At 32.5% G+C, this 72,089-nt stretch overlaps 1 protein-coding gene and 1 long non-coding RNA gene across 3 annotated transcripts; one reads left to right on the forward strand and one right to left on the reverse strand.

Annotated features, from left to right (window-relative positions):
• The first annotated feature begins 17,363 nt into the window (after window positions 1-17,363).
• LOC109119859 (uncharacterized) lies at window positions 17,364-24,847 on the forward strand. 2 transcript variants are annotated; one of them, XR_002027410.2, is made up of 4 exons: window positions 17,364-17,517; window positions 21,666-21,732; window positions 22,372-22,554; window positions 24,489-24,847. It is a non-coding gene; the product is annotated as an uncharacterized lncRNA (long non-coding RNA). The 2 variants fall into 2 exon arrangements; XR_002027409.2 differs by lacking the exons at window positions 22,372-22,554; window positions 24,489-24,847 and having other exon boundaries at window positions 21,666-21,919.
• Window positions 24,848-53,283: 28,436 nt separating this feature from the next.
• Window positions 53,284-53,700, reverse strand: LOC138341332 (uncharacterized). The gene has a single exon (XM_069293081.1). The coding sequence runs from the start codon at window positions 53,698-53,700 to the stop codon at window positions 53,284-53,286; it is 417 nt and encodes a 138-aa protein (XP_069149182.1).
• Between the last annotated feature and the right edge of the window lie 18,389 nt (window positions 53,701-72,089).

Consider the following 72,089-nt stretch of genomic DNA (forward strand, 5'->3'; position numbering starts at 1 on the left):
GTCAAAGGTGGGTTTTGTGATAATTGAAGCTATGAGTATGAAATTCCATCATTACTATCATCTCTACAATATAAAATTTGGTCTAAATGTGTTGTAATTATTAGTTTTGAAGTTATTACATGGATTTGAGCCTTTAAGTCCGCATGACATTAGTGACAAGGGACTCACAGAAGCAAAGCCCACCTCTTGTTGAGCTGTCTCCTTTAGCGACTTTGTTGGTCTCTTAAGCAGCACCTGTGTGTTCTTAAAAAATGATATGGGATCAAGTTTATTCCTTAACTTGTTCCTGTGATTTCTCCTTCGATATAGGTCCGAATTGGGTGGTTTAAACTGGTTGTTCAGTAAGATTGGGACTACACATTTTATTGATTGGGGATAATGGTGAACTCTTAGTTTGAGGTAATTATTTTTGGCTTCCATGGATTTTTTACTCTTTTTGGTGACGTATTTGCATTAGCTGAATTCAAGCTATTTTGAGCCCTGAATTGCGTTCCATTTAAGGACATAAGTTTGGGGTACTGAATTGGGCCCTCTAACGAAGTCATTTTTTGAAATTCTAGTGTGGGTCTAATCCTTCCCATATGCATTATAACATTGGTTTGTCTTTATCTGTTGTTAGTGTCTTCACGATTGTTTTAACAATGTGATACTATTTTTGGTAGTGTGACATCATTTTGAGGCCATTCAGAAAGGAAAATCTCCAAATATGTTATCTGGAGCACGAAAGGTCACCCTAAAGGTATGCTACAACTTTCCTTGTCCTAGATTGATCTTGAATGTGCAAAATCATGTTGATTTTAGTGAATTGGGGGCATGTACCTAGTTATTTGGTCTTTCTCAAGATTAGTAGCATTCTAGTTAGGGTGATGTGATAATCCTTATCTTGTGGTTTGTATAGTTTGTGTTGTTGTTGTTGTTGTTATATATTTGAGAATGCTTTGTAATTGTTCTAATATTAGGCATGGGCTTGCCATAGATTTATGAAATGTATAGCTTTTCTGGCCTTTTTTCATCTCCGAGTTGATTCAGATGACTTAGTTACTTTTAGATTGGTGTGGAAGACATTAGTCTCACCTGATGAGTCTTAGTTTTGGCGTCTGCCAACATTTGATGACCTTTTATCTTTCTTTTCTCATTAAATGGAATCGTGCAAAATTTCAGGTTTCATGCTTTATTGGACGATTCTGTATTGGAGTTTCTTTGATATCTGAGCGTTTTTTCAGATTACTTGGGAGTGGACGTCATTAAAAATTGGCATTGCTCATGGTTTTTATGAGGTCCTTTAATGATCTTGCTAATGCCCCTTTTCTTACTTTTGCTAGCTAGATGTTTGCCTCTTGGAGTTAACTGTTTGGTTGGGCGGCCCCTGGGTTTACTCTTGCTAGTTGGGAAGGTTCCCCTTGGATTTTAGTGGCTTGATGGTATGAAGATTGAATGTACATTTATTAATGAAGGCACCAAGTTCTTAAATAGAGTTACAACAGAAGTAATAAGACTTCTAAACGAACTAAACTAAAGTAATCTAATTAAATAATAATTGCTGAACTAGTAAGACAATCCTACTACGACTAAACTACTAACTAGCGTCCTATGACCTGATGTTCTAATATGCCCCCTCAAGTTAGAAGATGATTTACTAACCCTAACTTGAACAAATTAGACTCAGAAGCAGATTTAGAAAGTGCCTTGGTGAGGGTGTCTGCTATTTGATCGAGACCATTGACATGAACACCACGAAACCTTCTAATGTCAACATAGTGGCGAACAAAGTGAAAGTCGACAGCATCATGCTTACCACGACTATAAAGGACAAGATTCTTGCTGAAGAATGTGGCTCAAAGATTGTAACAACAAACTGTTGGTAGCTGATGTACTGGAAAGCGCAACTCATTTAGGAGATTGGTGACCCATAAGGTTTCAGAATGTGCATTAGCCACTGCCCTGTATTTTGACTCAGTGGAGGAGCGTGACACAGTATTTTGATTCTTTGATGACCACCTAATCAGATTGTGTCAAAGAAATAGGATGTAGCCAGATGTAGAAACTATGTCAACGTTGTCCCCACCCCAATCTACATTAGAGTACACATGTAGATTGAATTCATAAATAAAAGTAACACATAGCCCGAGTTGAATGGTACCCCGCAGGTATCAAAGAACACGTTTTACAGCGTTCCGTTGAAGGTCTGACCATGCTTGCAAAAATTGAGAAAGTGTGTTGACTGCATAGGCTATGTCAGATCTAGTGAAGGATAGATATTGAAGCCTATCCAAGACTCAGCGATAACATGTAGCATCAGTCAAGTGAGTTCCATCAGACAAGGTGAGTAACTCAGATGCACTCATGGGCGTGTTAACACTGTTGCAGTCGGTCATTGGCTCATCATTCAAAATTTCATTCACATAATTTTCTTGGGTGAGAATTAAACCGTTGAAGATGCGTATCACTTCAACACCAAGGAAGTAGTGAAGATTACCTAAATCTTTAATAGAGAACTTAGAAGCAAGGGAAGTGATAACCTGATTGACACTTTAAGTATTGCTCCCAGTGATAATAATATCATCGACATAGACGAGGACGTATAACGTATCACCTTCACCATGTTTGACAAGTAGTAAGGCATCAGATTTTCTCTTAAAAAAGCCTATGGATGAAAGATAACCTGTGAGGGCATTGTACCACGCCCAAGGAGCCTGTTTCAAGCCATAGATTTCCTTCTGTAGCCGACATATATGCATTGGTTTGCCATCATTAGTAAACCCCGAAGGTTGTGCCATGTACACTTCCTCTTCCAGGTTGCCTTAGAGGAAGGCATTATTGACATCTAGCTGGCGAAGCTGTTAGTTGTAACGATGTTCCACAGAGAGGACGATGCGAACTATGGTGGGCTTGACGACTGGTTTGAATGTGGCATGAAAGTCAACTCCTGGCCTCTGAGTAAAGCCTTTTGCAACTAGGCGCGCTTTGTATCTGTCGATGGACCCATCATCATTTCTCTTGATCCTGAAAAGCAAGTTGCAGGATACAATGTTTTTGGTCGGATCAGGAGAAACAAATTCCCAAGTCTTATTTTTAATTAAAGCATAAAATTCATGTTTCATTACATAACTCCATTTTGGATTTTTTTGTGCTTGTTTGACAGTAGTGGGTGTGACAGTGGAGTTCAATTTATCTAGGTAATCAAAAATCTTTTTTGGTTTTGTGATATTATTTTGGGATTGAGTGATAACACGGGTAGTAGGAGACAAACATTGCGGAGTTGAAGGAGCGAGTTCTAACTCGAAGGTAGGACAGGCTGGTTGAGGAGCCATATGTGTTGGTGGCTTGGTGTTTCTACAATGATAGACAAGGAGAGGAGAAAAGCTTCTTTGTGTGTTTGTTGGTATCGGCGTTTGAGAGTTTGTAGGGAGGCTTGGTATTGCTTAACAATGGGCAGTAAATATAGAAGAGGTGTTCTGGGAAGAAGGAATCATTGATGATGAGGAAGACAAAAATTAACCTTGAGGGGGAGGAGTTGCTAGAAGTGAATCTTTTGCGCCTGCCGCTGATGCATCGTCGGATAAGGACTGCGAGTTTGAGTTGTCTCCGGACTGGGCTGGAGAGGAAGCAGATGGTGATGGAAAATCTTTAATTGTGTGTGCTGCTATTTCTAATGGAGTTGACAGATCTGTAACTATGGGAAGTTTGGGTGTGGGGTCTGAAGAACTTAGCATTGTTGGTGTTGCCCATTATAAGTGAGTTGATTTAATGGCAATGTTGGAGAACAATTTCTTAAATGGAAAAATATCCTAAAAAAATAGCACATCTCGAGATAAGTAAAACTTTGCAAAAATTGGGTCAAAACACCACTGAAAGTGATGGGATAGTGAGAATCAAGATAGATACATGGGGTAGATTTTGATTCAAGTTTATTTTTGAAGTATGGTTTTAGCCATGGATAACATTAACAACAAAAAATTTGTAGGGAGTTATAATTAGGTGATTTTGTAAGTAATATTTGGAATGGGGATTGATTATTGAGGTGATAGGTTGGAAGATGATTGATGAGGTAGACAATGTGATGGCATGTAAAAGACCAGAATTGGGGTGGGAGAGACGCCTCATATAAGAGTGTTCTTGCCGTTTCGACAAAATGGGGATGTCGCCATTCTGCAAGAGCAACTCGTTGGGGTGTATAGGGAGGGGTAGAGAGGTGTTCAATGCCGTGAAGTGAAATATAGGAGTCAAGACTTTTATACTCACTTCCGCCATCAGTATACAATAATAAAATTTTAGTGTCAAAATTTTTTTCCAACATAGGATGAAATTTTTGAAAGATATCTTTAACTTCTCTTAACTTCTCTTTTCTTTGTTGGTGTGTAGAGCCAACTGTACTTCATTTATTGGTCAACAAAAATACAATAACACAACTTTTTATCAAGAGATAAGACTTGTGATGGCCCCCATAAGTCACTTAAAATAATTTGAAGTGGTATAGAGCTATACAATGATAATTAAGTAAAAGGATGTCGATGAGCTTTATTAGATAAATATGAATTACAATGAAAAGTTTTGTCTATCCCATGAAACTGTAGCGAGATTTATTCAAAATAAACCTAAGAACTCTAGAGTGAGGATGACCAAGACGTTGGTGCCAAGTAGTGAGAGGGCTGGAGGTGGAGATAATGTGAGCTTGGGGATGTGAGAAAGGCCACTCATATAGTCCATTGTTAGTCTGACCGTGCACCAGTGGCTGTCGTGTTTTAAGATCCTTTATAACAAAGTTAAAAGGAAAAAATTTAATAGACTTAAGATTGTCTTGACAGAATTTAGAAACAGAGATAAGCTTGACATTGATGGAAGGGGAACACAAAGTGTGAGTTACTTTAAAAACATTATTTGATGCATTTAATTTAGTAGAACCAGTGTGAGAGATAGGAATTTTGTTACCATCACCCATGGAGACATCTTCGTTACTTCGGTATGGTTGTAGGTCGTGCGGCTCTGTTGTAGAATTTGTGAGTTATGAATTTCAAGGGGATGAAAAAATTTGGTGGCGGTTTCATGTTGTGTGTTGACCATATAAAGCACAACCTAGGACTTAGAAGACATTTCCATCTTCTTCAAGGAGAAGTATATACTCGGACTTTGAGGGACATGAGATGAGATAACTTCCTGAACATGGATCAATGAAAGATGTCGGTTGCAGCCTATGAAGCAAATTCGTGTATTATTAAGATATGACACTCAAGTTTGCTTTAGTCCGCAAGACTAGATTCGCCGCTTTGTGAAGGGACTCAGGTAAGAATTGCAGATTCCAAGTTAATAGGTAGATGCTTCTGTAAAATCTTTTCAAGAAGTGGTTGATTTTGTGATAGATGTAGAGAAGGTGAAGCCAGATGACTTCACCAAGGTGTCAATATTTAAGAAGTTCCATACAAGAGGTGCCATTAGCATTTCGTCATTGCAAGTTCTAGTTGAGGGTCTATCACTAACAAGTTTTCTTTTTCTGAGTTTGAGGGTTATATTTAGTCTTCTTCGTCTTTACAGAGACCTACTCTCGACTTAAGAACTTTCTATGAATATGGTGCGACTAGGAATATTAGTAAATACCACAGAGTCAAGCTTGATATGATCAGAGTTAGAGATCTCCATAAGTTATAGGTAAGGGTTGCCATGGTAGGGTTCGTCATTCTAATGTAAGTGTTAGTCAAGGTAACGGTGGACACCTGTTCAGCCGGGGTGGCGTGCAGGTTGGAAGTAATAGATGTAGCATAAACGACACAATGGACAGACAGGCTATAAAGACCATTGTTATGTTTTCCTTGGGAGGCTAGAGGTATAGGCATACGATGTTGGTATCATATGTACTCTTCTAGTCCATGATGGCATGACTTCTGTATTTTTTGATATAGGATCCAAATTTTCTTATGTATCTTCCTCATTACTTAATAGACTTGATTTGCATTGTGACATACTTGATATGCCTATTCTTGTCTCTATTCATGTCCGTCAGTCTGTGTTAGTTGAGAAGGTTTATAGATATTGCCTATTGACTTCTGTGGGGAGCAAAACTTAAGTAGCTTTGATTACTTTGGAGATGGTGGATATTGATGTTATTGTTTGTATGACTTGGCTTTCTCTAAATATTTCTATCTTAGTTGTAATGCTAAGATAGTAGCTTTAGCCAAGCGTGGGATAAATCCGTTGGTATGAAAGGGTGACTACATTCCTGTACTAGTTTGTATTATCGATTTAGTTTGTTCTAAGAGGTTGGTGAGTAAGGGTTTTACAACTTTCATGGAACATCTCAGGGATGATACTTCAATAATTCCTTTGATCGTATCTATTTTGATAGTTCATGAGTTTGTGGATGTTTTTCTTGCATACCTGTCGGCATGCCAATTTTTAGGGATATTGATTTTTGTATTGACCTAAAGTCAGGGACACACCCCATTTCCATTCCCCTTATAGAATGGCCTCACCTAAGTTTAGAGAGTTCAAGGCCCAACTCCAGCATTTGTGAGGTAAAAGTTTTATTAGACCGAGTGTCTCTCGTTGGGGTGCTCCTCTTTTATTTGTTAAAAAGAACTATGGTAGTTTTCAAATGTGCATAGACTAAGGCCAATTGAATAAGGTGACTATTAAGAACAAATACTCTATTTCTCACATGATAGATTTGTTTAATTAGTTACATGGTGCTTGTGTGTTCTAAAAATTGATTTGAGGTACGGTTATCATAAACTTAATTTATGAACAATGAATGTGCCAAACACTATTTTTAAAACTAGGTATGAACATTATGAGTTCTTAGTAATGTTTTAAAGGATTACAAATTCCTTTACTGCTTTGATGAGCCTGATGACTGGAATTTTTATGCCATATTTAGATCTCTTCGTTATTGTATATATTTATGATATATTGATCTACTACAAGAACATGAAGAGCATTTGATAATTGTATTAGGGTTGTTAAGGGAGAAAGGGTTTTATGCCAAATGCTCCAAGTATAATTGAGAAATGAGGATTCTTGAGAGGTCCAAACTCTGGTTGATAACTTTATAAGAGAGGAAGTAATTGAGAAATGAGAATTCTTGGCTTGTGTGGAGACAAGATATTTTCTTAACAAGATTAAAGAAAAGTAGTTTGATTATGAGAGTCAAAGTTGAATTTGAAACATGGTATTGCAAGGAGAATGTAAAGAGGTTGTGATTGATAAGGAAGACGTCTTGAAATTTAAGAAGCGGGTATGGTGCCTTCTGTTGATGACTTGACTCATACGAGGCTCATAAATCTAGTTATTCTATACATCCTGATCTAACCAAGACGTATTGTTGCCAAAAGCGTTATTTGTCACCAGGTAAAGTACGAGCATCGAACGCCTAGAGGTACATTTCAGAGAATGTCCATTTCTTAATTGAAGTGGCAAAGAATTGTAATGTATTTTGTGGTTGTTCTGCCAAAGACATTTGGTAAGTTTGATTCTATTTGGGTACTTGTTGACCGATTAACTAAATCTAATACTTTATTATAGTCAAGCTGACTTATAATTCAGTGAAGTTAGCTAAACTCTATCTATGAGTTAGTTCGATTTCATGGAGTTCCGATTTCCATCATATCAGATAGTGCTACAGAATTTAATCTATCTTTTGGTGAAGCTTGCAGACTTAATTAGTTTCACCCTCAAGTGCTTAAGGATATGTTTCGCGCTTGCGTGATAGATTTTGTTGTTCATTGTGATCAGTTGTTACCCTTGGAAAATTGTTTATACAACAATAGCTATCACTCATGTATTAGTATGGACCCATTAATTATATAGGAGGAGATGTAAGTCTCTTATTGGTTGGTTTGATGCATTTTAAGTGATACCTTGGGCTATCGATCTTTTGAGGGAATGTTAGAGAAAGTGAAATTCATTGAGGAGAAGCTTCTAGCAGCTCAGAGCATGCAAATTAGTAGGTAGGAATTTTGAGATTATGGAGGGTGAGAAATTCGTGCTAAATATTTCACCCATGAAGGGTGTGATGTGGTTTGGTAAGTGAGGTAAGCTTAGTACAATATATATATTGGGCGATGAAGTTCTTAAGTGTGTTGCGGAGGTGGCCAATGAAGTGGTCTTGACTCCAGGGTTATCAGGAGTGCACCCGATATTTCATGTGTCTATGTTGAAAAAAATAGCATGGTCATGGAAACTACATTATTCGTTGGGATTCGGTCCTACTTAATCAGAATTTGCCGTATGAAGGAGCATTTAGCAATTCTAGGTAGGGACATCCGCAAGTTGAGGTCAAAGGAGATTGCATCTATCAAGGTTTAGTGAAAGAATCACATGTATAAGAGTCCACTTGGGAGAGTGAGGCCAATATGCAAGAATGATATCCACATCTTTTTATCGATTTACGTACCCTTTCTTACCATCACCTTCTTTTGATCGTTTGAGGATGAGCGATGTGCAGATTGGTATCGAATGTAGCAACCCATAAGGTCGTTTTGAGTACTATGACTTCTTATTTCATAAGTTTCTTCCAACAAATTCTAAATAGGTATTATAGGATATTTGTAATTATAGTTATATAACTAATACGGTAATGTTAACAATTAATTTAGCTTGGGGTTAAAAAAAGTAATATTATAAATTAGTAGCGAGCCATTTTTACCACTTTTATAATTAGTTATATATAATAATTACAGTAATGAAATAATGTATAAAAGAAAGACAAAACAAAAGTAAGCGAGAATGATAATGAATTAGTTGATGGATTAATGATTAGTCAATTATTTGCTGATGATATAATAAATTTGGGTTAGAGTTGTTGTCACTAGTTTTCGAAGACAATGACTTTAATATTGAATTTTATTATGTTTTCATCATATTATAAATTGAATTTTTATATATTAATATATGTAATTAAATGTTATGTGCATTATATAATTTGAATATAAGTAAAGTGATAATACTTAGAGCAATTGAAACTTATCCTTAGGCTTGAATTCTAGGAAAGTGACTATAGATTTGGGTGAGTTTTTTGTGTCTATGCATATAGTAAAGGTGTCTATAGACTAATTTACATATGAATTATGCATGTTTAATAGATTGGAATAGTTTGAGGCATTGAGAAACGGAAAATCTTTGGTAAATTAGTTTTCTCGACTTTGATTCATCGGTGGAAGTAGGTTAGGATTTATTCTATGTGATAGATAGACTTTTAATAGTGATTGGTAATCATTGATTTATACTGTTAATTTCTCCATGTACTTGGTTAAATGGTTTGGATAATTTATATGTTCTTTGTGATTGGTCTGAAATCCTTAGGCCGTGAAATTTATAATCATGAACTTTCTCTATCGAAGTGATGTCTTGAATAAAGTAGGCTCGATGAAATATTGTTAATGAAGTGAAATGTGGTGATAATAAATGGTAACTTAACGTTATATTTGGATGAGTGCCACGAGCCGACATGATGTTATTGAATCAGGTGTCACGTTCCCTCAACATTAAAGGAAATCATATATAACATTAGGGTGTCACGTACTTATGAGAGTAAACATGATATCTAACATAGAACAGCACGTTACCTGCCAAAAGGATTTGAAAGGATTATGTATATCCATTGAATAGAACAGCAGTTAATTTTGAAAAAACAAACAAAATAACTCTGTAACAATCAAGACTTGACACGATGATATTATACAGGAGTATATTAGCAGAACTCTGCATTTTCAATGAGAAATACTTTCTCACCTACAACCAGGCCTATCCAAGGAAAAACAAAATCAAATGATCGTTTTCAAATCAGATAAAAGTTTAGTTGTGATTCTGCTGGACCTACTGCTCATTAGTTATCACTGCTTAAAAAATTGTAAAAAGAGACATAAACAGCATCCTCAATAGTAGGTCACTTTCAAAATTCAAAGTTCACTCAACTTCCAACGTTATGAAACTAATGTAACATAGTTGGAAATGCTTGTTGATTCCATTATCTTAGTAATCAAATTGTAAACTTGTTCTACTTTAATCATGAAGTATATTGAAAGAATATTCTCTTCAAGTTAGAGTAATCTTTTCATATCTGCAAGCAAAAATTATTATATAAAGTAGTCGTCGCAAGATTAATGAAAGGCACTCAGCTGACTTACGTTTGCATGTGCTAAAAAGAACCTTTTAAGATTTTATCCTCCAGCTTGTGTGACTTGTATGTTGAGTCTGTGGTTGTGGCCTTGTGGGAAGCATTAGGAACATGGATATTATGAATAATTAAAATAATTGGATGAGGGACAGGCGGTAGGGTCTGTGGTTTGGGAGAAAATATCCTTGCAACTAAGTGAAACATTTACCTTAATAAAGACTAGAGCCTATTTGGATTGACTTTTTGATGTGTTTTTAAACTAAAACACCTCAACTACTTGTGGAGTGTTTGGATAAGTTAAAAAAGTCTTTATAACCACTCCGATTTAAACTAAAATGCTACAGTTAGACCAAATACCACAAATTATATAAATATATATATATATATATATATATATATATATATATATATATAAAATTTGGATTGACTTTTTGATGTGTTTTTAAGCTAAAACACCTTAAGTACTAGTGGAGTGTTTGGATAAGTTAAAAAAGTGTTTTAAGCACTCAGATTTAAACTTAAATTCTACAATTAGACCAAAAACCATAAATTTTATATATATATATATATATATATATATATATATATATATATATATATATATTATCTTACATGGATCCGAATTGACACACATGGGTTACCCAATCTAATTTTCTTCATGTCACTATTATTATTTGGTAAATTTCTTTTTTATTCAACCAAGCTCCTGAGGTCTCTTTCTTATAAAAAGAATAACTAAAAAAATATTTAGTGGAATAGCGACTTCATAAGGTATTTTTTTAACGACCTATTTTAGGTCTCTTTTTTACGTATCACTTATCTATTTTTCTATAGTGATACTCTAGTCCAACTATTTGACCTTGTTAGAGGTATCACTTAGTCTGGTAGGTTACCAGGTACTTTGGATTATTTTTAGACTAGCAAATGAACAAAACTTGTGATCAGCATCCAAACCTAGGTTTTTAGGACCCTGCAGGCTATCCAGCCGCAGCAACCTTTAGACTTGATGTTATGCCTTTGTCAAGTGTTGGTGTACAATTTATGACCATATCTGTTATGTATAATGAGGAGCTTAAGAGGTTTGAGGGGTTCTACGAGATAGATCCACTCCAGTTTCATAGTGGACAAGGAAAGAATAAGTTGCCATGAGATTTTACAATATATGGAGTTGGTGGAGTCTGACATAGTGTATTACACTACTTTTCACATGTATGTCCAATCCATGAAGTGGTGGCGGACTAATGTCAATACTAGACCAACAGGTTCATTCCCTGTAACTTGCGAGAAGAGAAGTGGAGTCAGTTTTAGTACTTGACTTTGAGATAATATTTTAGATCAATTTTGGTAATACATTTCATGCCTTGTATCACCAATATTTTGTGATTTTGCCAGATGAAACTAAAAAAATTCAATTCATTAGAAGTTTGACTTATTATATTTGTTTAGTAACTTACCAGACAACCCCGCCCGGAGATTCTTTTCAAAGAGCAGTTATGTGGTCATGGAGCTTGAGCTTATGCACCACAAGGAATTTTCGGATTCGACGAGCAAGAGGTCTTGCAAATCTTGTAATTTCAGTGGTACATCATTTGAAGGTTTAATCACCGGTTCAGTATACATGTTCACACAATTATTGAAACATCTTAAGGAGGATATTTTAGACAAGGTTTCTACAACATGGGTCAAGACTTATCAGGGTTGGTATTAGAGGTTTTCTGGTTATGGTGACCATTCACTATATTCATATTCTTGTTAATATATGGTGGTTTGTACTCCTACTATGAGTGTGGTGCTTAAGGAAAAATCAAAAGAGATTTCTCCAGACTTGGAGTGGAAGGCCGACATCAATAGTATTTTGTAAATTTTGTCGCTTCATTTCAGTTTCTATAAAATAAAATTTGGAAAGTTCTATTTAAAAAGTGAGTAAAACTCAAAATTCAACTTGGAAAAAATCAAAGAATTTCATAACAAAACACTAATATCGTAAAAATGTTATTTTAACAAAGTGAATATAATTTATATACCATGACTTTTATGAGAAAATTCAAAAATAAACAAGAAATCACTTATTTATTTTTATCATATTCGCAATAGTTGATCTTGATTCATTCAAACCATATTTGATCAAAATAAGACTTTTATTAATGTAACAGCTACTCATTAACGCAAGATATGAATATTTTAAGAAGAAGAAAACTAAATGCTAATTCACCAAGTAATTGAGTTCCTTAACAAAAACACTCAAAACATTTCTTTAAAAAATGGATAAAGTTGAAGAACATATGGTGTTGTCATGTTCAGCGTGACATCATGGGTTAGAAAATCGGGAAATGATGGTTGTCAAATTATCAAATTCCATGTTCAATTTACGTCGATGCATTCTTAAATTTCATGTGTAGAATGTTAGGTTAGGTATGAAAGTTTAAAAATATGTTTTAAGTGTCTATATTAGACAAATTTTACTGCTGAAGAAAATAATGAGAGTGCATTCATAAACTTGATGACATATAAACTTACAAAGACTTTTATAATGATTTTTGACAGAGCAAGTCAAACTAAGGATACTCCATCTTTTTCATAAATACCTCTTTTTTTTCTTTTTTTTTTTTACTTATGATGTTTAAAGTATTATGAGTTTTCGCTAATATTTTATTTGATCCGCATTTGTGATGATTTTTACAAAAATAAAATTATCTAGGAGATACAAAAAAATTTCAATGATATATTATCGTTTCTAAAGCTTAGGTGTATCTAGGAGATACATAGTATAGTCAAAGATATATTGTCTTTTTAAAGCTTAGGTGTTTGGAGAACAAATTAAGCATCATAAATTGGTACAATCTGCACTAATTTTAATTTTATTTCAAATAAAATGTTCTTCATTCAATTTTATCATTACAAAAAAATATATCACTAAACATCAAAAATCCATTGTTAAAATATTTTGGGAAAATATTCAAACAATACTATCATATCATATAATTATATAAAAGAGAATTATAGGCATGCCTATGTGGCGCCACCACAAAAAATAATTCTCGTTTAATTTATTTATTTCCAAAACTAATCTTCGACTTTCATGAAAATTTGTAACTTTTATGAAAAGCCGCGACATTAATGAAGAGTTGTCACTCTTATAAAGAGTTGCAACTTTTTTGAAAAGTTGTGACTTCAATGAAAAGTTGCAACTTTAATGAAAATTTGCGACTTTTATGAAGAGTTGCGGCTTTTATGAAAAGTTGTGACATCATCGAAGGGTTGCAACTTTTACAATTAGTTGTAAAATTTATGATAAGGCACAATAAATATTCGCCTACATCATTCTTTGTTCATACAATAAATAGAGAGTTCTCCTCTCATTTTAGAAAAACAAAAATTCTGAATCTCCTTTTCTTCTTCTTCATAATTAAATATTGATGTACCCTTCCAATGTTGAGTGGCTAACAGACATTATTGCTTATATTGAATATCCTGAATGTATTTTTACAATCATTAATTTATGTGTATATATTATTAAGGATAAATGATAAGATGTAATAATTTCTATGTTCCTTTACATTATTAGTGGTTCTTATTACATATTATTGTGTGTAAGATAATATAGAGTTTTAGGTTTATTGACCGGTAGATTTTAAGTATTATTTTATAAATTATAAAATATAAATATATAGCGCGAAGCGCGGATATTTTTACTAGTTAGCTAAATTATTTTAATGATGAAATTCATAGCTAATACATGTTTTTCTTGTAAAAATTACAAATTGATTGTTAGATTTGATAATTGGCTCCCAAAAAATTTTCCTTTGTTTTGTCTACTTTCGCTGCCAAATCTATATTGTAAATCTATTTTTTGGTACACTAAAAAAATATTAAAAGGAAAAAATAAATTTTGATAATTCAAATTGTTTGAATCTTCTAATAGAAAAAACTTCACATTATTGTTGGTATCTTTCTAATCTAGAAATTGTTCTTTATTTTAAAAATAAAATTGTAAAGACCCTCAAAGATGAATTAAGGATTCTAGAGCATCACATGTGCCTAAACAAGTTATAATATGTTAATAAGGTGTTTTACAATGTGTACAACATATTTGAACAGATTTGAAGGTCAAACGTCTTAGAACGTCCAAGATGTTCGAAAGTTAGTCTCTGGATGTACTAGTGTGTGCTAATGTGCCTTTGCATGTTTTACGTTATTTTTGGTGCTCAAATTGATAAGGAAAGACCTTAACATGGGTATGATCATATGTATGTTCAAAACGTTCGGGCACGACTCCTCAAAGACCACCCAAAGTGTCCTTGAGGAGTACCCAAACGCTGCCTAGACATCGCGTTGGCAATTTTAAAACGACGACCATGCAATCAACGGATTGTGCCTTCATCGAGGCACCGTCGATTGGGGGCGTTGCTCAACACTTAGAAGTGTGAGCTCATACATCCCAGGAAGTAGTCTTACTCGCAAACAATTGAGCATCAAGACGGCTCGTTTATCAGACGACGCTCCCTCGACAACACTTTGTCGATGCAGCCTGCAACTTCTTGACATGCACATGACAACATTTTTGTTAATGCTCATATGGTCCATATTAGATGGGCCATTATCCCAACTCATGAACCCACTAGCCCACTAATGGGAAGGCAGTTGACTACCTTCCACTTCAAGTCAAAAATTTATTGTTGTGCATGATACCTCTGAAGTTCAATTTTATGTTGAGCAACCAAGCAATGTGATTTCACAAGCTGCTGAAAACATGACTAGATCAAGTTGTTTAAGTAATTCCTGAAATTATTGAACAACCAGTTGAACAACACAATCCATAGGAAAAAGTTGGTGCAACATTGAGAAGTTTACTAGAGAAAGAAACTCAGCAATTCGTGGTGACTTTGTCGTATATTTGCAAGAATATGACATTGGAGTTAAAAATGATCCTAAGTCTTTTTCACAAGCCATGAATTCTAAAGAGTCTGAATTGTGGTACAATGACATGAAAGAAGAGATGAATTCTATAAAAACTAACGAGGTCTTGGATCTTTTCGATTTGCCTTGTGGGTTAAAAACCATTGGATGTAAATGAGTTTTCAAGACGAAAAAGGACTCATCAGGCAACATAGAAAGTTATAAAGCAAGAGTTGTTACTAAATGATTCACTTAAAAGGAAGGAATTGATTACTCAGAGACATTTTCTCCTTTGTTTAAAAAGAATTCCTTGCGCATAATATTGTCATTACTATCACACTTTGACTTTGAATTGAAATAAATGGATGTTAAAACCACATTTGTCAATGGTGATCTAGAGGAAGAGGTTTATATGAAACAACACGAAGGATTCTCTTCTAGTAATGGTGAGCACTTGGTATCCAAGTTAAATAATTCCATATATGAAATAAAAAAGATTCCCATCAATGATATTTGTAATTTCATAATGTTATCTCTTTATTCAACTTTGTTGAGAACACTATGGATCAATATATATCATAAGATCAGTGGGAGTAAAATATGTTTCTTAGTTCTATACATCTTATGTTGTTTGTATTAGAATCATCGAGATAGACATTAATGTACCTTAGGTTGATCTCAAGAATCCTATATCAATAAAATTTTAGAGAGGTTCCGTATGAAAGATTTTTCACCAAGTGTAGCTCCTATTATGAAGGGAGACAAGTTCAACTTGAAAAAGTGCCCGAAGAATGATCTTGAGAGGGAACAAATGAAGGACATTTCTTATGCTTCTGCTGTCGGAAGCTTGATGTATGCTCAGGTTTGTACAAGACCTAACATATCATTTTTTGTAATGTTAGGAATATATCATAGTATCCAGGTCTTGACCACTGGAGAGAGAGCAAAGAAAGTCTTAAGATAACTTCAAGGAACAAAAGACTATATGCTTATGCATAAACGATCAGATAACTTTGAAGTCATTGGCTACTCTTATTCAAACTTTGCTGGCTGAATTGATTTACAGAAATCAACTTCAGGATACATATTTATGCTACTTAGTGGGGCTATATCTTTTAGAAGTGATAAACAAATTATAGTTATTACTTCTACTATGGAGGCTGACTTCGTTTTTTGATTCGAGGCTACCTCACATGGTTTATGGTTAAAGAGTTTCAATTCGGGACTTAGAATTTTCGACTCTTTATCTAATCAATTAAGGTTATATTGTGACAATTCAGCTGCTATCTTTATGGCTAAGAATAATAAAAGTGGTAGTTGCAGAAAGCATATTAACATCAAATATCTAGCCATAAGAGAACATGTTAAATAAATCATTGAACACATTAGCACTGAAAAAATGTTAGCTGATCCTTTTACTAATGGCATTCCACTACAAAAATTTAAGGATCATGTAGTCCTAATAGGATTTAATTCTACTATGTAAAATTTCGTTGTAACAATGAATGTTTACCAAACTCTATTTTGTATGATATTTCTCGTTAAGTGTGTGCACATTAAGTTTTATTTTCAGAAATATCACTAACGTATGGACCTTGAATAAATATTGAGTTTATTCATTTAATTCTATGGGTTAAAGTTTAGAGATATAGTGCATCGTGATATATAGAAGATACTACTCACTGCAAGAGAAATTTTAGCCATGATTCGTGTATTATATTTCATTAATGAGATTACAATATACGGGCCAAGTGGGAGAATGTTAGCATTATTGTTAATGCTTATATGGTAATTATAGATTGTTCGATTATCCCACTTCATTGACACATTATACCACTAATAGGAAAGTCGTCAAGAAATCATTATTGCATTAATGGAAAGGTAGTTAACTATTCATTATCCCACTAACGAAAATATGGTTAATTACCCATATCCCACTAATGGGATAATGATTAAGTACCCATTATCCCACTACATGAATCCACTATCCTATTACTCTAGTGGTTGGTAACTTCCCATAGCCTCTTAACCGTTCTTGATGGAAGCAAAGTTGTAAATATGTCATTTGGTTAAAAGGTCCCTAAGCACATTACTTCTAAAAACTCCATACCATCTAACAGTGAGGTTTTGAGTGCTTAAATGATATTTGAAGAAAAGGAATTGTAGATTCTGACTATATCGCTAACAATGGCTGGAGGTATGTCGATCACTCTATATTTCCGCTGCATCATTGCTCTGTAATGTCTAACAGCACGCTGTCCATTAAAGGGGTAAATGCGAAATTCAACCCACGTACAAAATAAATCCAGGGCAGTTATTTTATCTATTTTTGGGTATATTAAGTTAGTTAATAATACTAAAACCCCATTCTCAAATTTATTCATCAAATTTCACCCTTCCCTCTCTAAACAAACTATTTCTAAAAACCTCCATTAGAGATGAAACTCAAGAAAATCATAGAGGTTGGATTTTCATGGTTTGTTTATCAAGTTGTCATGGTCATGGTATGTAATGAGGTATAGTAATTCTTCATCCTTATTTAACAATTCACCTAAGGAGTTCCTTCAAAGGTTTTCCAAGAAGATTTTATGATCAAATCCTTATCATTCAATCTAGACATGGATTTATTGTCAAATTGTTTTCAAAAGCATCCTAATGATGAATCGATGATTGAGTAATGCTTTAATGATGAATTTTAATCCAATTTCATGAATAATCCATGATCCTCGTATTTTCTCAATTTAGCCTATAATGTGGGAATTATGATCCTAATGTTAGGTTGATTGAATTGTGGTTCGATTACTTTATTATTTCTATTGCTACTATTTTCTATATGAATTCATGGTGAATTATTGGTAATTTATCAATGATGACGAAAGCTTGGAGAATTGGTAAGATTGCCATATTTCCTCTACTTTGTATAAAATTGATAGTTGAATTGACCTTGAATGGCATTGTGTGGTATGGTCCACTTATGGTGGAGGTTTTATTTCATTTTCATTCTCTATATGTTATGATCATGTACTTGAAGGAAAATTGATGTATTATGAATGTTTTGTTATGATGATCACACGATGTGAAGTTATATGTCTATTTTCCAATGTTAGTATCATGTTTTAGGTGTTGATAATGTCTACTACGTTTGATTAAAGTTGTTACGGTTAGGTATGGTATATGTGTCTATAATTGATAAAATTCTATTGATGGATGACCCCCTACCTATGTACCCCTACATGAATGTGTTGTCTAAAGCATGGTTAGGAGTCTTAGATTCAAATGTTGAAGATGTCTTATTTCATATGCTATAATGTTGTGGATGGTCTATGCATGAATGTGTACTGTGATCTTTAGAGGGTGGATTGCTCAATATTATGTTGATAGTGATTATGTGATCATGTTTACCAATGTACACACACTAACACTTTATGTAAGTGTACGAGTATGATAAATTCATAGTGTCTAATGAAAGGATAATTCTCATATGCACTATTGTCTATTACTTGTCTGTGCATGTAAAGTATATGTTCATGAAAGTATGAAAATGTATCTTAACTAGGATGACTTGATAGGTGTACTAGTATGGATAAGAGTATGAGACTTTTCCTTAACATTGCACATGGGTACCTTGACAGAATAGTTCCTAAGGTGATTACTCTATGTACATGAATATGAATGCATGATTAAGATTTGCATATGAAATTAAAGTATATGTTATGATTGCAAGTATATGATCTGATGATGTATGTATATATGTAATGTATAAATGTTGTATGTGAAAGGTTTCCTCTTCATATATGAACACATACACACACAAAAATGAATGCATACATGAAGCATGTATGATAATCTAGTAAAGTAGGGTCCTTGGAAAGATGTTGTTCTCAATTGAACTCTAAACTAGAAGGTGCTTGAATATGCTATGTCCATGCGAAAGGTTTTCTCATATGAGTTAGGTCGATGAAAGGACAATTTTCATCTATAACCTTTCAGGGACTATTCTCCTAAATCTTGATTTTATCAAAGTAATATTAATAAACGCTTTTCAAAAACTGAACTTCGCTTATCACCAAGTGAACTTGACAATGAGAGGGTTGACTCCCCTTTGAGGGATATTCACCCTCTAATTTCTCATGAGATGAGGACTCCAATGCTAATGGGCATGTAAAGGGTCCAAGACATATATTCTAGTTCCTTATGAATGTTGCCCACATAGACCTAGCAAGTGGATCAATCTAATATGCTAGCATGATGTTTATGTTATACCTTGGCAAGTAGAGCACCTCCTTTTTGATGTGGGGTTCCATGACACTAGATTTCATTTTTAGTTAACATGGTCTTATTTTCGGTTAAGGATAGGGTTTCCCTAAGGTAAAATGGACAATAGAAGTAATGTAATGAACCTTAACTAAGATATGATAAGGGATGTTGCTTAGTGTAGGTGAGGGTATGAGACTTTACCTATGCATTGCACAAGTAGCTCTTAAAGGGAGTTCTAGGAAGGTGTGCTATATCTATATGTACATGTATATGTATTTTATGCATGACGTTATGGTAATGACCTACTTGTATAATGATATGCATAGTATGAGTCCTATTGTGTATATATGATGAGGTCTTACTTTAGATGCCTAATGTTTGTCTTATAGACTATATGATGAGGTCTTACCTTACCTGTATGATGTTGTTCTTACTTGCCATTTGATGGAGGTCCTATTAATGCATGTAGTTGACTATAGTTGTCATTTGATGTATGAAGCAAACGATAAGTCTTTTGGTCTCTTTGTGAGTTTACTTGGTATGTGTGAGATTATGGGGCTTCACATGTACATTGCACTAGTAGGCTTAGATTGAGATTATGAGTAAGGTCTTATGATGTTTTAATGATATAAAGTCCAAGCATGTATTTGTTGACTATTGCCTATTATCATGTTATTGGTAGTGTTGACTTGTGTGTTATCTTAAATTGTGTCTCCTATGTGATTTATGAAGTATGTTGGGTCATATGTGAAATATGTGTCTCATGATATGCGATGTTTCCATGAATATCTGTGTATGAAATTAATGAAGGTTTTATTAATTTCACCTTGGTGACCTTAAGACCATCTCCAACCCATCTCTAATTTACTCTCCATTCTATATATTATGAGAGTAAAATAGATAATAGGTTCTCCAATCACTCTCTATTTAAATCTCTATTCTTCAATTATAAAGAGGTGAGTAGTAGTTCTCAAAATCTGTAGAATTACTTTTTACCTCTCTATTTTACTTTTTTATTATTTTAATAATATTTCTATTATATTACTAAGTTAATATTTATGATTTATAATTATTTTCTAATGCAATATAACATTTAGCAAGTTACTACTTCTGCCAAATTAATACAACTTCCGCCGAATTATTTATTTTTATTCTATTTTTTAAAAGAAAATGTCAATTTAAATATGTGACTTTAAGTTATTTTACTATTAATTATATTATATAAGATTATTAATTAAATCGCTAATATTTGACAATATTTTCTACATAACATAACATCTAAAACATATTGTTGTCTTTTTATTTTATTCATTTTAAATATTTAATTTAGATAATAATTATATTTCATTATGAAATATGCACAAAATTAACATGAAAATTAAAACAATGTACTTTTTATGTCATAGTGATAAATTATAAAATTATACTTTTTTAAATATAATGAAAATATTTGATTCAATAGTTCAAAATGGAATATGGGAAATAAATTAGTACACGAAATAATTGAATACAAGATGAAATTGTCAATTTACATAATTTTTATCTACACACAAAAAATGCTCATTTTGAACTCTCTAATACATTAATAGAACACTCATAAGAGTAACCTAATAATCTGAAAGTTGATTATTTATGTACGATTTAAAATAAACGTTATAATAATACAATATTTATTATGCAATTATATTTCATTAGTGATTTATCTTCTATTTGAATCGTTCATTAGTATGTATTATAAATAATATTAATCGCAATTCATGTTATATATAATAAAATATAATTTTGTGTTTAAAGAAGATTTTGAAAAACATAAAAAATAATTACATAAAGATTATAGAGAGATTATATTCATAAATAAGAAATAATTAATATTATGAAATAAGAAAAAGAGAATGAAATATAAATAATAATATAACATTAAGATGAGAGAAAAAAGCTTCTTTTTAGAGTGTAAAATAGAGATTTGGTTTTGAGTTGATTGTCTGAAAAATAGAGAACTCAGTAAAATAAGGGGTAGGGTTTGAGATGCCCTGACGTGGTGCTTGAGTGTCGAGAGTGTGTTGAGACACTATTCATGCATTGCACCAAGTGTTACTAGAGGGTTACTTGGGGAGTTAATGACTTAAGGTAAAAGAAGATAATGTTATAAATATGATTGATATACTTAAATGCAATATATGTGGATTTGGTGTGTTTACATGGATAGTGTCTATACCTATATGAAGTATATGAACTATAATTATGTAATTGTGCCAATTTTTTTTATGAAGATTCTTTTAAAAAAAAAGCATGTTGAATGATTTCTAACAAAATGTCCTCTTTAAGTGGCATGTTTTTGCATGATTGTCATACTTAATGCATTCTTATACTAATATCATTCTTCTTCATCTTTTTACACTAAGTGTAGGTGATGGATGATTAGAGGATGTCTCTTAAAGTGAAGGGCTTGATACATGATTCCAAGCTCAACAAAGGTACTTATAATTCAAGGATTTTCTATGTCAAATAATTATTATAAGTTTATGTAATAGCTTAGTTATTAATTATGTTGTCAAAGGTTGTGTCCATATTTATACTCTATTAAAAATGAGTTTAAGATGACAAAAGAGACTTAAAGTATAACTATGTATTAATGTTATGAAAGTTTTAAATTTTTAAGTAGATTTACTATGATAATGCGATGAATGATGTCTATGGGTTTGTACAAGACCTCTGTGAGGTCAAGTATGCCATGTTACTTCTAGGGGGTGCTCCCCGGTCCTGAAAAAATAAAATTCGGTTTAGAGAAAGATAAATGGAGCAGGGAATTTCAAGGTAGGAGTCAAATCCTCACCAATAAATTGAAAGTTCACCTAGTCAACCAACATAACTACTAAGATTCTCCAACAAGCAATTTTTTGTATTTCACGATCATTATTTCTCAAAGAAATTGTAAGACTATTTATAATCTCTCTTCAAATGCATATTTTATTATTCATTTCTATCAGGTTTTTATAAATTTCGTTACTAACAATGCGAGGATTAAATTATATATTCACATTTTTTAATTATAAGTTGACAGTAAAAAAGTAATATATTTATTGAAATCTTTATTTTTGTTGTGGTTTATGCAGGAAAATATTTTTGAATTTTTTCAAACAAGAAGCTAAAGAAAGAATAAAGTTTCATGAATAGAAAAGTGATGATAATTTCTACTGAAAAAATGGAGAATATTAACCAAGATTTCATAAAAATCCTTGATGTGAAAAGACCTCGCAGACATTGTTATCTTTTAGAATCTCGACTTTTTATGACAGGTAAATACAGTACTAATCTATATGTTATAATTTCTTATATTTATATTTGTATTTTAATAGGAAAATGCATAAGTTCCTCCTCAACCTATGCCTAAAATCTCAAAGACACACTTATATTATACTAAATTCCTATTACCCCCCTGAATTTATTATATAAATAATTTTTTACCCATTCATGGCCTACGTGACACTCGTTTGAAAAAAAAATGTCAACACACTTAATATAGTTTCACGTAGCTCGAAAAGGGATAGAAAATTATTTATTAAATAAGTTCAGGGGGTAATAGGAACTTATTATAGTATAAGTGTATCTCTGAGATTTCGGGCATAGGTTGAGTGGGTACATTTGCATTATCCCTATTTTAACTATAAACTAAAATTTTGACATTTAAAAGGAATACTCCATTTCTTCTGTTTCATGTGAAAGTCTTTACTCTTTAATCTATGATGAAAAAAATATTTTTTTTTAATTGAAACGTGATGAACTTTGAACTTGATATCTTTTTATTTAAATACATGATTTTGACTCCACATGAAACAAATAAATTCTAAAAGTTGTGGTCTTAAATACGTTTTAATATTTGTGTCGCTATAAAATTTCTAACTAATAGTAAAATAAAAAAGGTATAGCTTGATTATTTTCAAATACAAACATATTTAATAGATTGATAATAAAATGGTGCTACATAAAATTTGAAAGAAGGAAGAACCTATCATGTTTAATACAAAAAGTCATTTTTTCCTTTTAAACCCATTGTGAGGTCAAATATACAGTGTAAGGATCATAAAACATGGATTATATATTCATGAATAGGGATAATATTTACATTTTTTCAAAAAGGTCTATGTTAAACTAAACAAAATAAGCATCTTATGGATTTACAAATTATTTAAAACAAGTTAGCACAAGATGTTTTGTTGGGTTATGAAGGTAATTAGGCGTAATGCAGAATCTTACAATTGTAGATCATATGTTGATAAAGTAGCTGACACATAAAACTATACTAAAAGATATTATATTATTATATTATATGTCCAATTGAACTACATAATTAAAACTAATAAAAGGGATAATACACAAGTACCCCATCAACCTATGCTCGAAATCTCAGAGACACACTTATACTATACTAAGGTCCTATTACCCTCTTGAACCTTTTTTATAAAATATTTTCTACCCCCTTTGGCCTACGTGACACTATCTAGTGTGCCCAGCGTGTGCTGACATTTTATTTCAAACTAGTGTCACGTAGGACGAAAAGTGGTAGAAAATTATTTATAAAATAAGTTCAGGGGGGCAATAGGACCTTAGTATAGTAGAAGTGTGTCTCTGAGATTTCAGGCATAGGTTGACCGGGTACTTATGCATTTTCCCTAATTATAAAGACGTTAACTATAGAGTGCAAAATCTCCCATATACAAGACTCTCCAAACGACTACATCGTGGATTCTATTGTGTTATGCTATTAGAAAGGGATCTTCAATTTATAGCCCCAAACATTTCCTCGAAGAAAAGAATAAACCAAATATGGAAGAAATTAAATTTTCTTTGCGTTCGAATTTGGAGTCATTATTATTAGGGAAATGACTAAGAATTCCTAATTTTATTGCAAAATTGTTTGTGGATTAGATGCAATAGATGTACATATTAAAATTTTAGAAAAGGGGCATAATGCACAAAACAAACGTTAAAAATTCAAAATTACTTCATTTCCATTAAAGAATTACTCCACTTCCCTTGCTATTAAATTTTTTTTACTCACATAGTCTTGCCTATACAAAGTAAGACACATAAATATTTAAGATGGTAGTGTAGGTAAGGTAAGAATTCTCTATATTCCCTGTAGCTAATGATGAAAGATAATCTGGACCATTTTTCTCAAGATGAAAATTTTGTTCCCTCCTAGTTTGATGCGCGTAATTTTTTTTTGTAGGTACAAAAAAAAGTCGAAGCCATAATTCATACGTAGGACACCTGACATTGATCTATAATCTTCATGTATTTTTATTTGTTACGCATTCTTTATTCAAGGAGATTCAAATCAAAGGAAGGGATTTCTACCTCTAAGTCTATGACATAAGTACTTGAACATTAGATGGCTTTCAATGTTTACCAGGTTCCTCTACTATAGATGTTTAATCGTTAGGGGGACATCAATTCTTATCAGATTTTGATACTATAGAGAATCATCTTTGATCATCATTGTGCATGAAATTCATTGAGAGTATCAAAAAATTTAATTCGTATTGTTCTCAAATTTTTGGAGGACAGGAAAACTCTTCGGGATTACTTCATCTTTGGTTATTAATACATATCCCATGCTATTATTATCTACAATAGATAGAAATTTGATTGATTATATTCCTACACAATCTGAATTTAAATATTGTGAAAGGGGGATGAAGGTAATTACAATATTAGAAACTCATGAAAATCATGACAATTCCATATTTTAATTCTTTTGAAAATATTAGGTGATTAACATTCCTTAACCTTATTATGATACTTGCTACATAACCCCTAAAATCCTTTTCTTAAAAGAAATTTTTTGTCGTGTAGTCCATCTTATAAAATAACCAAAAATTAAAATAAAATTTTGGCCCAACCAAAAATAAAAAACAATCTATTTCTAATATCATTAGTGTAAAACACACTCTCATTAAACCTATCTATAAATGCTAACTTTAGCTTCCTCTTGATTTAAACTCACTGTGTTGCCTCCTTGCTCACGACTGAATATTACTCTACCCCTTCTCTTGTGGGTTGTACCTGATCTCTAATATAATGTTCTCATCTCACTTTTTATCTCACAAGATGTGTCACTCATTCAAGTTAATGTGACTCCTATCTTTTCCCTTCTCTTTTTCATCACTGATTAGACTCTTCGTTATTTCTCCAGGTGAAAATGTTTTTTCTTGGAAAAGGTTACTCTATAAATTTTTTGAAATTTTCTTTTGATTTTTAAAATTTGCTATAAGATAATCAAAAGAAACTCTTCAATTTTTTACTTAGAAGATGTTATTTACTCTATTTCAAATCACACATGTAGTCATTACACATTTTTTATATATATTTAGTGATTTGAGATTAAAGATTAAAATATGTAGCACTATATTCATGTTGGAATGTCCTATACATATCATGACGGGATATAGATTAGTCATCATAGATATGAAGACCATCAATTCGATTCAAAGTAATTTGGAATCTTAGAAGATTAATGACTGAATCATGGGCGGTCTATAATATACTAAAATGGAAATTTAAGCAATAGATGACTACATTTTAAATAATTAATATACTAGTCTTTCCTTGGTTTTAGCTCAAGGGTATTATTGTAACTAGCTAAACTTAGTGTATCTACTATTATAAATAGTAGAAACTAGGGTTTATTTTAGGGGTTGTTTTTTGAATAAACATTTGATGTTTATGCTTCTTTGTGAGTTTGGAGAAACCTAACATCTATAAATTGGACCCTCTTGATATATCTTAACTTGTATGGGTTCCATTTCTTTTCACCCTTAGAGTTTATTATAGTAATCAAATGTGTTTTAGTTGCTAGATCGTCTTGTTGGAAATTGTACTCACTCCCGACAAGGTAATGTTTTGATCTTATGGTAAAAAAATTACATTTTTTATGCAAAATTTTTTCCTCTAGTAAAGAATATATTGTATTGCCTTTTTATTATGTTCCATGAACCCTACTACTCTAGGTAGGTATTAAGTAAATTTTGGTGCACCTCTAATATCTGAAGAACTTTATTTCTTCATAATCCAATTATTAGGTCAAGGTAGTATGGGATTGGAAGTATAACGTATATATGTCACCTATACATTCATTCCAACACGGCGTCATCCAAAAAACCAAGATAATCTTTTCCAACTTGCTTTGAATTGACAAGTAGTTGTTGTTTATGTCAATATTTTCTTCACAAATTGCTTTCTCATAATTTTCACATAATTCTTAATAATGTAAACCTTTTATTTTAGTATAATAAATATAGTGCTAGCTTTGATCACTTAAAATTATTAGTTTGGCGTTGAAGTACTTTGCATTGAGTGTTGCAGTGGTGTACAGGAGTTATTATTGTCCAGATATCCAACTCAAAATGTCACTTAGCTTGGACCAGAGTGATCCATAGCTTACGTAAAAATATATAGAGGATATAAAAGAAAAAATATTATCAATGTATATTGCAATGGGTGTGCAGGAGTTATTATTGTCCAAATACCTAATGAAAAATTGGCTTGGGCAGCAGTGATCCATAGCCTATATAAAATTATAGGACATAAAAGAAAATTATTAATCATTTATCTGTATAAAATGATTTGGGTAACCTATTAAAATGTTGACATTTATTACTAGAAGTTTTGTAATTAGAATGAGTATACTTGTCCTAAGGTACAAAGTGTTTTTTGCTCATTGAGGATGCTCCTATATTTTGAATAATTAATCGGCTTAACTTTTCTTAGTTTTAGCTCAAGGGTATTATTGTAACTAATTTAGGTTAGTTTATCTACTATTATAAATAAAATAAACTAGGGTTTATTGTAGGAGTTGGTTTTTGGATAAACATTTGATGTTTAGGTTTCTTTGTGAGTTTGAAGAAACCCTCATATGTGTCCAAATGAACCCTCTTGATTGCTTATGTAAGTCTTCACTTGTATGAGTTCAGTTTCTTTTAGCTGCTAGACCATCCTTTTTTACTTCTAAATCTCTGTCTTTATTTCTGTTTCTCCATAGTATATATTTGTTTGCTTGATTTTCGCAACTAGTGGAACTTTTGCTTGATAGCTCATAGCTCTCAACTTACATCCTTGAAGGCAAGGTAATGTTTTGATTGAATGCTAAAAAATTATATTTTTGATTCAAAAAGAATTTTCCACTAGTGAAGAATATATTGAATTGACTTTTTATTATGTTCCATTAACGCCTACTGTTCTTGGCAGATAACAATTGAGTTTTGTTGCACCTCCCATCAGTAAATTTTTTATCTAGTCATGATTTTATTATTACTTTAAGGTAGTTGGGGATTGGAAGTATAACTTACACATGTCACCTTACGTTCATTCGCCTTTATAAAAAAAAATCAATAGAATTGACCCCAACTAGCTTAGAATTGACATGTAGTTATTGATTTTATCAATATTTATTTTCCAACTTCCTTTATCATAATTTCCACATATTTCATAATAGTGTAAATCTTTTATATTAATATGATCAATATATTACAAGATTTGGTATTCACTTAAATTTTGCTTAATTTCATACTTAATTACTTAGCATTGGCTAGTAGAGTGGGTGTGTATGTGTTATTATAGTCCGCATACCTAATAGAAAGTATCACTTGGATTGGACCACCTATAGCTTATAGAAAAATATATGACATAAAAGAAAACTTGTTAACATTGTGTGTCGTAGTGGTTTTACATGAGTTACTATTGTTCATATAGCTAATGTAAAGTGTAACTTGGCTTTGAATGCAGTGAACCATAGTCTATGTATAAATATAGGACAAAAAAGAAAATTAACCCATCCAAATGTTTTCACCAGAGTGATTTGCGTACATTCACATCAATGATACTGCAACCCAAATTATACTTGTCCTATGCTACAAACATGTTGAGCTCATTCGAGAGGATGTTCCAACTAATGGTGACTTTCCAAATTGTCATACTTTTCTTGATAAAGTGTATCATCTTATAGAGCTCCAAAAAATTTTGGTGTCAATAATACCCTCTATGTAAAGACTTGTCATAGTGTAAACTTGATACACTCAAAGATAGACTTGAAGTACCCATCAGAATGGAGTTTCAATCTTTGTCATTTGTGGCTTTATATTTGCAATTGATTTGTGAGAGAGGAGATGAAGGTAAATTCAGTAACACTGGACCGGCCAATTTATTTGAAATATATTTTCTCAAATATAATTTTTTATTATTATTAATGTCTTCAAACTATGTGGACCTTCTTAGGATTTATTTGATCTATGTGAAGGGATTTTATGAATCTTGTTGTAATATTTGGTTGTCAAGAAGAGTGCGCCCACATCTTCACCAATTTACGAATATTTAATGAACATATGAAATTTCACAGATGCCTATTGAAGGAAATATATCATAGTTTATATTAGTGTGACCTTGAGTTTAGGATAAGTAGAACCTTAAATGAAATGGGACAGATCTAGTAGAGTCTCACATAATTTTGATATCTCCAATGTCAAATTCTTGTACCATGAAATTTTTTTTGGGTCACATAGTTCCCTTAACTGTCTTGTTGGATATAGTTTTATTGTTCGATAGACTATTCCAGAAGAGGTCTTATGCTTAGAAATGTAGTATCTTTATAGAATATAGTATCAACAAAGATCACACTCAACCACATCAGCTACTCTCTTGCTTCTAATATCCTACTTTACCCTACTACACATTTTTACTTAAGCCATCAAGTACTCTTTGCCAAAGTTGTAAACTTGACAATTATCACTGGGAATGAGCCCCACTTTAAGATCGAATGATTCATTACGGATAAATCTTCATAATTTTACGAGCATCATAAACAATGAAGCATTGGAAATGATTTTATTTTTCTTAATGTTGAGAAGACCCTCATGATGATATTGATAAGACTTAAACGGTTGTATACTAAAAGAATATCTGAGAAAAGAGTTTCCAAGCTGCTCAAGTGATTCAAAAGGAAAATTCTAGAGGCATTTATTTGTTGTATTTAGTTCGAAAATCCTAGCGGTTGGGGTACAAAGATTTAGTTTACTATGATTGAAAAACATTCTTTTACAATTTATGCGGCATGAATGCTTCCCCTCTAAAGTCTAAAGGTTTAAGCCCAGTTTATTGTTATTGTCAAGAGACTGTTGAACTCAAGAATCTTATGAATTCATAGGTATATACGTATGGAACTGAGTTACCATACTCCTCTAAAATAGATTCATTGTTATACCTGTATACCTTTGAATTCATAAGATTCTTGAGGTCAAGAATCTTCAGAACTTATAGGGAAAGCAATCATGCTGAATAAACATGAAAAGAATGCCTTTTGAATCATTGCAAACTAAAGCTTTATATTCCAACTGGTAAGATTTTGGAATTAATGACAAAAAAGAAATGTTTGTAGAAGTTTCGTTTGGAATCACTTGGGAAACTTGGATCTTGTATCCACGTTTGGATGGGAGGCTGAAACTACTTTTTCAAAGGTACTATGGAGATGTTGTTGGGTCGTTTGTTGGTGCGATCGTTGGTTATTCTAGCTTTGACAAAGAATACTTCATACATTTATAAAAATAAAACCTCTCCTGCAACCGTTGATTACATGTCAAACAATAAACCTCCAAACCAATACGAGAGTTAAGTTAACTATGTGCCCATAAAGATTATTTAAAAAAGAAATCAGATTCTTCATGAGACTAAGAGTCAACATTTGTAGACAACAAAATAGTGTGGGACTTTACCAGATGAGGGCAACTTCAGTTAGAATTCTTGAAGACTAATCCTAGATCAAACTATATAAAGAGTACTATATTCCTTAGAGAGTGATCCCAAAAATTCCATAAATTCACGAAACTTTTACAAAGAGAAGAAGATGTTGGGGGACTCTTCAACAAAATACTTCATGAAAAACCACAAAAATCCTCTTTACATGGAGATAAAATTAAATCCATTTTAGGTGCAAAATATCCTACAGATGTATCAAGAAAGGGACAAAATTGTACTCAAATTGTAATTAATAAAATATTCTTGTTTCTTCATATTTATTTTGTTGTTGGAGTTTATTTTCCGTACATAAAATTTGTTGCAAGAAATTTTTTATTTTAGAACCCTAATTAAAATTTATTATTTATTTTGGGGTTTGATTGGTTTTATTCAAGTTGACGAATTTGTCAAAATCCATTTAACATTGTAGAAGGAACTGAATATTTATTGATCAAATACTTTACTCAATAGCATAGTAGATCGTTTGACGAAATTAATATCACATATGAGAGTAAAGATAAAACAAGTGTCTTTCGGTCCATCTCATAGTTTCGAAGTAGTATTTATCTCCAAAAAGTTTGGAGATACACACACAAGATTTGCTTAAGTTTAGCTTAACGTTATGAGTTTCTAGTGAGTTGTCAGGAGATGTTATAAAATGTGGAGTTGCTGAAGTCAGACATAGTGGATTACACTACTTTTCACATGTGTGGACTATGTAGTAAGCAGGGGCTATTTGATGTCGATACAATGCAACCAGGTTCATTCCTAGTACTTTGCAAGAAGAGAAGTGGGGTCAGTTTGAGCACGTGACTTAAGATGGTATTTTAGATCGATTTTTGGACAAGATTTCAGTCCTTGTCTCACCATGTGGTGATTTTACCAGATGAGACTAAGAAATCATCAATTCATGATAAGTTTGACTTATTATATCGGTGTAGCAACTTATCAGATAACCTTGTGTGGAGCTTATTTTCAAAGAGTAACGGAGGTGGTCATGGATCTTGAGCTTATACGCCACAAGAACATAGGGATTTGGCAGACAAGAGGACTTGCATTTATTGTTATTTTAGTGGTACCTCATTTGGAGGGGATATTTAAGGAGGGTTTTTTTATCTTGGTTTCACTATACATGTTCATGTAGTTATTCAAGTGTCTGAGGGAGGTCATTTTGGACAATGTTTCTACAACTTGGGTCAAGACTTATTAGGTTTACTATTAGAAGTTTTCAGGTTATGGTGACCATTCAATATATTCGGATTCTTTTTATTATATGGTGGTTTCAAGTCTTACTATAAGTCTAGTGTTTTTGGAAAAATAAATAGAGATTTCTCCAAACATAGAGTGGGAGGCCGACATCAATAATGATTTGTAATGTTGTTGCTTCATCTTTATTTTTATAAAATAAAATTTGGAAAGTTATTTCTTTAAAAGTGTGGGTAAAACATTCAAATTTAACTTGAGAAAATGAATAATTTCATAACAAGACACTAATATTGTAACCAAAAATTTTATTTTATAAAATTGAATACAATTTATATACCATGATTTATATGACAAAATACAATGATCGAAAAAATATTTATTTCTTTTTACCACATTCACATTAGCTGGTGTTGATTCATTCAATTCATATTTGATTAAACTATATTTTTTACGAATCTAATGACTACTCATTATGCAAGGTATGCCTATTTTAAGGGGAAAAAATTAGATCACAATTCACCGGGTGATTTAGTTCCTCAAAAATAACACTAATGTCATGTCCATCACAATGTCATGGATTAGAAAATCGGTAAATGATGGCTGCCAAATATTCGAATTTCATTTCTAATTGATGTCGATGTATTCTCATATTTTGTATGTAAAATGTTATGTTTAAGTATGAAAATTTTAAAAGGGCCGCTTAATTGTCTATATCAAACAAATTTTACTGATGAAGAAGATGATGAGAGTGCATTCATAAATTGATGACATATATACTTGCAAAGACTTCTACAGATTATTGAACAAACTGAAGGATACTCCATCTTTTTCATAAATTCATCTTTATTTATTTTTAATTATTTTATACTTATAATATTTTAAGAATTATGAGTTTTCACTAATGTTTTGCTTCATCCACATTTATGATGATTCTTACATAATAAAAAATATGTATGAGATACAAAATATATTGAAAGATATATTTTATTTTCTATAGCTCAAGTGTTGTAGCACAAATAAAGTGTCACAAATTGGTACAATCTGCACTAAATTTTGTTTTATTTTCAAATAAAATGTTCTTGATTCCATTTTATCATTAAATAAAAAAAAAATACTATCACTACACATCAAAACTACATTGTTAAAATATTTAGAGAAAATTGTTAGCAATATATTTTATAATAACGAATTTTCTAGCTGATTCATGTTTAGTCTTATAAAATCACTAATTGATTGTTAGATTTGATAATTTTCTCCAAATAATCTCCAGTAGTTTTGTCTACTTTCATTGTCCAAATGTATGTTGTATATCTATTTTGTTGGTACACTAAAATAAATCTAAAACTAAAAAAAAAAATTGACAAGTCAAATTTCTTAAGTCTTCCAAGAGAAAAGACTTCATATTATTGTTGGTGTCTTTCAAAATTAGAAATTTTTCTTTATTTAAAAAAGTAAAATGAAATTAAATTAGGGTTAGAGAAAGAGAATGGAGGAGGAAATTATATTGTAGGAGTCTAACCCTTACCAATAAATTGAATGTTCAACTAGTCAATCAACATAGCTACTAAGATCCTACAACTAGCAACTCTAACAATCATTATTTCTCAATAAGTTCATAAGAATATTTGTAATTTCTCTTCAAATGCATATTTTTATCTTCATTTCTATGGAGTGTTTATAATTTTCAGTAGTAGCAATATGAGGATGAAAGTATATATCTGCATTTTATGATTATAAGTTGACAACAAATAGGTAATGTGATTATTTATATCTTTATTCATGCTATGTGTACGTAGGATAAAATTTCCAAAATTTTCAAACAATAAGTTGAAGAAAGAATTATGTTATATGAAGAAAAGAGTGATGTGATGAGATCTCACAAGCATTGTTGTCTTTTGGAATCTCGACTTCCTAAGATAGGTAAATACATTGCTAATCTACATGTAATAGTTTTTTACTTATATTTGTACATTAATTATAAACTAAAAGGTTGACAATTAAAAATAATACTTTATTTCTTCTATTTCATGTGAGCTCTTTCCTCTTTGATCTATTATGAAAAAATAAATATTTTCATCATTGAAACATGATGGACTTTGAACTTCATATATTTTTATCTTTAAAGACATGCTTACTCTGACTCTACATGAAACAAAAGTTCTAAAACTTGGCATCTTAAATACGTTGTAACATTTGTGTGACTAAAGAACTTCTTACTTACAATAATAAAAAATTTTTTATAGATTGATCATTTTAGAATATAGGCATATGTCATATATCTTTTACAAATTGCTAATAAAATAGTGTTACATAAAATCCGAAAGAAGGGAGTATATGACATATTTTATACCAAAAGTCATTTTTTTCTTTTTAAACTCATTTTGAAGTAAAATTTACAGTGTAAGGAGCATAAAACATGGATTATATATTCGTTATTAGTGTTAATATTTATATTTTTTTAGGAATATTTGTATTATACTAAATAAATTAAGACGCGTTGGGATTTACATATTATCCAAATTAAGTTAGCACAAGATGTATTTTGAAACATTGAATATCTCTCATTTATTTCAACAACTTCATTGTTTATTGCCTATATGCTTCAAAATTCTATCGCCCCTAAACTGAGAGTCATTGTTGTGAGAGGAATGGGTAGGAAGCCCTAATTTTATCGCTAAATTGTGTGTGGATTAGATTTAGCAGGCAACCCAATATTAACCAGACAAAAAATTAAGAAAAAGGGCATATAATGCACATTAAAGATCTCAAGAAGGTGAGTCATCGGTGAGGAGGAGTACGAGACTGAAAAATACTTGTGAATTCAAGAACGATCAAGATAATTATTTCAAAGGGAAACAAAGAAGAATGACAAAAAAATAAGAATAATTTGGAAATAATGAGTGACGCATACTAGAAGGTGGTCGAATTTATATATGACTTTTCGGTCTATTAAAGTTCGTTTGTTTTTTAGTTCTGGTAAGATTTCATAATTTATTGTCAATGTAGATTAGAGACTTTAATTAATATCCTAACCCTTGTAATTTGGCTTTTTTATCTCAAGATTTTATGTTTTGAAAAAAAGGTCACATATTTGAATTAATATTCAATTGACGATGTGAACAATTGTTTGGTATGTGATTTCCACCAACCTCTTTTTGTTCTAGAAAAAAGTAATATTCATAAAAATTTTAGTACATTTGAGCATTTAAATATTATTTATCATTTAATTGTCTCCAATCCTATACTCCTCTTTTTCCCTTTCTTCCTAGGAAAACGTTGGTAGAACAGTTGAAGTAATTGTCTTTTGTTTAGTGACTAAACGTGGTAAGTCATGGCCATATCTCACTGAAACTTCAATTTCGCACATTATTTTATATTTTATCTTTTATCTTTTGTAATAATGTAATCACTGGAATATTAATTTACCCAATTTATTTCGTTGTAATCTTCATATTCATCACACGGAAAAACTTCTCTCTTATAAATAGTGATGGTCTCACTATCTTAGCAGAAGGTTCTGAATAATTGTCTTTTGTTTAGAAAATGATTGTGGTCAGCCATGACCATAAATTCTCATTGAAACTTCATTATTTTATCTTTTATAGCCTAATACACACAGTGAAATATTACTAGTAGAACGAGGTATAAGCAAATATCATTTGTAGAGAAATTGCAACACAATATCTGAATATGGGACAAGCATAGAGTAAAAATATTTTAGTAGTGTTAAGTACCTTTGACCTATGATCGATAGTGGTGTTAAGATAATTCCTCTAAAGATTCTTAATGTGTTGCTTGGTTGATCAACATACTTCTTGGATGTGTTGTCTCCTCTTACATTATGTGGATTTCCCTCCTTTGGATGATTTTGAGACTTATTGAGTTGTACTAAAATTTGAAACGACTTTTAGTTGATTCGGATGGCTTTGTATGGACATTCCACATATCTTTAAACATTTTTTAAAAGGAGTTGCTTATTGCCTTAATTATTTTTTCCTTTCATATATTTATGTTTCGTATTTGGGCTGGCTTACCTTTTTGCGTGGTTGAGCGAGGCTTCGTTCATTACTCTCACAAGTACAAGAAGTTACTTGTAAAGTCCATAAAATCGTTGCGGATGTCTTTTATGTATCTATAATAGTCTATTGGAATTTAGGAGAATTTTATTCTTTCTTTCATATTGTGAGTACTTGATTCCATTGGTTACTAAGATTCCTTTTTCTATTCTCTCTATCATGTTGAGGATATGTGCTACCATGGCTAGAGGTCACTAGATGTAATGACTTTGAATGTCATTTTGGGAAATTGTTAGAAAAATACAATTTTACCCCTTTTATAGTTCCCCAGTGTCATGTTTGATTCGTTTATGAAGTCGTTTTTGAAATTTGATTAAAAACCCGTGATTCTTTTTGAAAGTTTCAAAGTTTTGGAGAGTTAAGGTTGTCAAAATTGGGTTTTGTGGTAATTGAAGCTATGAGTATCAACATGAAATTTCATCATTACTATCATCTCTGCAATATGAAATTTTGTCTAAATGTGTTGTCATTATAAGTTTGGAGTTATTACATGGATTTGAGCCTTTAAGTGAGCATGACTTTAGCGACAAGGGACTCACAGAAGCAAAGCCCACCTCTTGTTGACCTGTCTCTTTTAGTGACTTTGTTGGTCGCTTAAGCAGCACCTCTGTTGTCATAAAAAATGATCAGGGATCAACTTTATTCCTAAACTTGTTCCTGTAATTTCTCCTTCTATATAGATACGAATTGGGTGATTTAAAGTGGTTTTTTAGTAAGCTTGGGACTACACGTTTAGGTGATTGGGAGCATGGTGAACTCTGAGTTTTAGGTAAAAATTGTGTTTTGTGGGCTTCCATGGCGTTTTTTCTCTTTTTGGTGACGTATTTGCATTTGCTGAATTCAAGCTATTTTGAGCCCTGAATTGTCTTCCATTTGAGGACAAGTTTGGGGTTCTAAATTGGACCCTTTAACGAAATCATTTTTGGAAATTCTAGTGTGGGTCTAGCGCTTCCCATCTGGATTCTAAAATTTGTTCATCTTTGTTTTATGTGTTGTTAGTGTCTTCACAGCAATTTAAACAATGTGATACTATTTTTGGTAGTGTGACATCATTTTGAGGTCATTAAAAAAGGAAAATGTCCAAATTTGTTATCTGGATCACGAGAGGTCACCCAAAAGCTAGGCTACAACTTTCCTTATTCTCGATTGAAGATGAATGTATAAATTCATGTTGATTTTAGTGAATTAGGGGCATGTAGTTGAACATGACAAGGATTTCAATGATTAGTAGATTCCTCTACGACAGAAGTCTAATGGTTATGGGATGTCTAATGAGAGTTTGATATCTAAAGAGTAAATCATCCTTAGTCGTTGTGTATGAGATTTCATTGGAAGCATCAACAAATTTGATTACATATTATTCTCAGATTTACAATGGGATACACTCTGCTAGAAGAGAATCAACGTATCGTATCATAACATAATATAACACCATACTAAAAGTTGGAACAAAACTCAAAAATTTTAATTACAAAAATATCCTTGATGGATTTCTTTTTTATTCTCATAAACCAAACAAAGCTGTATTAAAAAATAAAAAATGAAAAATATAACACTTACAATGAAGATGAAATACCAAAACTTGAATTTTCCTTCATATATATATAAATCAATTATTCAGCAGGATGATACAAGATATAAACCTTTGTTTTCCAAGAATCAAATAAATAAATTGAATGGTTGTTCATCAATTTTATCTTGTAATTTAAAACAAATTTTTGTTACAAATTTATATAATTTATATCGTATATACTAAAAAATGTTTTATACAAATAATAGAAAAGTCATGGTGTCCTATACAAATCTGTATAATAATTCTAGACCACTACCAATAGAAGCTTATAAAAGGAACGTATGTGCTTCACTTTTCAATAATCTGATTTACCTTTTTAATGGCTACAGCGAATAGACCACCACAAATCTGATATACTAGAGACTGTCTAGAGCAGATAGCGAGTCGAAGTTGATGATACATTAGATTTCAGGTAAAGGTTTTCTTTCTAGTTCGTCTTAGATTCACACAATCATGGAATGATGTCCTTAGATTTCAGACATAGACTATTCAGCTTATTAAATTTAATTTTTTTATTAATTTAGATATGGAAAATAGATGTCCTTGATATGATGACTTATAGCTTTTCGGATAATTTGTAATACTCTAGAGGATTTTATTATTTTTAGTTTAATAAGTTTTGATCTTCCACATTATGGTTGTTTTCCGTAAGTTGAACAATTGATACATGTTGATGTTAAAATCATTCGTTCTCCCCTCTAGCAGATTCATTGTGGGTGTCACTCATGAATCAAATTTTTGAATTTTGACAAACTTGGTATCAGAGCTTTATGTTAAGTGATCCTATCATATATGGACAAGTCTAGTAGAGTCTTGTGAACTGTATGAGGAAACTTTTACCTTCTTCCAAAAGCTATAAGACTTTAGGAAAAATCATTACTTTCTTTCTTTCGTACAATTACTTGTGTCCACCATTACCTTGGCTACCACTTATGTTTTCCCCGGGATGCTAGAGGTACAGGCATCCGATGTTGTTATCATATGTACTCTTCTAGTCCGTGATCGCATGACTTATTTATTGTTTAATACAAGATCCACATCTTCTTATGTAACTTCCTTATTACCTAATGGACTTGATTTGCACTGTGACTTACTTGATATGCCTATTCGTGTCTCTACTCATTTCGGTCTGTTTGTTTTAGTTGAGAAGGTGTATAGATATTACTTATTGACTTCTATTGGGAGCAAAACTTAAGTAGAGTTGATTACATTGGATATGGTTGATTTTGATGTAATTGTTGGTACGACTTGGCTTTCTCCAAATTTTGCTATCTTAAACCGTAATGGTAAGATGGTAGCTTTAGCGAAGCTTGGAATAGATTCATTGGTATGAAAGGGTAACTACATTTATGCACCAGTTTGTATTATCGTTATACTTTGTTTTAAGAGGTTGGTGAGTAAGGGTTTTACAACATTCTTGGCAAATCTCAGGGATTATACTTCAAAAGTTCCTTTGATCTTATCTGTTTTGATAGTTCGTGAGTTTGTGGATGTTTTTTCTTGCAGACCTGCCCGATATGCCAATTTTTAGGGATATTAATTTTTATATTGACATAATGTCAGGGACATACCCCACTTTCATTCCCCTTATAGAATGGCCTCACCTGAGTTGACAGAATTCAAGGCCCAACTTAAGGATTTGTTAGGTAAAGGTTTTACTAGACCGAGTGCGTCTCATTGGGGTTCTCCACTTTTATTTGTGAAGAAGAAGGATTAAAGTTTTCAAATGTTCATCGTCTAAGGCCAGTTGAATAAAGGTAACTATTAAGAACAACTACTCCATTCGTCACATCAATGACTTGTTTAATTAGTTACAGGGTGCTTGTTTGCTCTCAAAATTTAATTTGAGGTACGGTTATGATAAACTTAAAGTATGAGCAACGAATGTTCCAAACACTATTTTTAAACAAGGTGTAAATATTATGAGGTCTTGGTAATGTCTTTAAGGTTTACGAATGCCACTACTACTTTGATGAGCCTGATGAAAAAAATTGAATTTTTAAGCCATACTTAGATCTATTAGTTATTGTATTGATTGATGATATATTTATCTACTACAAGACCATAAAATAACATGAAGAGCATTTGATAATTGTATTAGGTTTGTTAAGGGAGAAAAGGCTTTATGCCAAATGCTCCAAGTGTGAGTGTTTGCTCGATTCAGCATCCTTCTCGGTGCACATGGTTCCTAAAGAGTCAGTGATGGTGAATCCCACAAAAATTGAAGCAATGACGATTTATGGTAAGGCCTACTAATATTTCAGAGGTAAGGGACATTGTTTTTTAGCTATCTACTACAGTCGGTTTATTTAGGAATTTTCTTCCATTGCTTCCAAAATGACCAAATTGACCAAACAAAATGTTTCCTTTGTATGGTCAGATGAGTATGAAAACAGCTTCCCAAAACTCAAGATCTTATTGACTACTGCACCAATTCAGGCCTTGCATGTGGATGGTATGAACTTCATTTTTTATTGTGATGCATATTATTAGGTTTAGGTGCACTACTAATGCAGGATAGCAATGTAATTGAGTATGCTTCAAGACAACTAAAAGTGAACGAACGTAAGTACCTAATCCATGATTCAGAGTTTGCTATAGTTGTATTTGCATTGATGCACTAGAGGCACTATCTACCTTAGGTCAAGTGTAAAGTGTATTAGATCATCTTAATTTACAATACGTGTTCACTCAAAAGAATTGAATTTGAGGAAAAGGAGGTGAATGGATTTACAAAAAAAATGTGATACAACTATTATGTATCACCCAAGAAAATATAATATTGTGGTTGATGCCCTTTGTAGAGAAGAAGGGACCATGGGAAATTTAGTCCACTTACTGGTTTCTAGATGCCAGTAAGCTTGAGAGGTCAAAACTCTGGTTAATAACTTTATGAGAGAGGAAGTAATCGAGAAATGAGGGTTCTTGGTTTGTGTGGAGGCAAGATATTTTCTTGACAAGCTTAAAAGAAAGAAGTTTGATGATAAGAAGCAAAGTTCAATTCGACACATGGTATTGCACGAAGAGGCTAAGGAAGTTGTGATTGATAAAGAAGACGTCTTGAAATTTAAGGAGCGAGTATGAGTACATTGTGTTGAAGATTTGACTCATACGAGGCTCATAGTTCTCGTTATTCTATACATCCTTATCTAACCAAGATGTATTGTGATCTAGACCAACAATATTTGTGGAGTAGAATGAATTTTACATTGTTGATTTTTTTGCCGAATACCTAATTTGTCACTATGTAAAGTATGCCGAATACCTAATTTGTCACTAGGTAAAGTACAAGCATCGTACGCATAGAGGTACACTTAAAAGAATGTCCATTCCTGAATCAAAGTGGGAAAGAATTGCAATGTATTTCGTTGTTGGTCTGCCAAAGACATTTGGTTAGTTTGATTATATTTGGGTACTTGTTGACTGATTAACTAAATATAATACTTCATTCTAGTCAATCTGACTTAGAATTCAGAGAAGTTAGCAAAACTCTATATCTATGAGTTAGTGATTCATATTTTTTTATTTGATTGAGATTTAGCCACAACAATCTTAATGTAATGATATTATATATTATATTATGGATCAGTTAAAGAAACAAATGTCTAAGTGATCTAGAAGTTATTTCATTAAAGTTTAGTCACGACATCTTTAATTGAATAAAATTTTAGATGTTAAGGATTACATAAAGAAATTTTTTGACATTAGAATTGTAATTAATTATGCATGATATTATAACTTAGTTTCTTTGTTATTAAGTTGCATAATTAATTAAAATGAAATATAAAATACTTTTCAGAATTACCCATAGGAATTATGAATGAGAGTTTAATAGTTTTTTTTATAAAGATAGAATATCATGTTATTAAAATGATTATTTTATCATAAATATAAATCTAATTGAATTAAAAATTTAGGTCACATGCAATTTTTATGTCAGTAGGTTAAACTTTATATTACTTGCCTCAAATAATGTTAAGTATGTATAGTTTTTGCAGTTACGCAACATGGAAATTTCTCCAATATTTGTGATATTCCAGAACTTAAAGATTGTGAGAATTGATAGAGGTGGTGAATATTATGGAATATATAGAAAATGGACAAGCACAAGTTCTGTTTGCGACGTTTCTTCAACAAAATGGGATTATTGTCCAATATACTATGCATGGTTCTCCAGATCAGAATGGTGTAGCAGAAAGATGAAACTGAACATTATTGGACATGGTGCGTAGTATGCTAAGCAGGTATAAGCTTCATAAATCCTTCTTGATTGAATTTCTTAAGACAACAGCGTCTATATTAAACCGAGTTCCAACCAAGGTTGTTCCGAAGACACCTTTTGAGTTATTCAAATGTTGGAAAACTTAGTTTGACACATATACCTGAATGAGGATGCCCGTCTGAGGTTAGACTTTACAACCTACAATATAAGAAACAGTATCCTAGGACCATTAATGGATATTTCATTATATATGTCGAAATGTCTAAAGGATACAAATTTTATTGTCCATCTAAAAGTACTAGGATTGTGGAATTAAGAAATTCAAAATTTCGTGAAAATGACTTACTTAGTGGGAGTGATCAATTTCAAAATACAATTTATATAAGAGATCAACCTTCCACTTCAAGTCAAAAATTTATTGTTGTACAAAATACCCCTCAAGTTCAATTGGGTGTTGAGCAACCAATCAATGAGATTCCATAAGCTGTTGAAAACAGTATATATATCAAGTTTAAGTAATTCCTGAAATTATTGAACAACCAGTTGAACAACATAATCCACAGGAATATGTTGGTGCAACATTGAGAAGATCTACTAGAGAAATAAAATCAGCAATTTCTAGTCACTTTGTTGTATATTTGCCAGAATCTGACATTGCAGTTGAAAATGATCCTGAGTACTTTTCACAAGCAATGAATTCTTAAGAGTTTGAATTGTGGTACAATGACATGAAAGAAGAGATGAATTCTATGAAAACTAACGAGGTCTGGCATCTTTTCGATTTTCCTAGTAGTGTTAAAACCATTGGATGTAAATGAATTTTCCTGACTAAAAAGGACTCATCAGGCGACATAGAAAGATATAAAGCAAGACTCTTTACTAAAGGATTCACTCAAAAGAAAGGAATTGATTACACATATATTTTCTCCTTTGTCTAAAAAGAATTCCTTGCGTAAAATATTGGCATTAGTAGCATACTTTGACTTAGAATTGCAATAAATGGATGTAAAAACTGCATTTCTGAATGGTGATCTAGAAGAAGAGGTTTATATGAAACAACCCGAAGGATTCTCCTCTATTAATGGTGATCACTTAGTTTGCAAGTTAAATAAATCCATATAAGGACTAAAACAAGCTTCCCGTCAATGATATTTGAAATTTCATAGTGTTATCTCTTCATTCGACTTTGTTGAGAACACTATGGATCAATATATATACTATAAGATCAGTGGGAGGAAAATATGTTTCTTAGTTCTATATGTGGATGATTTCATACTTGCATGTAATGATAAGGGAATGATACATGAGGTAAAATAATTTCTCTCTAAAAGTTTCCATATGAAATACATGGGTGATGCATCTTATGTTATTGTTATTAAGATTCATCGCGATACACATCAAGGAACCTTAGGTTTTTCTCAAGAATCCGATATCAATAAAATTTTAGAGAGGTTCGAAATGAAAGATTGTTCACTGTGTATAACTCCAATCATTAAGGGTGACAAGTTCAACTTGAAACAGTGCCCGATAACGATCTTGAGAGGGAACAAATGAAGGACATTACTTACGCTTCTGTTGTCGGAAGCTTGATGTATGCTCAGGTTTGTACAAGACTTGACATATAATTTGTTGTTGGAATGGTAGGAAGATATCAAATTATCCAGGTCTTTACCGTTTGAGAGCTGTAAAGGAAGTTTTAAGCTATCTTCAAGGAACAAAAGACTACATGCTTATGTAGAAACGATCAGATTACTTGGAAGTGATTGGTTACTCTTATTCATACTTTGTTGGCTAAATTGATTTAGGAAAAATAACTTGAGGTTACATAATTATGTCAGCTAATGGAGCTATATCTTGTAGAAGTGACAATTAGATTCAACTTACTACTTCTACTATGGAGGCTGAGTTTGTTTCTTATTTCAAGACTACCTCAAATTGTTTATGGTGAAAGAGTTTTATTTCTGGACTTAGAATTGTCGAATCTTTATGTATGCCATTAGATTATTGTATGACAATTCAGTTGTTATCTTTATGGCTTAGAATAATAAAAGTGGTAGTCGAAGCAAGCATATCAAAATGAAATATCTAGCCATAAGAGAATGTGTTGAATAAGAAAGTGTTCATTGAACATGTTAGCACTGAAGAAATGTTAGCTGATCCTTTAACTAAAGGCATGCCACCACAAATATTTAAGGATCATGTACTCCCAATGGAACTGAATTCCACTATGTAAAATTTCATTATGACAATGAATTCTTACAAAACTCTATTTTATATGATATTTCTCATTAATTGTGTGCACATTAAGTTTTAATTTAAAAAATATCACTGAAGTATGTACCTTGAATAAATATTGAATTTATTAATTTAATTTTATGGGTTAAAGTTTAGAGATATAATGCATTGTGATACATGGAAAATACTACTCTCATCAAGAGAAATTATCGCCATAATTCGTGTATTATATTTCATTAAATGGATTATAATATAGGGCCAAGTGGGAGAATGTTAGCTGTTTTGTTAATGTCGATATGGTCCATATTAGATGGATCCATTATTCCACTTCATGGACCCAATATCCCACTAATGGGAAGATATTTAAGATCTCATTATCCCATTAATAGGAAGGTAGTTAACTATCTATTATCCCACTAATGGGAAAGTTGTTAATTACCCATTATCCCACTAATGGGATAATGATTAAGTGCCCATTATCCCACTACATGAATCCACTATCCTACTACTCTAGTGCTTGGTAACTTCTCATAACCTCTTAAACGTTCTTGATGGAAGCACGGTTGTAAATATGTCATTTCATTCAAAGGTCCCGAAGCACATTACATACAAAAATTCCATACCATCTAAGAGTGATGTTTTGAGTACTTAGAAGATCTTTGAAGAAAAGAAGAATTGTAGATTCCAACTATATCACTAACAATGGCTTGAGGTATGTCTATTACTCTATATTTCCGCTGCATCATTGATCTGTAATGTCTAACAGCACACTGTCCATTAAAGGGGTAAATGGGAAATTCATCCTGCGTACAAAATACACCTTAGGCAGTTATTTTATCTATTTTTGTGTATAGTAATTTCGTTAATAACATCATAACCCCATTCCAATTTTATGCATCAAATTTCACCATTCCCTCTCAAACAAACTATCTCTAGAAGCCTCCATTAGAGATAAAGCTCATAAACATCGTAGCGATTGGATTTTCATGGTTTCTTCATCAAGTTATCATGGTCCTTCACCCTTTAGTTAATTATTCACCTAAGGAGTTCTTTCAATGGTTTTCAAAGAAGATTCTATGATACAAATCCTTATCTTTCAATCTAGCCATGGGTTTATTGTCAAATTGATTCAAAAGCATAGTAATGATGAATTGATTATTGAATTATTCTTTAGTAATGAATTTCAATCCAATTTCATGAAGAACCCACGATCCTCATATTTCTCAATTTAGCCTATAATGTTGGCATTATGATCTTGATGTTAGATCGATTGAATTTTGGTTCGATTACTTTATTATTTCTATTGCTACTGCTTTCTATATGAATTCATGGTGAATTATTTGTAATTGATCAATGAATACCAAAGCTTGGAGAATTTGTATGATTTCCCTATTTCCTCTACTTTGTATAAAATTTGTTGTTGAATTGTCCTTGAATGGCATTGTGTGGTATGGTCCGCTTATGGTGGAGGTGTTACTTCATTTTCATTCTCTATAGTTATGATCATGTCCTTGAATTCAAATGGTTGTATTGTGAATGTGTGGTTATGATGATCACACAATGTGAAGTTATATGTCTACTTTCCAATGCTAGACATATATGAATTTATATGTCTAGTATCATGTTTTAGGTAATGATAATGTCTACTATGTTTCAATGAAGCTGTTAGGGTTAGGTATTGTCTATGTGTCTATCATTGATGAAATTATATTGATGTATAACCCCCTACATGAATTTGTTGTCTAAAGCATGGTTAGAAGTCTTAGATTCAAATGTTGAAGATGACTTGTCTCATATGCTATAATGCGGTGGGTGGTCTATGCATGGATGTGAATTGTGATCTTTAGAGGGTGGCTGCCTCAATATTATGTTGATAGTCATTATATGATCATGTTGACCAATGTACGCACACTCACACTTCATGCATGTGTATGAGTAGGATAGATTCATAGTATTTAATGAAAGGTTAATTCTCATATGCACTATTATCCATTACTATGCTTGTAGAGTAAATGATCATGAAAGTATGAAAATGTATCTTAACTAGGATGACTTGATAGGTGTACTAGTATGGATAAGAGTATGAGAATTTTCCTTAAGATTGCACATGTGTACCTTGATAGAATATTTGCTAAGGTGATTACTCTATATACAAGAATATGAATGCATGATTAAGCTTTGAACATGAAATTAAAGTATATGTTATAATGTCAAGTATATGATCTAAAGAAGTATGTATATGTGCAGTGTATAAATGTTGTAGGGTCCTTGGAAAGGTGTCGTTCTCATGTGTTGTAATGACCTGTTTAGTCGTTTTGAGCAGCAGATTTTATTTTTGGAAAAACAGGCTGAGACGACGGAACCCACGATGGAACGTCATGGGCACGACGGACCGTCGAGGGTGTCTCGTCCCAAAACACTTAGAAATTCTGAAATTTGGGTGATGAAATCGACTCTCTGAACTTTGTAACGAAATGGCAGGACGGACCGTCACAGGTGTGACGGACCGTCACAGACTCTTGGTGGAAATTTGGGTCTCTGAACTTTGCGACGACCTGCAGGACGGACCGGCGCAGGCACGACGGCCCGTCATAGAATGTGCAATCCCAGTTTGGGTCGGATTTCTTGATACGTTTTAAGGGACATTTTTAACTATTCTTGCCTTAATTATAAAGTTCGTGGGTTTATATTAATGACTCAAATTCTTGGGGGTTAAAAGAGGTAACCTTAAGTTAATTAGTGGGGTATTATTTCCATCTTTTATTCTTAATTATATACTAATTAGGGTAAAAGAAAGAGGGTTTGAATAAGAAAATAGAAAGAACAAGAAGGGAGAGAGAGAAACGATCGAGAGAAGAGGAAAGCACCAAGCTTTGATGATTAACTTGCTTGATTTCAATTCTTCGGTGGAGGTAGGTTATGGTTTTCATGCTATTCGTAGTAAACTCTTAATAGCGAATGATATGTGTTAGTAGTATTGCAAACCTTCTATATGCTTAATTGTATGCTTGCATGAATGATGTGATTATGTAATTGTGAATAAATAAGCATGGTGAAGCTATTAAATCCCAAAATCTTGAAAAGAAACCCTAATCTACTTTGTTAATGATGATGCCTTGGTATAAAAGAAGGATTGATGAACGAAAGTGGTGAGATTAGGGGATCGGTTGCCACGTTCCGGTACCAGGATAGAATATGAATCGGGTGTCACGTTCCGACACCAGGATAGAATATGGATCGGGTTTCACGTTCCGGTACCAGGATAGAATATGGACCGGGTGTCACGTTCCGACACCAGGATAGAATATGGATCGGGTGCCACGTTCTGACACCAGGATAGAATATGGATCGGGTGCCACGTTCCGGTACCAGGATAGAATGAGGATCGGAGTGTCACGTTCCGACACCAGGATAGTATATTGAGGAGCGGAGTGTCACGTACCGACATGAGGGGAATAAAGATAATGAATCTTGAAATATGTTAATATATCCAATCTAATGAACTAAATTTCCAAATGAGTATGACGAGGAGGCGTGAGTCCGCATTGATGTGCTTGGTGTTTTAACCAAGGGTTATGGTAACTGTAAATGCTGCATGCTAAGGATATTTGTTGATTTTATGATATAATGAAAGTCCTACTTATGCATGTAGTTGACTATAGTTGTCACATTCATGTATGATGTAAATGATAAGGCTTGTGGTCTCATTGTGAGTTTACTTGGTATGTGTGACATTATGGGGCTTCACATGTACATTGCACTAGTAGGCTTTGATTGAGATTATGAGTAAAGTCTTATGATGTTTTAATTAAATAAAGTCCAAGCATGTATTTGTTGACTAATGCCTATTATGATGTTATTGGTAGTTTTGACTAGTATGTTATCTTGAAATGTGTCTCCTACGTGGCCTATGAAGTATGTTGGGTCATATGTGATATATGTGTCTCATGATATGCTATGTTTCCATGAATATCTATGTTTGAAATAAAAGAATGTTGTATGAATGTGCACCTTGGTGACCTTAAGACCATCTCCGACCCATCTCTAATTTACTTTCTATTTTCTATATTTGGAGAGTAAAATAGATAATAGCTTCTCCAATCACTCTCCATTTAATTCTCATTTCTTCTATTATAGAGAGGTGAATAGTAGTTCTCCAAATATGGAGAATTACTTTTTACCTCTCTATTTTACGTTTTGACTATTATAATATTATTTCTGTTATATTTCTAATTTAATCTTTATCATTTATAATTATTTTCTAATGCAATATAAAATTTAACTGGTTACTACTTCAGCCAAATTAATCATTTTTATTCTATTTTAAAAAGAAAATGTCACCTTAAATACGTGACTAAAAGTTATTTTACTATTATTTATATTATATAAGATTATTAATTAAATCTCAAATATTTGTCATTATTTTCTATATAACATAACATCTAAAAAACATTATTGTCTTTTTAATTTTATTGTTCATTTTAAATATTTAATTTAGATAATAATTATATTTCATTATGAAATATTAAAAAAATTAACGTGATAATTCAAATAATCTACCTTTTATGTTATTGTGATAAATTATACTTTTTAAATAATGTGAAAATATTTAATTCAATAGTTCAAAATGGAATATGGGAAGTAAATTAGTAGACAAAACAATTGAATACAAGATGAAATTGTTAATTTACACAATATTTAGCTACACACAAGAAATGCTCATTTTGAACTCTTTAATACATTAATAGAACAAACATAAGAGTAACGTAATAATCTTGAATGTTGAGTATTTATGTAAGATTTAAAATAAACATTATAATAATACAAAATTTATCATGAAGTTATATTTCGTTAGTGATTTCACTTTTATTTGAGTCGTTCATTTATATGCATTATAAATAATATTTTTCGCAAATAATGTTATTTACAATAAAATATAAATTTGTATTAAAACAAGAATTTGAAAAAAAAATAAAAAAAGAATTACATAAAAGATTATAGAGTGATTATTTTCATAAATAAGAAATCATATATATATATATATATATATAAGAGAAGTTTAGGCCCGTGTACGTGGCGCCATCATAATCAAGGATTCCCCTTTAAGTTTATCTATTATTAAAACTATCCTTCCCATTTCATGAAGAGTTATGACTTGTATGGAAAGTTGTTACTTCATGAAGAGTTATGACAAATGTGAAAAGTTCCGATTTTTAATAAAAGGTGGTGACCTTTAGGAAGATTTACAACTTTTATGAAGAGATATGACTTTTATGAAAAGTTGTAACTTTAATGTAAGGTTTTGACCTTTTCATAAGGTTTGTAACTTTTCCAAAGATTTGTGACCTACATTTTGTTTATATAAATAGAGGAATTTTCTACCACTATTTTTTGTAGGTCTTTTTTCGTTATAGGGTAGTCGAACTCAAATACATTGGTTATGTTTCTTATGAAGTTTATTTCATTCCTTACAGTTTTCACTCTCCTATTTCATGGAGATTAATCTTTCCAATAAGTTATAATTATTCGTGAAACGATGACAATTTCATTTTACTATTTTAGTGACCTTTTTTGAACTCTGTTAAAAATTTCATCAAGGATGATTAAAATCGATTATCTCTTTCTTTCCTTCCTGTAGGTTTCTTCATGTAAACAAAGAAAATGGTTTTAAATCTTGCACCTCTCCATCCACAACTAATAAAATTGTTGAAATGGTTCAATTAATTATATTTGGATCTTCAATAACAACATTTATTTCTACAACTATTATTGATATGTTTTTTTTTCCTATAGGGTAGTTGAATTTCGATACATCAATTAAATTTCTTATGAAGTGTTTTTCATCACTCAAAATTTTCTCCCTCCTATCTAATGAAGCTTAATCTTTTACTCTAAGTCATATTAATTCATGTATCTACTGCAATTTCTTTTTTCTATTTTGATGTTATTTTAGGATGGTTGAATTTTTTTTTAGTTCTTTATTAGTTTTATTCGTATACATTTTGGGAAAGTTTCTTATATGTTTTACTATATTTGATAGCATAGAACAATGAATATATGATAACTAATACACAATCAATGTTAAAGTGACAGAACAATTAATATATGATAACTAATACACAATCAATTTTAAAGTGTGTTAAAGGAACCAAATAGATTGCCCAAACAGATTGCTTTCTTCTTTGCTACAGTTAGTATTGATTGCTCATTCTTAGGTATGAAAAATTTATATGTCCTTGAACCCTTCTTAGAATACTAGTATAGAGACAATTAATTCTCTTCTTTTATCGCAAGATAACTTATTTGTCATATTTCGTCGTCTCTACTTTTTAGGCATAATAAGATATCAAGATTTTTTTAAACAAATAAATATCCAAAATACACTAGAACAAAAATATTTTTTATCGACAATAAATATGCACACTAATAATGAGTTCTAGAGCCTAATTAATTGTCATTACATTCAATCTTACCATGGACTTTTTCTAGAGACATTTATCTTTTTCTCTGAAGATTATTTTCCCCGTAGTGATAACTATTTCTTTTGAATAATGTTTTTTTTGTTTTTCAATTATATTTGTGAAATGTAAACTTGGATCAGTCCGATAGACTTTCTTTTTAAAAAATATGTTAAGCAACATGTGTTTTTCTTATTGAATGTTAGGAAAGTAAGGTTGTCATAATTATTATTTGTGGGTATTTGTGAGTTCAAGTACTCAGAAAATTATGCTTTCAGATTTTAATATGTTATGTGTAAAACTTTTTATTTAGAATGTCCAATTATAAATGATATCACCTACTTCTTGGTTAATAATTACATTATAAGTATAGCAATAACTATGATTCAATTCCAAATAAGTTGGAATAGTGATATGAAATCTAAGCAATAGTAGTGACTATTATGAGACGATGAGAAAAAACATTTATGATATTAATAAATTTAGAGTCGTGATAAAGGAGCCAAAGGTCATGCATTTGAATTAGTTAATTATGTTCATGTACGAACATGATGTTCCACTTTACTTGGGAGTGTTGTAGTTCGAAGATTTTTGTTCTCCTATTTAATGTCTGATGTTATTCATTATAAGTTCATGGCATTTAAAAAAATTCATTACTTCTGATCAACTATTTCCATAGAGATTTCTTAGACCTCTTTCTTATACTTAAAATTACTCCATGACACATAATTTTTAAATAAAAAATCAAAAAGTAAAAATATATAACACTTTTATGATTTTGGATTCCCTTGAGATAAAATGATCTTGACAATGAAGTGTATATATCAAAAATTCGAATTTTACCATATGATCAATGTGAGCATAATAACATAGTTCAATCCCGTGAAGCACAAGTAATTTCCCTAGTTATTGATATTATGAAATAAGAAAATAAGAATGAAATATAAATAATAATATAACATTAAGGAGAGAGAAAAAAGCTTTTTTTTAGATAGTGAAATAGAGAATTGGGTTTGAGTTGATTGTCTGAAAAAATAAAGAACTCAGGAAAATAGAGGGTACGTTTGGAGATGCCCTAATGTTGGTTCTTGAGTGTGGAAAGTGGATTGAGACACTATTCATCCATTGCACCAAGTTTTACTAGAGGGTTACTTGGGGAGTTAATGTTTAAATATGATTTATATGCTTAAATGCAATATATGTGGATTTGGTGTGTTTACATAGGTACTGTCTATACCTATATGAAGTATATGAACTACATTGTGTAATTGTGTCAATTTTTATGAAGGTTATTTAAACAAAAATGTTGCGTGATTTCTAACAAAATGTCCTGTTTAAGTGGAATGTTTTTGCATGATTGTCATACTTAGTGAATTCTTGTACTTATATAATTCTTCTTCATAATTTTACACCAAGTGTAGCTGATTGATGACTAAAGGATGTCTCCTAAAGTGAAGGGATTTATACATGTTTCCAAACTCAAGAAAGGGACTTATGATTCAAGGAATTCCTATGTCAAGTTATTATTCAAAATTTGTGTAATATCTTAGTTATTATTTATGTTGTTAAGGGTCGTGTCCCTATTCTACTCTATTTAATTTGAGTCTAAGATGGCAAAAGAGACTTAGAGTCTAACTATGTATTATGACAATTTTATGTTTATATGAAGTAATGATTCTAGCATATGATGTGTTATGAATGTTTTAAATTTTCATCTATATTTCCTATGACAATGTGATGAATGATGCCTATTAGTTTGTACAAGACCTCCGTGAGGTCAAATACGTCATGTTACTTCTAGGGGGGCTCCCCTGTCACGACCCAAAACGAGCCGCGAGTGGCACCCACACTTACTCTCCTATGTGAGCGAACCAACCAATCTAAACCCCAACATTTCAACCATAATAAACAGAATATAATGCGGAAGGCTTAAAACTCATTAATGAAATCAATAAATAACTTCTAAAATTTAATACTTATTAATCCCAAAATCTTGAAGTCATCACCACAAGAACATTCTATCATCAAATTACTAAATCTAAGAGTGTCCAGGAAGCTAAAATAAGTAAACAGATGGTCCATGTCGGAACTTCAAGGACATCAAGACATGAATGAGAGAGAATCCAGTCCGAGCTAGGAACAATAGCTCACCCTGAAATCTGACGTGATGAAGACTTGCTAGAGTTGAGGACGAGTTGAAGTCGATGGCACGTTTGTTGCACTCCACAAATAACAAAGAAGAAAATTACAAGTAAGGGTCAGTACAAGGCACAAGTAGTGAGTAAGTATCATCGGCCAACTCAAAATAGAAAGCAATATATACATCAGATAATAACAAAAAATCGACTACTATACTCAACTGGTGACAACAACAAGTACCATAACCACTGACCACAAACCAACAACATCTATGAGGACTCAAGCCTCCACACCATACTTATTTGGGAAATAGGTTCTTTAAATTCGAGTATTTTAACATAATTAAAGATTCATTCTCTTTATCACCCTGGTGTCGGCACGTGACACTCCGATCCCCTAAAGATTTACTCTCTTTATTATCCTGGTGTCGGAATGTGACACTCCAATCCCCTACTTCTACGTGTCGGTTCGTGACACCCGATCCCTTAATTCCTAGTGTCGGTACGTGACACTCTGATCCCCTAATTCTACGTGTCGGTTCGAGATACCCGATCCCCTAATCTCATTCTTTTAGTTCATCAAGCCTTCTTTTATACCAAGGCAAAATCATTAACAAAGTGGATTTAAGGTTTAAGATTCACAGCCTCATCTTTCCAATCCATTACAATTACATAATCACATCATGCAAGCACACAATTAAGCATATAGAAGACTTTACAATACTACCCAATACATATCATTCACTATTAAGAGTTTACTATGAAATAGCATAAATCATAACCTACCTCCACCGAGGAATCATGAATCAAGCAATCTACTTCTCCAATGCTTTTTGCTTTCTCTTCATTCTTCTTCCTCCCTCGCTCGTTCTCTTTTCTTTTATTTTTAATTTTCTCCTCTTTGAAATTCCCTTTGTTTTACCCTTATTACCATATAATTAGGTATAAAAGTTGATAAAAGTAACCCACTATTTATTTACAGGTTATCTCTTTTAACCCCCAAGTAAATAAGTTATTAAACTTATCCCGTAATTCCATAGAGTTTGTAATAAATAGTCCAAAACGCCCCTTAAAAACTTTAGCAGAAATCCGACCCAGATGGAATTATGCCACTCGTGATGGTCCGTCGTGCCTACGACGGTCCGTGCTGCCATGTCGTCGTAAAATTCTAAGAGTTGATTCTCTGTACCCAAATTTCAGAGTTTAAATGGTTTGGCACGAAGACCCTCGACGGTCCGTCGTGACTATGACGGTCTGTCGACACAGTCAGTTTTTATCATAGTGATTCTACTGCTCGAAACAACTAAAGAGGTTGTTACAATAGATACCAAATTACCCATCGTTCGTCCTCGAACGATCACAAGAAGAAAAACAAGGGCGAGAAAAAGTACATGAATCTGTGAAAAGGTGTGGATATCTTGCTTGCATATCAGTCTCCTTGTCCCAAGTGGACTCTTCAACTGTCCGATTCTTCCATTGAACCTTGATTGATGCAATATCCTTTGATCTTAACTTGCGGACTTCTCTATCTAAAATGGCAACAGGCTCCTCCTCATAAGACAAATTCTCATCAAGAAGAACTGAATCCCAACGAATGATGTAATTTTCATCCCCATGGTATCTTTTCAGCATAGACACATGAAATATCGGGTGTACTCCTGAGAGCCCTGGGGGCAAGGCTAATTCATAAGCTACCTCCCCCACGCGCTTCAGAACTTCAAATGGACCAATGTACCTCGGACTAAGCATACCTCACTTACCAAACCGTATCATCCCTTTCATGGGCGAAACCTTCAGCAAAACATGCTCACCCTCCATAAAATCCAAGTCTCTAACCTTTCGATCTGCATATTCATTTTATCTACTTTGAGCCGCTAACATCTTTTCTTGAATGCATTTCACTTTATCTAACGATTCCCTCAGAAGGTCAGTACCCCAAGGTCTAACCTCAAATGCATTAAACCACCCAATAGGAGACCTACATCTTCTCCCATATAGTGCCTCAAATGGGGCCATATCAATACTTGAGTGATAGCTATTGTTGTATAAGAACACTGCTAAGGGTAAGAATTTATCCCAATGGCCACCAAACTCTATCACACGTGCACGAAGCATATCCTCCAAAACCTGAATCGTTCGCTCAGACTGTCCATCGGTCTGAGGGTGAAATGCAGTACTAAGATCTAACCTTGTACCTAATTCAGCATGCAATGTTTTCCAAAACATAGAAGTAAACTGCGTACCTCTATCTGATATGATGGAATGTTGAACGCCGTTCAATCGAACAATTTCTGAGATATAATTTTTGGCTATCTTCCTTGCATTGTAAGTCACCTTAACCGGAATGAAGTGAGCAGACTTAGTAAATCTATCAACAATCACCCAAATAGAGTCATACTTACCCATTGTCTTTGGAAGACCTACCACGAAGTCCATTGTAATTCTCTCCCACTTCCATTCTGGAATGGGCATTCTCTGAAGTGTCCCTTCAAGCCTCTGGTGTTCATACTTTAACTGCTGACAATTCGGGCATTGAGCAACAAAATCAACAATGTCACGCTACATCCTACTCCACCAAAAATGTTGCTTTAGGTCACGATACATCGTGGTTGCACGAGGATGTATAGAATACCTTGAACTATGAGCCTCTGCAAGAAAAGTGTGAATCAAATTATCTACACGGGGTACACATACCCTTCCCTTAATTCTCAAAACACCTTCCTCATCGATTTTTGCTTCTTTAGCCTCTCCTCGCAATACCTTATCTCGAATCCGGATCAGTTTCTCATCAGTAAACTGCTTCCCCTAATCTTGTCAAGAAAGGAAGATCTTCCCTCCACACAGGCCAAAAATCCTCCCTTCTCTAGTACTTCCAGCCTCATAAAGTCATTAGCCAGAGTCTAAACCTGTCTAGACAATGGGCGTCTAGAAACCTGCAAGTGAGCTAGACTTCCCATGCTTCCTGCCTTTTCTACTTAAAGCATCCGCCACAACATTAGTTTTTCCTGGATGATACAAGATGGTGATATCATAGTCCTTTAGTAGTTCCATCCACCTCCTATGTCTCATACTCAAATCTTTCTGAATAAAGACATATTGTAAACTGCGATGATCTGTATAGACTTCACACTTAACCCCATATAGATAATGTCTCCATTGCTTTAATGCAAAACTACTGCAGCCAACTCCAAATCATGGGTCGGATAATTACGTTCGTGCACCTTTAATTGCCTCGAAGCATAAGCAATTACATTCTTTTCCTTCATTAGCACTGCACCCAAACCGGAATAGGATGCATCACAATAAACAATGAAATTCTTACCTTCCACTGGCAGGGTAAGAATTGGTGCGGTAGTCAACAAGGTCTTGAGTTTCTGAAAGCTTTCTTCACACTCTTCTAACCATACAAATGGAACAATCTGCTTAGTCAAATTTGTCAATTGGGAAGCAACGGAGGAAAATCCCTTGACAAATCGACGGTAGTAGCTAACTAAACCAACAAAGCTCCTTACCTCTATAACATTAGTAGGTCTTACCCAACTCTTCACTACTTCGATCTTAGAAGGATCCACCATCACTCCATCCTTAGAAACCACATGCCCCAAGAAGGACATTGAATCTAGCCAAAACTCAGCTTTGGAGAATTTGGCATAAAGCTTTTTCTCCCTCAACATTTCCAATACAATTCTCAAGTGTCCCTCATGTTCTTTCTTGCTCTTTGAGTATACCAGTATATCATCAATGAATACGATGACAAGGAGGTCCAGATATTGGTTAAAAATCCCGTTCATCAAACTCATGAAAGAAGCAGGGGCATTCGTAAGCCCAAAAGACATTACAAAAAACTCATAATGTCAATACCTAGTCCGAAAAGCAGTATTTCGCACATCCGTTGCCCGTATTTTCAATTGATGATAACCAGATCTCAAATCAATTTTTGAGAAGGTACAAGAGCCTTGTAACTGATTAAGCAAATCATCAATGCGAGGAAGAGATTACTTGTTCTTAATAGTTACCTTATTCAGTTGTCTGTAGTATATGCACATTCGAAAACTTCCATCCTTCTTCTTCACAAACAAAACAGGAGCACCCTAAGGGGAAGCGCTTGGTCTAATGAAGCCTTTGCATAACAACTCTTGAAGTTGGGCCTTTAACTCCCTTAACTCAGCGGGAGCCATTCTATAAGGGGTTATTGAAATGGGGCGAGTACCCGACTCCAAATCAATTCAAAAGTCAATATCCTTATCTAGTGGCATACCAGGAAGGTCTGCAGGAAACACATCCAGAAACTCACGGACTATCGAAACCGACTCAATTAAAGGTACTTGGGTAGTATCATCCCTAAGGTGTGCCAAGAAAGCTAAACACCCTTTACTAACCATTCTCTTAGCAAGAAGAAAGGAGATGATACGAATTGGAGTGGAAGTGTAGTCACCCTCCCACACTAACGGATCTGTCCTAGGCTTGGCCAACGTTACAGTTTTAGCATTACAATCTAAAATTGCAAAATTTGGAGAAAGTCAAGACATACCCAGAATTACATCGAAATCAACCATTTCTAAGATAACCAAGTCTAAATGAGTATTGCTCCACACAAAAGTCACAAGACAAGACCTATACACCTTTTTAACTATCACAAACTCACCCACCGCAGTAGAAACACGAATAGGCATGTCAAGAAAATCACAATGTAAATCAAAACCAGTAGCAAATGAGGAAGATACATATGAAAATGTGGATCCATGATCAAACAATATAGAAGCCATGCAATCACAAACAAACAGATTACCTGTGATAACAGCATCAGATGTCTCCGCTTCAGGCCTCCCAGGGAAAGCATAACAATGGGTCCTATCATCTGTCTGCCCGCTGCCCCTACCATGTTGCACTGCACAAGTTCCAGTTTGCCCGCCACCCCTGTTGATTTGGTGACCTCCATTAATTTGGCCACCCCGTCCTCCAGAATAGCGGCCTCTTCTATGACCACCTCTACCTCAGACTAGTGAGGGTCTTTAACTCTGTTTTGGACAATACCTCCTAATATGTCCAGTCTCCCCAAATCCATAACACTCTCTGGGTTCAAACATAGGTATCTGTGAGAACAACGGAGTCTGGGGATAACCCCCAAACTTAGAGAAGTGTTGACCGGTCTGCGGTGGACCCCCAGCTACAACCTCCAGTGAAGACTAAATAGGTCGGGCTGGGTAACCTCCTGAACTCTGCCTTCTGGAGTAGGACCCACCAAACTTACCTCCCTTACGAAACTCCTTAGGTGTCGATGCTATGGTGAAGTCATTTGGCTTCACTCCCTCCACTTCTATCACAAAATCTACCACCTCCCTAAAGGATTTTGCTGCAATAGCTACCTGTAAGGCTGGAATCTGCAAATCTGACCTCAATCCCTTCACAAAATGGCGAATCCGCTCTTGTAGACTGAAGCAAAGCTGGGCGGCATACCTGGATAATGCACGAAACTTAGCCTCATAAGCAGTAACCAACATTCTACCTTGCTCTAGGCTCAAGAACTCATCTCTCTTCATATCCCTCAAGGTCCGGGGTATATACTTCTCCATAAACAAGCTAGAGGATGATGCCCAAGTCATGGGTAGTGCCAGTACTGGTTGACACTCAACATACGATCGCCACCACATTTTGGCATTTCCCTGAAACTGATAGGTTACACACTCAACACCGAATCGTTCCACTATGCCCATCTTATGTAGCAGCTCATGACAATTAACTAGAAAATCATAGGCATCCTCAGATTCAGCACCCTTAAAAACTGGAGGTTTCAACTTCAAGAACTTAGTTAAAAGTTCGTGTTGATCGCTTGTCACTATAGGCCCTGCAGTTAACCGAGGAAACGTGCCTATTTCCAATGATGCATCCATGCGGGGAGCCACAACAGCTGCACGTTGTACTCCCAGAATCTGAGGTGCTGGTGCAGAAAACACTGGAGGTGTCAGGCCTTGGTCAAATAACCCGCTAAGATAAGCAAGAACCTGAATAATCATCTCTGGGGTAGGTTGGGGTGGTAATTCCTCATTCTGCACTTGTTCATTCTCCCCTTCCTCACCCTCTCTTAATAATTCCTCAGTCGGTGGAGGAGTCACCACCCTAGTACTAGCTGGGCAAGGTGCTTGTCCTCTTCCTCTAGAGGTCGTCCTCCCGTGACCTCTACCACGGCCTCTTGCCACTGCTCCTCTTGGAGCTACAGCCTCAGTGGCTGGTTCAGACGCATCTTGTCTTGCCGGTGTTAGTGTTGGCGCAGTTTTTGCTCTAGTTCTAACCATCTGCGAAATAGAGTGAAGATGGACAGATACCAATTTGTATCACCTAGATACCAATTGGATCCACGTAATAGCATGAAAGAAAGAAAGAATGGAATTTTTCTAAAGTCTTATAGCTTCTCAAAGAAAAGTAAAGGCGTCCCCTTACCGTTCCTCAAGACACTACTAGACTCGTTCTTGTGTGATGAGACCAACGAACCTCATGCTATGATACAAAGTTTGTCACGACCCAAAACGAGCCGCGAGTGGCACCACACTTACACTCCTATGTGAGCGAACCAACCAATCTAAACCCCAATATTTCAACCATAATAAACAACATATAATGTGGAAGGCTTAAAACTCATTAATGAAATCAATAAATAACTTCTAAAATTTAATACTTATTATTCCCAAAATCGGGAAGTCATCACCACAAGAACATTTTATCCTTAAATTACTAAATCTAAGAGTGTCTAGGAATCTAAAATAAGTAAACAAATGGTCCTTGTCCGAACTTCAAGGACATCAAGACATGAATGAGAGAGAATCCAGACCGAGCTAGGAACAATAGCTCACCCTGTAATCTGACGTGATGAAGACTGGCTAGAGTTGAGGACGAGTTGAAGTCGATGTCGCGTTTGCAGCACTCCACAAATAAAAATGAAGAAAATTACAAGTAGGGGTCAGTACAAGGAAAAAGTACTGAGTAAGTATCATCGGCCAACTCAAAATTGAAAGTAATATATACATAGGATAATAACATAAAATCGACTACCATACTCAACTGGTGAAAACAACAAGTACCATAACCATTGAATACAACCCAAGCACATCTATGAGGCCTCAAGCCTCCACACCATACTCATTTGGGAAATAGATTCTTTAAATTCGAGTATGTTAACATAATTCAAGATTCATTTTCTTTAACACCCTGGTGTCGGAACGTGACACTCCGATCCCCTAAAGATTTACTCTCGTTATTATCCTGGTGTCGAAACATGACACTCCGATCCTCTACTACTACGTGTCGGTTCGTGACACCCGATCCCTTAATTCCTGGTGTCGGCACGTGACACTCCGATCACCTAATTCTATGTGTCGGTTGGTGACACCCGATCCCCTAATCTCATTCTTTTAGTTCATCAAGCCTTCTTCTATACCAAGGCATCATCATTAACAAAGTGGATTTAAGGTTTAAGATTCACAGCCTTATCTTTCCAATCCATTAGAATTACATAATCACATCATGCAAGCACACCATTAAGCATATAGAAGACTTTACAATACTACCCAATACATATCATTCGCTATTAAGAGTTTACTACGAAATAGTATAAACCATAACCTACCTCCACCGAGGAATCATGAATCAAGCAATCTACTTCTCCAATGCTTTTTGCTTTGTCTTCGTTGTTCTTCCTCCCTCGCTCGTTATCTCTTCTTTTATTTTTAATTTTCTCCTCTTTCAAATTCCCTTTGTTTTACCCTAATTATCATATAATTAAGTATAAAAGATGCTAAAAGTAACCCACTATTTATTTCAAGGTTATCTCCTTTAACCCCCAAGTAAATAACTTATTAAACTTATCCCCTAACTCCATACAGTTTGTCATAAATAGTCCAAAACGCCCCTTAAAACATTTAGCAGAACTCACACCGAGGTGGAATTACGCCACTCGTGACGGCCCGTCGTGCCTACGACGGTCCGTCCTGCAGAGTCGTCACAGGGTTCAGAGACTCGATTTCCTTTAAGAGTTCTGTGACGGTCCGTCGTGCCTACGACGGTCCGTGCTTCCATGTCATCGCGAAGTTCAGAGAGTTGATTCCTCGTACCCAAATTTCAGAGTTTAAGTGTTTTGGCACGAAGACCCTTAATGGTCCGTCGTGACTATGACGGTCCGTCGACACAGTAAGTTTTTATCACAGTGATTTTACTGCTCGAAACGACTAAACAGGTCGTTACATCCCCAGTCCTAACCAAATAAATTTTTTTTAGGGAAAGAGAAAATGGAGGATTAAATTATATATTCACATTTTTTAATTATAAATTGAAAGTTTACCTAGTAAACCAACATAACTACTAAAAATTCTCCACCTAGCATTTTTTTGTATGTAACAATCATTATTTCTCAAATAATCTGTAAGATTATTTGTAATCTCTCTTGAAATGCATATTTATTATTCATTTCTACCAAGTATTTAAAATTTTCGTTAATAGAAATGTGAGGATTAAATTATATATTTATATTTTTTAATTATAATGTAAAAGTAAAAGAGTAATATTATTATTGAAATCTTTATTTTTGTTGTGGTTTATGCAGGAAAATGTTTCTGATTTTTTTCAAACAAGAAGCTAAAGAAAGAACAAAATTTCATGAAAAGAAAAGTGATGATAGATTCTACTGACAAAATTGTAAATATTAGCAAAGATTTCGTAAAAGTCCTTGATGTGATGAGATCTCGCTGGCATTTTTATATTTTAGACTCTAGATTTCCAAAGACAGGTAAATACATTACTAATCAGTATGTGATGGTTTCTTATATTTATATTTGTATTTTAATGAGAAAATGCATATGTACCCCCTCAACCTATGCCCGAAATCTTAGAGACACACTTATATTATACTAGGGTCCTATTACCTTCCTAAATTTATTTTTATCAATATTTTTTTTCCTCTTTTCGACCTACGTGGCACTCGTTAAAAAAAATGTCAACACACACTAAGATAGTGCCACGTAGGCCGATAAGGGTTGGAAAATTATTTATAAAATAAATTCATGGGGTAAGAGGACCTTAGTATAGTATAAGTGTGTCTCTGAGATTTCGGGCATAGGTTGAGGGGGTACTTGTGCATTATCCCTATTTTAACAATAAACTAAAAATTTTGACATTCAAAAGGAATACTCCATTTCTTTTGTTTCATGTGACAGTCTTTCTTCTGTAATCTATGATGAAAAAAAATAGTATTTTCTTAATTGAAACGTGATAAACATTGAACTTCATATCTTTTTATCTTTCAATACATGATTACTTTGACTCTACTGAAACAAATAAATTCTAAAACTTGTGGTCTTCAATACTCATTAATATTTGTGTGGCTAACAAAGTTCTCAGTAATAGTAAAATAAATAATGTATAGATTGATTATTTTCAAGTATAAACATACTTAATACATTGATAATTAAATGATGCTACATAAAATTTGAAAGAAGGAAGAACCTAACATGTTTAATACAAAAAAGTCATTTTTTTCCTTTTAAACTCAATATGAGGTAAAATTTACAGTATAAGGATAATAAAACATGAATTATATATTCATTAATAGTGCTAATATTTACATTTTTCGAAAAGGTCTATGTTATACTAAACAAATTAAGCAGCGTATGGATTTACAGATTATTCAAAACAAGTCAGCACAAGATGTTTTGTTCGGTTATGAAGGTAATGAGGCGTCATGTAGAATCTTACTATTGTAGATCATATGTTGATAAAGTAGCCAACACATAAAACTATACTAAAATTCTAGAGACACACTTATACTACATTAAGGTCCTATTACCGTGTTGAAATTATTTTCTAAATAATTTTCTACCCATTTTGGCCTATGTTGCACTATCTACTGGCCCCAGCGTGTGTTGACATTTTTATTCAAACTAGTGCCACGTAGGAAAAAAAATGGTAGAAAATTATTTATAAAATAAGTTAAGGAGGGCAATAGGACCTTAGAATAGAATAAGTGTGTCACTGAGATTTCTGGCATAGGTTGAGGTGGTACTTATGCATTTTCTCCTAATGAAAAGACTTTAATTATAGAGGGTAAATTCTCCCCATAAACAAGACTCCCCAAACAACTACGTCATGAATTCTATTGTGTTATGCTATAAGAAAGGGATCTTCAATTTATAGCTCTCCAAACATTTCCTCGAAGAAAAGAATAAACCAATTATGGAAGAAATTTAATTTTCTTTTAAATAATATTAAACATTTTTGGTGATATTTTGACTATTCTGTAAGGGAAAAAATGAACTTCAAATACGGAAAGAAAATCATGACAAAATCCTAACATTTTTTTCGAACTTGAAAACTGTAAATTTCTTTAATGATCTCTTATTGATTTTCAAAATATTCCTTATTTATTACCTCAATGAAACTCTTCAATATTGTATTGCTCTTGAACATGGAGTCATTATTGTGCGAGAAACGACTAAGAATTTCTAATTTTATCGCAAAATTGTGTGTGGATTAGATGCAACAGATGTCCAGACTGAAATTGGAGAAAAGGGGTATAATGCACATAACAAACGTCAAAAATTCGAAATTTACTTCATCTCTATTAAAGACTAAGTCCGCTTAACTTGCTATACAATTTTTACTTAAATAGTCTTGCCTATACAAAGTAAGAATACGTAAATATTGAAGATGGAAGTGTAGGTAAGGTAAGAATTCTCGATATTCCCTTTAACTAATGATGAAAGAGAATGTGAACCATTTTTCTCGAGATGATGATATTTTGATATCTATAGAGTAAATCATCTTTGGTCGTCATTGTGCATGAAATTCATTGAGAGAATCAAAAATTCAATTCGTATTGTTCTCAAATTTTTGGAGGAGCATGAAAACTCTTCAAGATTACTTCATCTTTGGTGATTAATTCATCTCCCATGCTATCATTATCTACAATAGATAAAAATTTGATTTATTATATTCCTACACAATTCGAATGTAAGTAATTATGAAAGGGGAATGAAGATATTTACAATATGAGGAACTCATGAAAATCTTGACAAATACATATTTTAATTTTTTTGAGAATATTACACGATTAACATTCCTTTACCATATTCTGATACTTGCTAACACTACCCCAAAAAAAAATTTCTTAAAAGAAATTTTTTGGTGGTATAGTCCATTTTATTAATAACCAAAAATAAAAATCTATTTCTAATATCATTAGGTTAAAACCCACTTTCATTAAACCCATCTATAACTGCTAACTTCAGCTTCCTCTATATTTCTTCTCACTGTATTGCCACCTTGCTCACGACTTAATGTTACTCTACTCCTTCTCTTGTGGGCTGTACCAGCTTTCTTATATAATGTTCTCATCTCTCTCTTCTCACACTAGATGTGTCACTCATTCAAGGTAATGTGACTCCTATCATTTCCCTTCTCGTATTCATCACCGATCTAACTCTTCGTTATTTCTCCACGTGAAAGTGTTTTTTCTTGGAAAAGATTACTCTATAATTTTTGAAATTTTCTTTTGAGTTTAAAAATTGGCTATAAGAGAAGCAAAGGAAATTCTTCCATTTCATACCTAGAAGATGTTAATTACTCTATTCCAAATCACACATGTAGTCATTCCACATTTTTGATATATGTTTAGTGATTTGAGATTAAAGATTAAAATAATTAGCAGTATATTCATGTTGTGATGTCCTATACATATCATGACGGGATAAGGATTGGTCAACATGGATATGAAAACCATCAATTCGATTTGAAGAAATTTGGAACTTAGAAGATTAATGACTGAATCATGGGCGGTCTATAATATACTAAGATGGAAATTTAAGAAAGAGATGACTACATTTTAAATAATTAATATGCTGGACATTCTTTGGTTTTAGGTCAAGGGTATTATTTTATCTAGCATAGCTTAGTGTATCTAGTATTATAAATAATAGAAACTACGGTTTATTTTAGGGGTTGTTTTTTGAATAAACATTTGTTATTTAGGCTTCTTTGTGAGTTTGGAGAAACCTCATATCTGTAAATTGGACCCTCTTAATATGTCTTCACTTGTATGGGTTCCATTTCTTTTCACCTTTAGAGTTTATTCTAGTAATAAAATGTCTTTTAGTTGCTATATCGTCCTCCTAAATCTCTTTGTCTTTCTTTCTATTTATTCATAATATATTTTACTTGTTTGATTGTAGTTCACTTTATTCTTGTTGCATCTAGAATTATATTCATTGATATCTTTCCCTCTTCCTTCATTTTTCTAAATCATATATCTTAGTTGCTTGATTGTGGTATATAATAGGTAAATCTAGCCTTCAACGCATAAACAAAAGAAATCACTATCCTTTTTTTGCCACTGTTGAAAATTGTACTCACATCCGACCAGGTAATGTTTCGATTTTATGGTAAAAAAATTATATTTTTTATGCAAAAAGAATTTTCCTCTAGTGAACAATATATTGCATTTCATTTTTATTATGTTCCATGAACCCTACTACTCAAGGTAGGTACTAAGTGAATTTTGGTGCACCTCTAATATATGATGATCTTTATGTCCTTCATAATCAAATTATTAGGTCAAGGTAGTATGGGATTGGAAGTATAACATATACATTTCACCTATGCATTCATTCCTCCACGGCCTCATCCAAAAAACATAAATAATCTATTCCAACTAGCTTTGAATTGACACGTAGTTGTTGTTTATGTCAATATTTTCTCGACAAATTCCTTTTTCATAATTTTAACATAATGCCTAATAATGTACATCTGTTATACTAGTATAACATATATAGTGCTATCTTTGATCACTTAAATTGTTAGTTTGGCGTTGAAGTACTCTACATTGAGTGTTGCAGTGGTGTGCAGGAGCTATTATTGTCAAGATATCCAATTCAAAATGTCACTTAGCTTGGAACATATTGATTGATAGCTTACGCAAAAATAGATATAGGATATAAAATAAAACATATTAGCAATGTATGTTGCAATGGGTGTGCACGAGTTATTATTGTCTAAATGCCTAATGCAAAATTGTCTTGGGCAGCAGTGATCCATAGCCTATGGAAAAATATAGGACATAAAAGAAAATTAATAATCATTTATCTCTATTAATTTATTTGGGTAACCTATGAAAATTTTGAGACATTTAATACTAGAAGTTTGGTAATTAGAATGAGTATGATTTGTGCACATTGACTGCAATGATATCGAAACCCAATTTAAACTTGTCCTAAGGTACAAATTGTGTTGAGCTTGTTCTGGAGGATGTTCCTAAATTCTGAATAATTAATTGACTAAAATTTTCTTGGTTTTAGCTCAAGGCTATTATTGTAACTATCTTAGGTTAGTTTATCTACTATTATAAATAGTATAAACTAGGGTTTATTTTAGGAGCTGATTTTTGGATAAACATTTGATGTTTAGGCTTCTTTGTGCGTTTGAAGAAACCCCCATGTGTGTCCAAATGAACCCTCTTGATTGCTTATGGAAGTCTTAACTTGAATGAGTTCAATTTCTTTAAGCCGCTAGACCGTCTTTTCTTACTTCTAAATCTCTATCTTTAATTCTGCTTCTCAATAGTATATAATATTTTGTTTACTTGATTATGGCTAACTTCTGTGTCTTTCTTTCTATTTCTAAACAATATATCTTTCTTTCTTGATTGTTTGATTAGGTAAGTCTATCCATCAAGGAATATATAAAAGAGATCACTTAGATTTTCGCAACCACTGGAAATTATGCTTGATACCTCATAATTCTCAACTTACTTCCTTGATGACCAGGTAATGTTTTGATTCAATGCTAAAAAATTATATTTCTTATGCAAAAAGAATTTTCCACTAGTGAAGAATATATTGAATTGCCTTTTTATTATGTTCTATTAACGCTACAGTTCTAGGTAGATATCAATTGAGTTTTGTGTCAACTCCCATGTGTAAAGTTTTTATTTAATCATGATTTTATTATTAGATTAAGGTAGATTAGGGATTTGAAGTATAACTTACACATGTCACCTTAACTCCATTCACCCTGATCCAAAAAATCAATATAATTGACAACAACTAGCGTAGAATTGACATGTAGTTAACTATTTTATCAATATTGTTTTCCCAACTTCCTTTATCATAATTTCCACATGTCCTAATAGTGTAAACCTTTTTATTTTAGTATGATCAATATATTTCAATCTTTGGTATTTACTTAAATTTTGCTTAGTTTTATACTTAATTACTTAGCATTGGGTAATGCATTGGGTGTGTATGAGTTGTTATAGTCCACATACCTAATGAAAAGTGTAACTTGGATTCGACCAATTTTAGCTTATGTTAAAATATATGACATAAAAGAAAACTTGTTCTCATTGTGTGTCGCAGTGGTTGTGCATGAGTTATTATTGTTCATATACCTAATGTAAAGTGTCACTTGGCGTTTACTGCAGTGAACCATAGTCTATGTACAAATATAGGACGAAAAAGAAAACTCACCAATCCAAATGTTTAAACCAGAGTCATTTGCAAACATTGACATCAATGATACTGAAACCCAAGTTATACTTGTCCTAAGCTACAAACATGTTGAGCTCATTCGAGAGGATGTTCCCACAAATGGTGACTTTCCAAATTGTCATACTTCTCTTGAGAAAGTGTAATCATATTATAGAGCTCCACAAAATTTTGGTGTCTACAATGCTCTCTACTTCAAGTCTTGTCAGAGTGTAAACTTGATAAGCTTAAAGATAGACTTGAAGTACCCATAAGAATGGAGTTTTAATCTTTGTCATTTGTGGATTTATATTTCCAATTGATTGGGGATAGAGGAGATGAAGTGTAAATTCAGTCACACTGGACGTGCCAATTTATTAGAAATACATTTTTTAAATATAAAAATATATTGCAATCACATAGTAAATAAAAAGAATAATTCTATTCATGATAATTGTGAAGTATAAATATGTTTATTCCTTGATTCGTCACTCTTAAGATTTCTTCATGATTCAACGATTGTTAATGTCTTCAAACTATGTGGAACTTCTTAGGATTTATTTTATCTATGTGAAGGGATTTTATGAATCTTGTTAAAATATTTGGTTGTCAAGAAGAGTGCTCCCACATCTTCACCAATTTATGAAAATTTAATGAACATATGAAATTTCAAAGATGCCTATTGAAGGAAGTATATTACAGTTCTATATATGTTTGAGCTTGAGTTTAAGTAAGTAGTCTCGAAGAACCTTAAATGAAATCGGACACATCTATTAGTGTCTCACATAATTTTGATATCTCAAATGTTAAATTCTTGTCCCGTGAAATTTTTTTGGGGTAACATAGTTCACTTAACAGTCTTGTTGGATGGAGTTTTATTGTTTGATAGACTATTAAAGAAGAGGTCTTATGCTTATAAATGTAGTTACTTTATAGAAGCTAGTATCAACAAAGATCACACTCAACCACTTAAGGCATCAAGTACTATTTGCCAAAGTTGAAAAGTTGACAATTACCACTGGTAATGAGCCCCACTTTAACATCGAATGGTTCATTATGGATAAGTCTCATAATTTTAGGAGCACATCCAAGCTTAAACAATGTAGCATTGGAAATTATTTTATTTTTCTTAATGTTGAGAAGACACTCATGATTATTTTCATAACTTTTAAATGGTTGTATACTAAAAGAATATGTGAGAAAAGAGTTTTGAAGTTGCTGAAGTGATTCCAAATAAAAATTCTGGAGGTATTTATTTGTTGTCATTACTTCAAAAATCCTAGCGATTGGGGTACAAATATTAAGATATCTATGATTCAAAAGCATTCTTTTACATTTTATTCGGCATGAATTCTTCCCCTCTAAAGTCTAAGGTTTTAACACAGTTTATAGTTATTGGCAAAAGATTGCTGACCTCAAGAATCTTATAACTCTAAAGTATACACATATGACGGTGAATCCCCATACTCTGCTAGAAAAGATTCACCTGTATATGTGTATACCTTAGAATTCATAAGATTCTCGAGGTCAAGAATCCTTAGAACTTATAGGGGAAGCATTCATGCTGAATAAACTTGAAAAGAATGCCTTCATTGAAAATTAAAGCTTTCTATCCCAACTAATAAGATTTTGGAATTAATAAAAACAAAGAAATGCCTCTACAAGTTTCGCTTGGAATCACTTGGGAAACTTGGACCTTGTATCCACGTTCGGATGGGAGGCTTAAACTACTTTTTCAAAGGTACTACGTAGATGTTGTTGGGTCCTTTGTTGGTGCGATCGTTGTTGATTCTAGCTTAGACAAAGAATACTTGATACATTTATAAGCATAAGACATCTCTTTCAACCGTTGAGTACAACTCAAACAATAAACCTCCAACTAAATACGAGAATTAACTTAACTATGCGCCCAGAAAGATTATTTAAAAACGAAATTAGTTTCTTCATGAGACTCAGACTAGACACTTGAAGACATAGAAATTGTGTGGGACTCTACCATATGAATCCAACGTCAGTTAGGATTTATGAAGACTAATCCTAGCTCAAACTATATAAAGGGTACTATATTCCATAGAGAGTGATCACGAAAATTCCATAAAGAGAATAAGATGTTGGGGGACTCTTCAATAAAATACTTCATGAAAAAACACAAAATCCTCTTTACATGGAGATAAAATTAAATCCATTTTAAGTGCAAACTATCCTATAGAAGAATCAAGAAAGGGACAAAATTGTACTCAAATTGTTAATTAATAAAATATTCTTGTTTCTTCATATTTATTTTCCATACATAAAATTTGTTGCAACAAAGTTTTTCTTTTAGAACCCTAACTAAAATTTATATTTTATTTTTGGGTTTTATTGGTTTTATTCGAGTTGACGAATTTATTAAAATCCATTAAACATTGAAGAAGGAATTGAATATTTATTGATCAAATACTTCACTCAATAGCTAAATAGATCGTTTGACAAAATTAATTAACCATATGAGAGTAAAGATAGAACAAGTGTCTTTTGGTTCATCTCACACTTTGTAATAAGTACTTATCTCCAAAACGTTTGGAGACACACACACAAGATTTGGTGAAGTTTAGCTTAAAGTTATGAGTTTCTTGTGAGTTGTCAGGAGATGTTACAAAATTTGGAGTTGGTGAAGTTCGACATAGTGGATTGCACTACTTTTCACATGTATGGCCTATGTAGGAAGTAGTGGCTGTTTGATGTCGATACTATACCAATAGGTTCATTCCCAGTAACTTCCAAGAAGAGAAGTGGGGTCAGTTCGAGCACTAGACTTACGATGGTATTTTAGATCAATTTTTGGACTAGATTTCAGGCCTTGTCTCACCATGCTTTGGTGATTTTACCAGATGAGACTAAGAATTTGTCAATTCATGAGAAGTTTGAGTTATTATATCCGTGTAGCAGCTTATCAGATAACCTTGTCTAGAGCTTATTTTCAAAGAGCAACCGAGGTGGTCATGGATCTTGATCTTAAGCACTACAAGAACATAGGGATTTGGTGGACAAGAGGACTTGCACTTCTTGTTATTTTAATGGTCCCTCACCTTGAGGGGATCTTTAAGGAGGGGTTTTCATATTGGTTTCACTATACATTTTCATGTAGTTATTCAAGTGTCTGAGGGAGGTAATTTTGGATAACGTTAGTACAACTTGGGTCAAGACTTATTAGGGTTGTTATTAAAAATTTTTAGGTTATGCTGATCATTCAATATATTCGGATCCTTGTTATTATATGTTGGCTCTTAGTCCTACTATAAGTATGGTGTTTTAGGAAAAATAAATAGAGATTTCTCCAAACTTTGAGTGAGATATGGTGTTTTAGGAAAAATAAATAGGGATTTCTCCAAACTTTGGAGTGGGAGGCCGACATCAATAATGTTTCATAATGTTGTTGCTTCATTTCTCTTTTTATAAAATAAAATTTGAAAAGTTATTTCTTTAAAAGTGTGAGTAAAACATTCGAATTCAACATGAAAAAATGAACACTTTCACAACAAGACACTAATATTGTAACAAAAAAAGTTATTTTAAAAAAAGTGAATACAATTTATATACCATGACTTTTATAATAAAATGCAATGAACGAAAAAACATTTAATTCTTTTTACCACATTCGAATTAGATGATGTTGATTTATTAGATTCATATTTAATTAAAAAATATTTTTTTACGAACCTAATAACTACTCATTAATGCAAGGTATGTCTATTTTAAGAAGAAAAAAATCAGATCACAATCGAGCAAGTGATTTAGTTCCTCTAAAATAACACTAAAAACATTCCTATGAAAATGGAGAAAGGGAAGAAGATATGGTGTTGGCATGTCCATCACAATGTCATGGATTAGAAAATCGGTAAATGATGGCTTCCAAACATTCAAATTTCATTACCAATTAACGTCGATGTATTCTCAAATTTTGTATGTAAAATGTTATGTTTAATTATGAAAATTTAAAAGGGCCATTTAATTTTCTATATCATACAAATGTTACTGATGAAGAAGATGATGAGAGTGCTTTCGTAAAATTGATGACATATAAACTTACAAAGACTTATAAAGATCATTGAACAAAATGAGGGATACTCCATCTTTTTAATAGATCTCTCTTTATTTCTTTTTAATTATTTTTATACCTACGATATTTGAAAAATTAGAAGTTCTCAGTAATGTTTTTCTTCATCCACATTTATGATGATTTTTACATAATTAAAAATATGTATGAGATACAAAATATATTCAAAGATATATTTTATTTTCTAAAGCATAAGTGTTGTAGCACAAATAAAGTATCTTAAATTGGTACAATATGCACTAATTTTTTTTTATTTTCAAATAAAAATTTTTGATTCCATTTTATCGTTATATAAAAAAACACTATCACTAAATATAAATCCATTGATAAAGTATTCAGGGAAAATTGTCAAACAATACTATTAGCTATATATTTTTTAATAACTAATTTTCTAGCTGATTAATCTCTTTTCTTATATAATCACTACTTAATTGTTAGATTTGATAATTTGCTCCAAATAATCTCTGTTAGTTTTGTCTACTTTCATTGTCCAAATCTATGTTGTATATCAATTTTGTTGGTACAGTAAAATAAATCTAAAAAGGGTAAAGAGTTTTTTACAAGTCAAATTTCTTAAATCTTTCAAGAGTAAAGACTTCATATTATTATTGGTGTCTTTCAAAACTAGAAATTCTTCTATATTTTAAAAAGTAAAATAAAATAAAATTACGCTTAGAGAAAGGGACAATGGAGGAGGCGATTACAATGTAGGAGTCAAACCCTCAACAATAAATTGAAAGTTCATCTAGTCAATCAACACAGATACTAACATTGTACAACTAGCAATTCTAACAATCATTATTTCTCAATGAGTCCGTAAGAATATTTTTAATTTCTCTTTAAATGCATATTTTATTCTTCATTTCTATGGAGTGCTTATAATTTTCACTAGCAGCAATATGTGGGTGAAATTATATATCTGTGTTTCTTAATTATAAGTTGACAACAAAAAGGTAATATGATTATTTATATCTTTATATTTTCTATGTTTACGTAGGATAAAGTTTCCAAATTTTTCATACAATAAGTTGAAGAAAGAAATAATTTATATGAGGAATGTAGTTATGTGATGAGATCTGAAAAGCATAGTTATATTTGAATATTCATTATAAACTAAAACGTTGACAATTAAAAATAATACTTTATTTTTTCTAATTCATGTCAGCTCTTTCCTCTTTGATCTGTTATAAAAAAAATAACATTTTCATAATTGAAGCATCATGGACTTTGACCATCATATATTTTTATCTTTAAAGACATGCTTACTTTGACTCTACATGAAAAAAAAGTTCTAGAACTTGACGTCTTAAATACGGTGTAACATTTATGTGACTATAGAACTTCTCACTAATAGTAAAATATTTTATTTATAGATTCATTATTTTATAATATAGACATATGTCATATATGTTTGAAAAATTGATAATAAAAAGGTGTTACATAATATCGAAAAGAAGGGAGTATATGAAATGTTTAATACCACAAGTTATCTTTTGCTTTTTAAACTCATTGTGAGGTAAAATTTACAGTGTAAGGAATAT

Source organism: Solanum lycopersicum, chromosome 1 (assembly GCF_036512215.1).
Source record: "Solanum lycopersicum chromosome 1, SLM_r2.1".
Taxonomy (NCBI): Eukaryota; Viridiplantae; Streptophyta; class Magnoliopsida; order Solanales; family Solanaceae; genus Solanum; species Solanum lycopersicum.

Excerpts from the sequence above, each read along its gene's own strand:
- LOC138341332 (XM_069293081.1), bottom strand. The coding sequence starts at position 53,700 with ATGCTTAGTCCGAGGTACATTGGTCCATTTGAAGTTCTGAAGCGCGTG.